Source organism: Lepisosteus oculatus, chromosome 7 (assembly GCF_040954835.1).
Source record: "Lepisosteus oculatus isolate fLepOcu1 chromosome 7, fLepOcu1.hap2, whole genome shotgun sequence".
Taxonomy (NCBI): domain Eukaryota; kingdom Metazoa; phylum Chordata; class Actinopteri; order Semionotiformes; family Lepisosteidae; genus Lepisosteus; species Lepisosteus oculatus.
In genome coordinates, this window is record NC_090702.1 from 28733793 (window position 1) to 28805881 (window position 72089).

The following is a 72089-nucleotide window of genomic DNA, read 5'->3' on the forward strand; positions in this document are numbered from 1 at the left end:
TTTATACAGTACATAACACAAAATGTACTGTAGTTGGTCACGCACGGAGAACCAGAGCTGTCAGGTAAACAAAACAGCAAGGTAAAAATTAAATAATAAATTATGACACTAATTGTAAAATTTGTAATATTATCATATCTGAACACAGGTACAACTTAATTTTGAGTTCACCTCAGACTTCTCTTTCCCAGGGAACCGTATTTAGAAACTGTATACACTATTTCACTTCAGACAGATTTTTGTGGTACAGTACATCCGTGAATGAAGAATGCAGTTGCAGCTTTGGGGTTCCTAAGTAATTTCTCCAATTCCGATTGGTTGCCCATCTGAGGGATGAAACTCGATGCTCTGAGGAGGGTAGTCGTCACATGGTGGAAATTTCCACTGTATCTCCATGCTGTTAAATGGGAAGGGTCTTGTTCAGCTATTCACAAATCTTATTCGCCCTTGCTTCAGCTGTGAATCAACAGAACTGTAAAGCAATAAGGTGCGTTTACATATTATCTTCTTAACTGGAGTTAATCAATGTGCTTAATAATTGTAGGAACGTGGGCTAGTATGTACCCCTGTAATCAAGGGGAACGTTTACATTTGATACATGGTCAAAAAAAAACTTGACAATATGACAAGCTTAGTAGATAGAATCGGGAACAGTGGTCAGTGCTCTGGCGGTTTTTATGAAAATGGTAAAAAAAAAGTATTTTTGATAATATCGAGAAAATGTGGGTGTCTTAAAACTTGTTGAAAAGGCGTTTAAACATACCACCGGTGGCTACAGTAATGTTAAGTGTGCATGTGGTGGGCGTTTGTTTTGAACAGACTTGCTTACTGTGCGGCTTAGTAACACAGCTTGAGCTAGTGTAAAAATAGTTAAATTAAGAAAAAAAGACCGTGAGAGGGTTTTAAATGGTCTTGAACTGCGCGTTGTTATGTGTAAATTGAATATGACAGTGGAAAATGCAGATGTATTTAAAGGTCTGTTCAATTATGCATTTTCCCTGAAACTTAGATAACTTGTAGCAAGTAAATGTTTTTTGTGTTTGAAAGATTTTAATGACTGCAGGAAAGTTATTTTTTGACATAACGCAGCAGTACAATTGAAGGTATAGTTTTAATTAATGACAAGCATTTATTGTCCAATTATCTAAAGTTGATAATTTTCTTATGATATATTTGGATATAGTGAGGACTATGAATTGGAAGGATCTTTAATCCAACGGGGGGAAAAAGCATGTTGAAGGGGCAGTATCTGAAGAGCTCCAGTAGATAAATTGCTGTGTATATGCTTTTGTCCTGTTTATAAACAGCTTAGCGTTAGCGTGAATTGTTAAAGCATTGAATCCATGTAACGTTTATCTTATGTTTTCAGCTCTGTGCACATATTAAAACTAAATAATTTTAAATGCAGACAGGTAGGACAAGTTTATTGGGCCCTTTCTCTGCCTTTGATTGTTGTATTTATCAATATTATTTGTCAATATTGCAGGAACGTTTGTCATTATTGCAAAATTGCAATATATGCCTGTAGTTTTCAGGTTGGGCTACCAGCTCAAGCTCCGCCTAGCCTTGTGCTTTGGTTAGGGGGGTTATTCTGGAAGATTCTTTCGGGGTTAAGTCATTGTATTTCGGGCTAGGTCTTACTAGTCTTTGGTAAAGGTATTTTGGATTAATGGCTTCAGGAATACTAGAAACTTTCTGTATTTAAAATTCATTACATGCAGTTTCATGCAAGGTTTTGCGATTTCAAGTACTTGTAATTCAAAAGTGTGCCTTTAAAAAAAATGTATATTTGTACAAATGTATAGATGTTCAAGCTCAGATTTGCGATAAATAAGTAGCACTGAACGACGCATAGTGAAGAAGTGCGTAGTAATCAGAGATTTGTGATTAAAAAAATGGCAAGAAACATATTCTTGAATGTTTGTGCTAATCATTATTAAAAAGTGTATATTTTAATGGTATAGACAATGCTGCTAATATCGGAGCATCAGAACGCATGCGCACTTTGGTGTTTTAATGTTGCTGTGGCACTAGGCAGAAATGTAGAGAGGAAGCCACACGTTGAAACCATAAACCAGGTGTTTCACAGACTCTGATTGGCACTTATTTTGGGCTACTGGATGTTGGTTTAGGTAAACAAATATAGGGCTATTTCTGACCGTGGAGTGTGAAATTAGCCTCAATGTTAAGGCTACACAAATCCAAATGGGGCTTCACAGTGTAAAGTGGATCCGATCACAATGGGTGTTGAAACTCCTGTATTTTCACAAGGTTTGTGTTCACAACAAAGGGTTGTGGGTGTCTCAAGTTGGCTAACCAACAAAGTTGCTGAAGCCGATACCATCGCTGTTTTTTAATAAAGGGCTGGCTGAAATCTTCGGATCAATAAGCTTCTAGTAACCAAGCAAGCTAGATGAGCTGAATGGATTCAGATTTTCTTCACAAACCGTTTTAGGATTATTTATCGAGATGTCAGTTTATAATAACAACAATTGATATTTGATTAGCTTATGGGCAAACGTGCATTATTGCTTCATAACTAACAGATCTGCTGAATGAAGCATGAACACAACTGCACCAAAAAATGACTGTTTACACGTGATAATGTAAAAATATTTTACTTCCTCTTTAAAAGAAAAGTTGAAAGTTGAATGTATCAGCATCTATTGCCTTTGTTTTATACTGTTAGAAGCAGGATAAAAAAAAAAGTTTTCAAAGTTACCCAGTGGTGCTTTTAATAAGGTTGGCTCCCACACATCCTGTGAAATAATGGGCATCTGCCAAGAACAGTGTCATTAAAGAACACCCATTGTGTCTCATTTCCTCTCATTTGAAACTCATTAGTTGTTGCATTCCAAATTTATTAACTGGAATGGTGCTGAAAGTGTAATGTTTTTATTGGTTAATAAGATTTAAAATATTCTGTTTTGAAATAGGAAGAAATAAGAAGAGAATAAGGGGTTTGATTAGATTAAGCAATGCAAATTAAACAGAGAAATGTGATATTACAACAGTATGTATAACATTATACTTTTATATTGTAGTGTTAGAAGTTTCAGTCAAAATTCTTTAAGAAATATTTAAAAAATAAGTGATCCTTTGTTAACTATCCAGAGAACTTTCTAAAAACTATATTAAATAAAAACTGTGACCTAAATGCCAAGCACGAATTCTGTCTCAGCCAACTTGTTGGCAGCATTTCTTTAGATGGACACAAAAAGCCTCTGGCAGACAGAAAGCTGCCATCATCTGATGCATTTGGAATGCACTTGTAGCTTGTAGTTGAAGGATTTTTGAAGTCCATGTCTTGGTGGTATAATCGTGTTTATTACTGGTCTTAAGCAGCAAAGTACTTGAAGACACCAAAACTTAGATTTTCTTTCTTATTTACTGTTTTAACTTGGGGTATATAGCAGGCACTTTTAAATGCATGTACTGTTTGAAGATTAGGATCTTCTGTTATAGACCAGAAAATTAACAAATGAACTGTCTGTTCCCCATCATTCCTGCTTTTTGATCCTATATTCAATTATAAATATGCTGGATTTTAAATTCCCCAATAAAATGTTATGATACTCTTTTTTTCTAAGACATTTTGATAATTTATAACAAAGTCCTTGCATATCATTTGAGATTTATGTAGATGTTAGTAATTTTCCTTCTGTCTGAGTAGTATTAATATAATTGTTTTATTCAAGATTTTAAAGATTAACTCATACAGTACTTACAGTAATATCCGGAATTTTGATCTGTTTACAATTGTGCCCCACTTGTATGAAAGTTAAACAAAATGTGGAAAAGAAGTCGTTAAAGTTTGCTTTTTCATCTTATTAACTTTAAAATTATGTATTTTATTTGTAGAAACTAGTGTTTAACGCCCAAGAACCTTTTCTAATATTCTAAATAGTCAAAAACCCCACATAATTTATAAAATGTTTAAACTAGGTAATGCTAAAACTAAGAAAACTCCAAAGATTCTACTATTTTGTATACATTTATAAACATTGGCTTCATTAATAGAAACTTTCTTTAGCCAATGCTTTTATCGGTAGTCCTCTTCTAATTCACACTTAAAGTGTCTTTCATTTATTTAGAATGTGGCCAGTATAGTAAAGTAATATGAAATTTCCTTTGTAATTGTGATTTATAGCCATTTTTGGTTGATTTGAATAGTTCATAATTTTCAACACACTGATATGTGCTACATATTGTTTAAATTCACAAACCACTCTCTTATAACAACTTTTTTTAGGATTTTAGTTCAGGATTCATAATTCTTGAAAAAGTGGTCTTGCATGTGGACTATGGAAGCCTACTGTTGTCTCATCTTTAACAAATCATGAGTTCTCTGTCAGATACTGCAGTTTTCTTTTAAATGCATGATGTCTGTGATCAACCAATGTACCTTGTATTTTACTTAAGGTGAAAGAATACTGAAAGAATACAATTCTAGAGCAATCTGGGTAAACTATGATGTGTTGTAAGAAGATGTAAAGTATACACAAATCAGTGTTTTCAATTCCATGCTTAACTTAACCAGATAAGATCAACCAGAACAACATGTTTACGTTCATTCTGTTCTCTCAGTGTAAAGATGGCACAAGAAGGGGAGAAGTTTTTGTTTTATGCAGTCTACAGTTCTTCCATGTCAATGAACAGCTTAAATGCCTATCCCACTACTGCTGGATTCACATGTTGTTCTGAGGATGGTACAGTATACATACAGGACTTGCGACATTCATCTTGGGTTTTGTCTACTGTTGGAGAAACCAGTAGTAGTGTTTCCGGTTCTGATCTTACTGTGGAGTGTAAATTCATGTGTTAAACCCGAGAGTTACACTGCCCTAAACCTACTGTATTTTTATTTAATAATACCTACTGTATTATATCTACAGATAGAATAATCACCTACTGTGTGTTTTTTTAATCATACCCTAACATTTGTCAAATGAAATTTTTTAGACTTCATCAATTTCACCGCTTGGTGAATGTCATCTACTGCTAGTTGGATTCTGTATTATTCATTAAGATAACTGTCTTTTTGTGGTAATTCTGTGCTTCTTCGGTGAATAATTTTCTGGCTATACAGTTAAGATTGGCAGGAGTGATTGGTAGCTGCAGGAGTCCTAAGTGAAAATGGTGAATATGCCAGAACCTTATTTATTTTAATCAAGTAATACTTTAAAGTGTTTGGTGGTTTCATTCTGGAAACACCCTGTAGAACATAGCATCTGTAAAATCTTTAACTGTCAAGATAAAACACATTTATTTACCACAGTTCTTGAGACAAAGTTACTTATTTGGTTTTGCAATATAGATAATATTCTAAACAAAAGCTGACCTTGTCTCATCTCTACAAATTAAATGTGTTTTTGCTTGGTGCTTGGTTTCCTCCTACTTTCTAATGACATGCTGGCTAGGTTAATTGGTGTCTCTAAATTGTTTCTGTGTGTGTGCTCATTCACTCTGCATTGAATTAGCATTATGTCCAGGGGGTAATCCCACCACGTGCCTTATTTGTCTGGGACAGGTTCTGGGTTGGCACAACACTTGCCATGCAGAAGTGGCTTTCTGAGAATCAATAAATGACTGCTAGTACAACACAGATACCAATCACTATTCTTCACAGAACCTCTGTTGCCACAGTAGAGATTTGTGAGATGTCCCTGGTACTTATGAGCTCTGGCTTCTTCCTGTTTGGTCAGTGAAGCTGAGATAATGGGAATATGTTCTCTGCAAACATTGCACAGTTCCTTTGACTGTGCTAGAAGGTGGATTGCCATGTTTTTAATTTACTTTATTCCATTGTCACCTCATTTGTATTGTACATGTAGAAATGCTTTAATGTTCTAAAGCATAACACCCCAGAATATTTTAGAATTTCATAATATTTTTAATATTTCAGAACATTAAAAGTTGAGTAATGAAAAACTAGTTTCATGGAGTTTTATGGCAACATCCATGAATGATATCATTTAGATTAAAGTTTTTTCTTATTGATATGTTGTAAGAGCAAACAAAAGTTTCTGCAAAAAAAACTTTAAAAGGTGTAAATATCCCAAAAGAGGAACGACTCTCACGTGAATTTCTGGATATGGGCGCTCTTTGACACTAAATAGAGAGAAAAGCACCTAAATTAGCCAAAACATTGATAAATTTTAATATATTATTTACAGGCATAAAAGAGGATCAGCGGCTATCATAAGTTGTATGTAGATGAGGGGAAAACAGCCATGGCAAGCATTAAGTATATACAGGGGTCACACAGATTAACTCATTATACAATTAGTTAGTCTCAAGTGGCTGCAGAATGCACATTCAGACCAAAAAGAAATGACAGTAGGAAAACTGAAACTAAACATACTACATTTAAAACTGAAAAATGTACTGTAGATAATATACTGAGTACACACCTATTATTTAATAAATCGGATGAATAAATTGACATTAACAATTGTCCTTCCAATACCTTTTAGCATTTATAAACAAGAGTATTAACTTATGGTTGCTAAATAGTTTCCACATTTCCAAGTAATAAATCAATTTACATTGCTTTTGAATATTATCTAGACTGCCCCTTTATGTATTGAATATATTTAATCACACAATACCACAAAAAGTAAAATCCAAAATTCAGTGATTTGCAGTCTTGAATCGGTCTGTTGAGGAGCTTTCATTGTTTCTCTGTGTAGAGCTTTTGAGTTCATTAAGTCAGATATGACTTTCTTTGGTCTACTGTACATACAGTAACCCACAGCTTCTTTATTCAAAAATCTGACCTCCTCTAGATAAGCATGTTGTTGAGAATCTAGTATTCATTGCTTAGTTCATCCTCTGATAAAGAAAAAAATGAGAAAAGACTTCTACTCACAATAAATATGCAATTTTGCTATAAATGCTGACCATATTGAGAATAGCCAGAATAATGCTAGGGATACCTTAGGTAACAGTGATGAAATCTCTTCTCTCTCAAATGTATTACAAGTGATCTCAAGTGAAAGTAATTAGACATTGTCTCACTTACAGAGTCTATACAAGATACAGTTTGTTTTCCCAGAGGGGAAAACTTTCAGAAGAAAATAAAGTACTAGTTTCCAAGACAACTTGTTATTCAAACAGTTATGTTCATGCTTTGGGATGTCCTCAGACAGAAATGTAGTGTCCAAAAAAAGTATTTGTGGAATCATGTTGTAACTTGCAAAAAAAAAGTTACAGAAGCAAATTACTTTTTATTTCTAGATCATATATTAGTATTGGCATTATAAGACTATCATGCTTTTTGTTAGCCAGTTTGATTATTGTTAACTAGTACTTATGCTGTGCACAGCACCTTCATTAATGTTCAATAAAAATGGAACATTAAATTACAGAGACATATTTCCACCTATACAGTTAATGTACAAGGTACAAATGAAAGTTCTTTGTTCAAAATGCAATATTCCTTGTCATTTTACAGTCTATTAGTTAAACTTAATAGAAGATAACAATTTATAGTGTTTTTGTGATGTTTTACAGTGTTTTCTTTCTCTGCTTGGTTATCATTTACTGTACATCATTTAAAGTTGATGAAGCTATACTCCATTCTTGATCCAAATGTCCGCATCTTAGTACTCTTGTGTATCAGAAGTAATTGGTCATGAAAAGGATCTTTTGATTGTGAAGAAAATGGACCAATTTCTTGGCAGTTCGATTAGATTTTTTATTGGACAACCAAATCTAAATTTGGCCATCGTGTTATTACAATATGTCTCTTGTAATCGTTTTTGAAATATGTATTTATACATAATAAATATGATTATAACAAGTTGCTTTCTGACATACTTTATGAACTTATTTTATGGCCAATAGTTTCATCTGCTTTTTTTAACTGATCTGCTGCATTCTCTCTATTCGAGTCATACAGTGTTTACATCAACATACTCATTTGAGGAATGAAGCATAAGATTTTGTGCTTAAATCATGTCTTCTTGATTGACAATAATAAATTCCCATATTTGTGACATGCTGTGCTATGATGTTGGTAGATGTACTGGAGTCTTTATAAGTCTATCAGTGCTCCAAAAAGTGTCACCCTTTCCACTGTGAGTAACATTAGGATTCTTGAGACAGCTTTTCATAAATGTGGTATGTTTTTGGTTATTTAGTATGATAAAAATATTGTGAGGCATATAGCATGTCTGAAATAGCATACAATTTGTCCTGCAGGATTGTGCACTGTTTCTGTAATAACAATTGAATATAACATAATGTATGTTTGTTCTTCTAAGTTCACACATACTAAGCATATTCATTGTATGCACAGCACAGACTACACTTGTTTAAATATTTCAGATATTATTGTGTTGAGAAAAAAATATAATTTATGCAGCTGCACAGCTAACTGTGTATCCCAATCATTTTCTTTATTTAATCAGATCATTATTATGCCAGTAGTGTTGAAAACATAGCATATTTCAAGAGTATTTTTTAATTCTGCCCAAATGGGAATCGATTTTTGTTTTCACCGAACTCTTAATACATGTCTAGATTTTAACCTTAAAATCATTCCTTTGTGTCTGATTTCCAAACTTGACTTGACTTATAAAGACCTGTATATTTTTTACTCATCTGTTATACTTTGTCTTTTATGTGCTGCACATGCCTTGTCCGTGTACCCAGAGCCATCTCATGGGGGGGGGGGGGGGGGGGGGCTTGTGTGTAGTTTTGGCGGCAGGGAGCAGCATTCAGGGGATGAAATAGCTACCTAACCGGCCTGCGCAAACAGACATACAGGACCGAACATAACTAGTCATCGCCGTTGTTGTTTCTAATACTGTCGGTACCTTCAGGTGTCCAAATGCTAGCATCCTTGTCGTCGTCGAGATCCACGTCCGTGTCCGTTTCTTCTGCACTCCTGCTTTTTACAACGAACCTTTCCAAAGACCCTTTAGGTGCCACATTTGCATCCTCCCTTTTTCTTTTCTCGCACCCCCTGTAGTGTTTTAGAAATTTGTCCCTATCTCTGCTTGTGCTCGCTATTTTTACCACCGGCTAACTTTTTTTCCACGCTTATCTAGTTCTGCCTCAATCCTTTTAGCAGGCAACCGATGGCCTATGCGTAGTTAGTGCCTCCGGTTCTGAATAAAGCATCTGCTTTCCCACTAACTTTAGATTTCATCTTGAGTTAAAATATGAGTTTCATGTGTCGCTTTATTAAAATATTTAAAGATGTTACGTATTTATATTTTTATGTGTGTGTGAAGCGGGACTGGGGCTGGCGGGCGCTGGGCCCTGGGCAGCCGCCCCCTTCTCCTCCCCCTTGAAACAGCCCTGCACGTACCGTTGTTTGGATGGCTGTTAAGTCCTCTTTTTTACAACACTTGTTTTTTACAAGTTCAAATGGTCATTAAATTTGGAATCAACTGTTTTTAAGAGAGAGGGCTAACCGAAACTGACAAATAAGTTAAATTTCCTTAATTTGTAGTAAAAAAGTTGGGAGTGCTTAATAGCCATTCTTTTTTCAAGGCATTTTCTACATTTCATGGATTTAATTGATTTGGTGAAAATGAAAAACTATCTTTGTCATATCTCATTTGCAAAATTTACATATTATTCTGAATATATTTACTCTACACCTGTATGCTTTTTGTGTAACCTGTAACAATTGCATATATCAACCAAAGGTACGTAAATGGGCACTTTAATTACTGTTTTGTGCATGTTTGTGTGTGGGGCTGTACACATGTGAGCAGATTATGTGCTGATAAGGCTGATACTGACCAGAATGGTTTTACAGTGGTCTCTGGGCACAAGGGTAGGTGCACTTCTGTGATTCTGTGTTAATTACAAAACAACATAGACCACTTTCACTTTTATGTTAAGATTACTTAATTGGCCATACAACAAATTCCTTGTATTAGGAATTTGTCATTTTTGCATACCCCAACTTGCTCTCCATCAGACACATAGACAGGGAGAGAGAAGCTTGGGGTCAGAGCACAGGGTCAGCCATTTATATGGTGCCCCTGGAGCAGTTGGGGTTAAGGGCCTTGTTCAGGGGCCCAACGGCAGCAATGTGCACAGGGTTTGCACAAACAAGACTGCAGGAGCTTTTTCAAGTCTTTGTTTCCCAATTTGCTCCTTATTTTCTAAATGCCACTCTCCAACTTTGACTAAAGTGCCTCAAGGGGTTCAGAACAGTTGGCTGAAAACTACCAGAGCTGGGCATGGTTTGTTAGCTTGACACATACCAATTCCAGTATTAGGATGTAGGAAGTATGTCAGTGCTCTGTTCAGTGCCCACACTGTGCTTTTACGATGTGAAAAGAAGCTAATAGCCTGACAGAGCACATTTCAGAGAAAACATGCATATTGTCTTCATCTCTCCAGTGCTGGTAGTTCAGCTTTGCAGTATGCTGCACATTTCTGTCAAAACACTATTCACTGGTAATGCCATAAAGGGTAATTGATTTTTTGTTTAATATAGAAAAACATAAAAGTAATTTAAAAGATTTTACTTTGTCTTTTCTTTCGAAATTTAAAACTCGATGGTGGTGAACTCTAAAATTGGTATGCTGACCAGTGCATTCAAACGCCCTTTCAAAATTTTCTTGAGAACCACTCCATTAATTGACAGTTGCCAGATTCCATCAACAGCTAAAAGTGCTTATTATTACCAAACCAGGTCATCAACTGCTTGGTGAAACACTGCTGTGATACAAACTGCTCTTATTGACACTGATCAAATTGCAGCATATGTTTTTGAGTGATATTGTACAAAAACTGTTCATTCAGTTTAGTCCAAACCTGATACATATCATGCTTGATAAAATGCCATTACCAAAGTATACATTGGTGCTCCTGTGTAAACCAATATGCTAACTTGACTACCACTGGCTATTTCTGCAGTTGTGTTCTGAGCATTAAAACTGTTCATGGTCAAATGGCATGTAACTAACTGATCAACATAAAAAATAGCAGGTATCATCCTGGGCTCTAACATATTGACAAATGTCAGTAATATAGATGCCTGACTACCAGAGTGCTTTCCAGCAATATTTCATAACATGGACTTTTGTCTGTGCAATCATGGTTCTCGTGTTAGTGATTTTCATATATTGTTTCTTTACTACTAATATTTACTCCATAACACCATAACCACATTACTTTCTTATAGTAGTTCATGATAATAGTGTATGCTGGGTTTAATATTTTATTAGGTCTTTAATTGGGCTATATTGATCCTGTAGAGAGAGATGTTTTTACAGCTCTCAAATGTATTGCAATACCATGGATCTGAGTAAGTAGAGGACCTCCCAGTTGCCTATTAAAAACCTTAAAATATAGTCTGAACAGGTGAATTGTTAGCAAACTGTCCATTTAATGAATATACAATGAATCAGGTAATTTGTCTATATAAAATTAAGATTATTGTTGTTGTCCAGAAAAGTAAGAATCAAAATATGGTTCCTATTCCCCATAGGCAAACTTAAATAACATGCTGTATTGAAAATAAACATTTCCTGTTTTCTGTTTTTAAATCAGCACACCTTTTTTTATTTATTTGCTCTTGTTATTTGGTTACATTCAGATGTGTAAATGGCAAACATATTTGTTTTTTGGTATCAGAAGTTCACAATTTTACTCCAGCAGGTTCACAAAAACAAAATAACATTAGTGTTATATGTTTTCACTCACTGTTGGCTTTAGTGGTGTTGAGTAAAGTTCACGGAAAGGCACATTTTTCCTGACGGTTCTTTGGAATATTTTTTTCCAATGCCCTCTTTTGGCCTAGTAAACAATAAGCAGAACAATATTTGGTCATTGAGGACATTAATTTTTAATCTCTTACTTCACAATAAGGAAGGTTGGTGGTAGATATAAAGTGTAATTGGAATCTGGTCATTTACACTGTAGTAGGACTTCATTTTAAATGAGCTCTCTACTGAATCTAACCAATGTATTGTTAATAGTTCTAAATCTGTACATTTATTTATTTTTTATTAACATAATCATCAGACAGCCTTCAACCAATCAGAATGTTACTAATGTGTTTGGAAAACAGAAATACACCATTTCTTTGCAAACTGAGAATTTTTGTTTTTATAAGACCTAAATTATCCTATACTTCTGTCTAGATTTCACTTATTTGCTTTTCCTCTTTGGAGTAGTAATATTCAGTAGAATTCATCCAAACATTGTCTAATGAAAGATCAACCTATCAGTTAACTGTAATCTTGATAGTATCTGATGTATCCATTACATATCTATTTCTGTTTTGTATTTGTTTGCTCTGACTTTTCCCAAAATGCAATGAAGAAGCTTTTCTTCATGATTTTTCTAAGCTTCAAATGAAATGGCAGAATCCTTTTCAGTATCACAGAACAGCAAACATTGCTAAAATTAAACGTTCTGTTTATTTATGACAATGTCTGATTGGGACTTGTGAGTGACGTAAAGCACATTATTTACAGTGTAGTGTAGAATCAGAGTTAAATGTAGAGTTGCTGTAGGGCTCCTGAGTGGCTCAACAGGTAAAGTTTTTCACTTTGACTTGTGAATTTAATTCTGGGTCACAAACCAACTGTGACTGGAATTCTTAATTGCACAAAACTGGTTCAGTGGCATTGTAGGTGGGGCTGGAGTTGGTGGGGGGGTAAATCAGATACCAGTGAAACAGTGTCTTTTGCAGCTTCGCAATCACAAGCTTGCACCAATGTCAGTGGGGGCCATGTCTCATCTCCAATTGGGACTGAGCATGTTATAGGTCACTTTGGAGTTTGTATCATTTTAATAAATGAATAACTTGGATGGGTGGGCTGAAGGAGACTGTCTGCAATTTATGTTGATAACACAGTAGTAGCAGTGATCCAAGATACAAGGACACAATTTGCAATTCTAAACTGGGTGGGTATATATCAGAAGATAACTGGTGATTTTAAACTTTAAGAAAGCATGTGAAGTTTAACTGTTTTGTACCTGGTTAAAACTGTGCATTGATCAAGCATTTTTGTAATTTTGTTAATAGCACAGTTAAAACAATGTGTAAGTGGCACTGTGTACAATGTAACTTGTAACATTAACATTGTAACATTATTGTATAGTGACTGTAATACACTATGGTACATCTGGTAATAAACTGCTAAGTCAGAAGAATGTGTTTCATTTGTGTTTCATGAACCTCACTTAAACCTGTTATAATTTTAAGTGTTAGGGTCTTGACACATGAAGTCAGAATGCCTGGTATTTATCATAACATTGTGAGAAAAAAACTCCTTGTCAGTTATGTTGTCTTCTTTTCGTTATACAGTCCTCTTCAATAAGATGCTCGGGTTTCAGAGTTTCAAATAAACTTGACATTATATCTTAACTCTGAGAAACTAGTTACTGATAATACTGTATCTCACAAAACTGTGTACAGAATACAGTAAAGGGGGAATTCTAGAGGAATCTGTTTTCTAGGATTTCTCTTGTTTTCACCAGCCCTGTTTTTTAACTTTTTGGCTATGCAGACTTGTGCGTATTCATACATTCATGTTTAGACACATTTTTTACAAAAGAGTAGTTAATATAGGAATTAGAAATACAGCATGCATACTATGTAATCTAAGTAAAATAATTTATTCCTCATAATTTAAAATAATATATTCAGGGTCAAAAGAAAGACAGAACTAAACAGAATACAATTAAAATGTCATATAACATCTGAATGTTCCAATGCTTAATAAAGCTTCATAACCAAGAGATACAGTACAGGCACTAAAAATATCAGTGATAAAAACTGCAAAACAATTGATAGAGCTAAAACAAACACTTTTAATTGCTAAAAGCCTACACTTCTTAAAATATTTACAGATATTTTGTTTTTGTGCAGCAAAAACATAAAAAGTGTGTGTCATAGGAACAGTTTCCAGTAAAAATCTGGTTTATGATGCATGAATACTGGACTGTGCTGAACTGCATTTGTGGAAGGTGTGCCTATGAACTCGCTGAACTGTTTATTAGGTGAAGTACAGTCATCGAATCACATTCTCCTGCGATGGGTTTGCATATCATGAAGGAATTGAAACAATCTTTTTAGCTGCCCAGCTTTTCTGTTGCTGCCTGCTCCAGCCATACTAACTCAAAACTGTAAAAGGATCAAAACAGGAACAAATTGCCATTTGTGAAAAGTGGAAACTACAGTAATTCCAAGAAGTCCTTCCTTCTGTTTATTGCTAAACTTTTAAATTTAATTTGCTTTTCAGAAGAAGACTTCTGAGAGGCAGATTTATTAGCCACAAATACCCTTCAGCAACAAATAATCATCTGTACAAAATAGGTTCAACTAATCTACTGCGAAATAAAGTTAAGAACTTACACAGTGTAGTGTATACATAGATAAGACTTACTGTAAATAAGCAGCATGGAGTCACAGTGTTAAGCATTGCTACCTCACAGCGCTGGGGCCCAGGTTTCATTTCCACACCTTGGATGCTACAGTATCTGCGTGGCTTGTATTTTCCCCCAGTGTTTGTGAGGTAGATTATTTGGCTTCCAGGAACATTCCAGACCTTGGTGTGAGTGTGTACATGTCTGTTTGTGTCTGCCCTGCAGTGCTGCTAAGGTGTACCCTGCCTTGCGCCTGTCGCTTGCCAGGATCGGCTCTGGTGCCAACGCAACACTAAATTGAATAAATCAGCTGGACAATGGATGGATGGTAATGCCTGCAGCTCTTGCTGTTGGTCCAAATGTTAGATGGGATACCTGGTTGTATTCTTGACCAAGGTACTTCACTCAATTTGCTTCTGTTAATGTGCATATCTACTGTATATATTTATATAAGAGTTATTCTCCAGGTCATCATTGTAAATGTTCATTGCAAATGACTTAACTGGTCAAGTAAAGAGTTAAAAACAAAAAATTATAGATACTGTATGTGTATGTGTATTATTTAGTATTAAAAAGATATCTTAATCACTGTTACTGTGCTGTTTTCTGAATTATAATGTAAATTATTGCTGTTACAGGGGCTGGATGGGCTGAACGGTCTCGTCTGGTTTGTAACCTTTCTTTAGTCCCATTTTAGTCGGGAACAGATACGCAACGTGTCCTGATGACATCCTGTTTTAGATTGCAATGTTAATATTTAATATTTCTTCGGGTGAAATATGTCTTTTGAAGCATGACTGTATGTAGATTCTACTCGGTAATGATTTTCTCAAGTGGTTTACATTTTACAAAAAGTTTAATAACACAAAGGAAATATTGTTTGAAACAATGGTTTGGTAAAAAAAAACTGTAACGATTAAATTCTTTAGTTTACAAAATGATTAGTGCAGATCTGATAAGGGTATGGAAAAGTCCCCATCAGATAACAGCTTTGTTTCCTAGGATACAGATTCTCCATCAGCAGGAGGTTAAGAGTAGAGCTTAATGGTCCAAAGGTTATGCATTTGTGATAGTCTTGGGGAACAGTTGATTGGTCCAAAGATGTTCACAGGTGTTAAATATAAGCAGTGCACTTGTGGATGATGAGCAGATTGAAGAGTAAGCTAAATGCACTGGATGACAGACCGAACAGGAGTTTATATGACATGGTCAGTATGTGTGATTTCATTGGGTGATTTGGATGGAGCAATAATTTGAACGCTGCTACAAAATGGGAATTATTGATACAAGATGTTCGTATTTGTACCAATTGTTTTTTACAGCAAATCTATAACTTAAAGAGTAATCCAATACTGCATGTTGATTTTTTGTTATTTTTTTCTTTGAATATTAATGAGAAGATTAAATGTGACCTTTTTCATTTTCTAAAGGAATACATCTGAACTCAACAGTTTTACATGATTTGGCTAATTGGTGCAATTTGTTTATTGTATTTCAATGTACTTTTTCATACCATATTTTTTATCTTTTTTAATCTGTAAGAAAATATTTTTCAAAATCTTTATTGCTTTTTGTTATTTCATTACTGCATTTGGTGTCAGGGGGAAAAGAGTGTGATTAAATTATAGAATTTACATTTTTGCTACACATTTATTACTACTATTACAATTGTAAAAGATTAAGTTTGAGCAAGAATGAAACATTATTTTTTTTAATTCTCTAGTAAAAAAAAATGTAAAAAATTAAGTTATTCTATCCAGTGACAAATAGAGTAGTAGAATCTGATTGGAGACTTGTGTCACAGCCCTCAGAAACACCCATTTGCCCCTGAGAGAATTAGAGTAAATATGGTTTATTGAATCGATTCCAATAACAGCAACAGCTGGCTCCCGTGTCTGCCAATGGCACTGACTGCTAGAAGGCACTGTAGAGAAACACAGGTTTTTGGCCCTCCAACCCCACAAAGCAAACAGCAGCCGGTGCAATCCTGATGTTTAATCTCTGATGGAGTTTTGAAATGGATGTGATTTCTCTATTGGTGACGCAAATGAAGGGTTACAAATTTGGACGCATCTATGATTGGTCCATAGGGTGCCCTCCCACTTGTGTTTAAAGAATGTCCCTTCACATGTCTGGATTAAATGAATTAGCTTTCCTTTGCTGTCAGTGAAGAGTCAATTTGGTCGTCCCAAATCCACATTTCAGAGTACCTACGGGAAAATTTGCCGAGGATACCTTTATGAGGTATATTTATTGCATATTCCAAGCAAATGTTATTTGTATGTTGAGGTTTCGTGCTTTAATTTGATAGTTGTAATATTGCAAGGATACTTTTCTGATTTTCTCTTGTTTTATGTTATATTTAGAAATTATTCTAACATTTGTAAGTTACTTAACCGATTTGATTACACTTTGTTTTTTATGTGATAGGAAAAATGCTCGTTAAATTAAGTGATTTAGCAGATATTATGCTTTGCTTACTCAAGATCGCGCTTATTTTTACAGTTTTAGCAGTAAACGGTGTTGCCCTGTTACCTTTTAATTTCCTAAAAGTTTTAGATCGACAAAATGTTTTTGTTATTCCTTGATTAAGATCTTACAGTTTTCTCTAGTACTTATAAAGGAAGTTGTAGTTACAAAAAAGCGGAGTATGAAAACAACAAAAGGTTATTGTATTACGTATGTGTTGTTAATTCGTCGCATGGCACGTGAATTTAGAGAAAATCAATATATTTTAATATAAAATCAATATATCACAAATATTAGAACATAACAGCTGCGGAGAACATTGCACATTACGTCCGGTGTCTATTTGGTGCCGGCAATTTGATAAAAATAGATATCCGTGTATACCCGTCGTTATGAAAATAGCAGCGCCATATTATTATTATTATTATTATTATTATTATTATTATTATTATTATTATTATTATTATATAATATAAACTATAAAGTGAAATTCATTTTCAGTTCCATTGGGGTGGGGTAAGACCCGGGGCATATACTTGGGGCTTATATTTTAATCAAGTTAAACATATATATTAAAGTTTGAAGTCTCTGCATGGACTAATTTGACAGGTGCAAATTGTATTTTTGTATAATTGTAGTCAAAATTATAATACCATCAATATTATAATAAAGAAAAAGAAATGTGAAATATGTTTAAAATGCAAAAGTACAGTGTACAGGCAATTAATGAAACTTGAATCAGACAAAACAGTTAAATTCGATGAGTTGCTTTCGATACGTAAAAAAAGGTCAACTTGAGTGCGTAAAGTGCAGAATATTACTGGAGCATTATTTTTATTCAAATTTTAAAATTAACATACTTGTTTTTTAACAGGAGGTCATGATCGTAACACAGTTGGGATTTGTTTTTAATTGTCACTTCATTACTAAAGCTGTCATAACTGGGCTATACTGCGAGCTAGATACAGATGTCTTTGGTTTTGTGGCTGATGTTATTTTATTGAACAGCACTGAAAAAAAAACAGTATGATGCAATTCATCTCAGTCTAATCCACCACTGCCTAAAGAGAATTGAGTTGTTCCTTAGTGACGTGCAAGTGTGTTGCAACTCAATGTGCAAAAGCAAGTTAGTTGTGGTTTACGACGTTTGTTTCTAGCTTACATATTGATTATTATTGATCTGTTGTGATTAGGCTCTATATCAAATCTAAGAGAACTGGTACACAGTTGTTTTGTTTTCCTCTTTCAGGTGCTACACAGTAGACACATCTGTCTTAGAAATGTTAGTAATATTATATTTATCCTGCATTGCGATATAAATGGTTGGATTTCAGAATGACTATAAGAAGTACCTTGTTGCATTAGATATAATGCATAACATATAGAATCATTTTATTTCCCATTTTAATAAAGGCACATGTTTTGGTTAAAGCATTTATTTAAAATGTTTTTTTTTAAAGAAGGGAGAGAAACGATTAATCATGGGGTAATTGCATTACGTTAATAGCTTAAGCTAACAAGTATACAAGTTTTTTTTAGTTTTTTTAAATCGACGAATCATTATATTTTCACTTCTTACGATGGCAAAAAAAAAACACAAACCCCCGCAGTGGTGGAAGTATATACGTTTAAACAACTGCACACTGTGTATTTTTATTATCTTTAACTTCAAAACGACACTTGGTCGTTTTCCACTTTTTGCGACCTTTTGGTAGCAAACGCCAAGCTAGCCTGTCAAACGAGCTCCCTCTAGCGGCGAATCTGCTCTATGAGTGAAGAGTATAATGTATCTTAAATTACTTTATCCTGTTGTCTCTGTAATTGGATCATTAATGTATTTTCCGTTACACATTGAAATCGTGGTGGAAGTGGAATATTCGTAAATACCTAAAGAAAACAAATATATTCGGACGTTTTTAATTGCTTTTTGCTCCAAATATTTAACCAGGTGTTAAAACTGTTAGGGTTGTTTTTCTGCTCACCTCTGATAAGATTGTCCTTCATCTCACGTTTGTGTCATTGATATTTTTAAATACCTGCTTAAACAGTTAAAATGCATATGTGTTCTGTGCTGATTGCCTAGCAGTAAAGGGTGAAAATGAATGCACTTGTCAGTTGAATTGTCATATTAGTTATTAATTTGCTTAAAATAATATTTCAAAAGTGGTTTGTTAGGTTAGAAAAAGAAACTTGAATGAATATTAAAATCCAATGTGCAGAAAGTGTATAAAGAAAACTATGTACCAAACATTTTGAAATTACAATATGTAAATTGCACAGCCCCACATTAGATTAGTCTTTGTGCAGCTCATGAGATGTTTACCGAGAAACTAAAAAGGACCAAGACCAAGAAGGTTGTTGAAACATCTGTTTCATTGGATGTGTAGAAAAAGTTGCAGTGCTTATGTTTGATGTGATTAAAAAAAGTAGGACTCTCTATCCACTGTCTGTGGTGTACCCTCAAATACCCTTGGTCCAGTTCAGTCATCTCTGATTTGAACTGATTAAAAAAGTTAAGTGGATTATGAAATTGTTGTATCTTGATTGGCTGCAGTTGGTTGCAATATGCAACCTGATTACTGTAAAGTTAATGGATAAGACCAAATCCCTATATGTAAAACTTACTGTTAACACATAAAATTGCTCTGGATGTGTTTGCTCCCAAAGACTGAAGGCACCATACTGTTTGGTATTGGAATTAGTCTGGTACAACCAACATGTTCTCATGTCTTCTATAAACTAATACTTATTTCAGTAAATTAACAAGAACTTGAACAATTTAACCTGTCCCAGATGTCATTATTGTTTCTGTTGTGTCATAAACCTTATATTTTTCTTAATCACACCAGAAAACATTTATTTAGTTTAGTCAAAAGTAATGTTGCTAAGTAAGTGACCTTATATTACAAAGGAAAATAATGCTATAGCGTTTTGGGATTGAATTTTTATCTGTGCCATATGGTTGAGTACTTTTAAAACTAATTTCATATGATATAAAACATTCTTTGTAAGCATTGTCTAATTTAGCTGTCGGGTTTAATTATGAATTATGAAGCTACTTATAGATAACATTTGTTGTACCACCTATTCATGTAAATAAAAACAAAAGAAAATAAGTAAAATCTGACTGAAAGTAAAGTCTGTGTAGAACGGAAGAAATTCCATCTGTTCAATCAATACATCATCTTCACAATAGGTTATTGTGTCCAGTTTGTACACGGCTAGGTCCTGGTGGTTATGGCTTCCATCACTAGTTCCTTTATTGAGAATCTGCACCATTATTCCAGCCCTTAGAATAGCTTCTGATACTTTTTGTTTGGCTTTTTTTCACAGAAAGCTGTCTCCTGATATTCTTACAACTTGAGGAGCTAAAAAACAGCAAAGCAGAAGAACATCGGGTATTTGTCCCCGATTTTAAATAAGCAGCATTCAGCTGACGTTTTTGGTGACATGGACCGAATGGAACTTAAGAAAGTAAGCACTGAGCATGATGATGACAGTGCCGATAGCCTAGATGACCGATTTACCGAGCCTATTGATTCAGAGAAGGTAACAATTAATAGGTAAGTCACACCAATGTCTGACGTCACATTTCTAATTGTATAGAATTTAAAAACAGACACCATGGAGTTATAAGTCCTTTATCAGTTTTATTTAAATTGGAATTTATCGGGGTTTCAGCTATGATGTGGATATATTATTCCCTGTTTTTCTGTGCATGAATACACATTGCTATATATTAAAGAATGAATTCTAGTACTTGTTTATAAAGTAGTTTCAAATTAATACATATCTAATATCTATATACAGTATGTCTATCATTGTTGTTGCACTTATCACAGGGAAAGGAATTAAAAACGTATTAATTAATGTCAATTCTTTGATTAGTTAAAAGTTGTTCAGTAGGTCTTCTGAATTTGCCACACTAATTCCTAATTTTCCTATGTCAGTTAGAAAACCAAAGATTCCAGTAAAGTAAATCTATCAGTTTAGTGTAGTGGATTAAAGGAAAAGTTTCTGTTATGTTGGATCTGCCAGGTTTTAAGGGATTCGCACCAACATCTTTACCTTTGTTAATACTATTCCTTTTCCTTATGTATGTCCTCCTCTTTAGCTTATCAGTACATTTTATTTTTTATCCTTCTTAGCCAATACTGTGATGAAGACGATGCTGAAAGTCAGAAGTTTCTTACAAATGGAATGCTGAAGAAGAATTATGAAGAGTGCCATGATGAATATGTAATAATATTTGTATTTTTCTACATAGATTCATATACTTTTTGTATAATGGCTATCAAATTGACTCCAACTGCTTATCATTCTTATCCATTTTATTGCTGCTTACAGCACCCAGGGACCACCTCCTTTGGGATGTCAGTATTTAACTTGAGCAATGCCATTATGGGGAGTGGCATCCTTGGTCTGTCATACGCCATGGCCAACACTGGAATTCTGCTGTTTGTGTAAGTCCCATTCTCGTGATCTTTTGTATTAAGTATATATATTCACACAACATAAAGTTTTTCACATAAGGTGGTAACATGGGAGAGAGGTTAGTGTTTCAAGGGACTGTAGAGAAGCATTCTAATACAATTAGCAGTGTATTAAACGTTTTCTGCATTCATGTCTGCATATTAAAAGTGATGTGATTGGAAATATTAGTAATGTTGAAGATTAAAGAAGACTGAATAACCTATTAACTTATCTGTAGCTAATTCATCTGACCTGCTCATCTAACTGATACTGAAGACAGAGCATCAGATTCAATGTCATGGCTTCTCCTGACCTTGTTCCACCTCTCAAATTCCTTTCTTTAAAAAGTTCCTCCTTTGCTCCATTTTAAATGTACTTCCATTTAGTTTCCATTTGTGTCCTCTAGTTTCATTGTTGATTCTGAAGAAGTCCTTTGGGTTGACTTTGTAGCTTTTGCATACTGCAGTAATAGTGCTATTTAGTTATTTCAGGTCTCTTTGTAGTATTCTCTGTTCAAGCTGAAAAAGATTCTGCCTTTCCGGCTATCAGAGTAGAGCAGTCTTTTAAACCTAGGAATGTATGTGGTTGCTCTTCACTGGACAGATTCCGGAGCAGGAATACAGCTTTTGTTAAAGGATGACCAAAATTGTAGACAATATTCTAAAATGAGGTCTAAAAGATGCATGGTACAATTTTAACATTTTATCACTTAATTGAATCTCTTAATTGTTAAGTATGTAGCCTAAAAACATATAATTATTGAGTCTAGATGTGTTGTTATTTTTATGTTAGGACACTACATTGTATATTTTCCAGTCGGTGTAAATTACCACTGTCTTCAGTGATTTGAAAGATATTTGTTAATGGCCTATGAATAATAATATGCTTTGTGTTTTTAAGTATAATGGGTGGAATACCAGGGAGTGGATGTTGTGCATCAATTAATTGTACATAAGGTACATATTTAAAACAATAAAAGCAGGTTAATTTTATATTGTGGACTATGCAAATACCTTTATTATCTTTCCACCGAGGCATCTATACTTTCCAATTTCCCAGAATGACTTCCTGCATAGTGTTAGTTCTATATGTACAGTGGTTTGTATACCCAACTGGTGAGCTATTTATATCTTTGAGGGAGGCACAAAACATATACATGTTAAGATGAAATTGCCCATTGTGAATGTTAAAATAATTTAATTGTGTTATACTTCTTAGTTATCTTAGTTCTTTATGTGGAGGCCTGAGCAATAATTGACAAAGTATAAAAATGATACATCTCTTAAATGCCCTTGCATGGTTGAGTTTCATCTTTCTCTTTAATAGTTTAATAGGCAATGTCTGTTTCCTTTTCATTTTCTTTCCAGACTTATCTGTTCAGCCAGAAGGAAATAGTTTATAGTTTATTAACATGTCCCCTGTCATATAGACAGTACAGTTTACAATAAATATTGATCTGTGTACAAGTTGAAATCCAGTTTGAAGGTTGGCAATATAGCTCATCCGTGGGGGTGCGGATTCGACAGTTTAACATAATTTTGAAAGAAACTTTGCTTGGTTCTTTTTCTTCTTTCACTGTCAAATATTTAGGATGAATTTTTATTCTCTCTTGCAGCTGTCTTTGCATATTAGATTAGAAAATGGAAGGTTAGTGTTTGTGTGGGTGGAAAATGAACTCAATAGAAGCCTTTTGCCGAACAGCTTTCCTTAAATTTGTCATTTTAAAGGAAAGTAATGTAATGTGGCTAAAACAAAGTTTCTCTGGGATGACTTTGTAAATGGTTACTCATTGTTAGACTGCTTTGAATGCAAAATTGCAATCATAAATATATGTTTGTAAAAAAAACAAAGTAAGAGAATAGAGAACTGCAAAAATGACAGAAGTTGTTTTAGATTTCTCACAGAACTTGTCTTGTAACAATTTAATATATATCATTTACAACATAGCCATTGACTTGCCCTTGTGGGCTATTCATAAATGTGTTTCAGTTCCAGGGATATGTAGTTGGATATTAATGCAGTTGAAAATGTATACTGTATATAAGATGCACAAAAACACATAAGCACATAAGGTGCACTGAAAAGGATAAATAAATAATAGAAAAATAAAAAAAGATGTTCCTCACATATTAAAAGCCTCCAAGAATAACCCTGCAACACTGAAACAGAAGCTGGTATATTTCCACTCGGCTGTAATAGACCATCAGCAGACTAGCTTCTCTGCTGATGTGGCTGCTATAATGGTATATTGCTAGAGACTGCAAGCATTACTAGTAATTTATGGAACATACTGCAGAGCTGTATGTAGCCAGTGCTTCTAAAAATGTGAGAGATTAGCACTTGCTTATTACACCCATTGCATACTTTGGGTGTTAGTAGTGCTGAGTGATCCACTGGAACTGTTGAGGGTGATTGTGTGTCACAGTGTATGGCAGACACTCTCCTGATTGAGAGGAGCAGGTGAGAGTGAATTCTAGGCTTCTGTGAGGCCCATTACACTGCCTAAAATGTAAAAACCAGAGCTGTGGAGTTTGGCCTTGTTTTCAAAGACATGAAAACATAAGACTGTTATATAAAGAAGAGTTTTTGGCGATTAAACACATTTTCATGTAAGTTAAAGGGGGGCATTTGCAAGCTTTATAAGATATTTTCTTGCGGAAGTCAACCTATCAGTCAATTGGTACTTCAACATCTATTAATACATCCTTAGGTATCTTTATAAGGCTCATTCTCGCATACCTCACAAACCCAACCTCTGAAACCAACTTCTATTTTAGATTGTCTAATAATCAAAAATATCATGTAGCCATTGACATTTTTTCAGACAATACTGTTGCTGAATTTCTGTCACTCAGTGTTAATCCTCAGGAATTCAAAACTGGTTTGGTAAGTACTGAAGGCATATCATGTATTTCATGGCTAAATAGCGTATTAAATAATGGGAAACAGAAGAACAGTTGGTAAAAAGTCAGTAAAACCATATAGCCAGACAATCTTTGTTGTTCATGCTGAAAGTAGAAAAAAATTCTTATATTCTCTTTTGTACATTAATCCTTGCACAACTATATCTCCAGAATGTGCATAGTCCCATTAATAAATCTGGCAATGTTTTAAAGTGAGAGTTCCATTTATTCATAATTGGCTTTCTGAGTATTTTCTAAATTTCCTGTTCATTACAGAAGTGAAGGGGAACAGGGAAATTTAGGACATCCCATGGGAATATTAGACTGTATGTGACAAGTTCTTGAACTAGTGAACAACTGAAATTTGTCATCAGACTTTAGTCCAGGAAAAGAGAAACTCTATAGTTGAAAAGGACCACATGTCATGAACCCTCTCTATCAAATACTGTTCATCATATTATGTTCTCTGGGGTGAGTTTGACAGAGTTACAAGATCAACACCTACCAGCTCTGGCAGGATCTCCCAAAAATAAAGTCATTAGTCTAAAGCCCCCCTGTGTCATCATAAAAAACATAATGCCAAACCCTTTTATCCAGAGTTTCCTTTCCTGATATAATCCATTAAGAATTCATTACAAATAGGGATTTGATCAATTAATTTCCCTAGATGGAATTTTTCAACAAGAAAAGTTAAATAACAGTCTCAAAAATAATTTCAGACTACAGTGTAGTGATCTGCAGCGTTTTTGACACTTTACTTTTGCCGTTACTAAAGCAGCTGTTCAGTGCTCCTGCCACCTGTCATCTCAAGTGAACAGGATCTGTGTTACATTTTGATTGGAAGAACCATGCAATATTAAGGTGATATATTATCAGCAAATGGTGAATATGTACTGTATAACCACAAAAATTAAGAACAAGTACAAACTAAACGAGAAAACATTTGCCTTTCCTTTGCTGTTATTGATTAAAGGATCCATCTACAGTACCATTTAGTTTGTTTATTATACATATATAATCATTTCACTTTAGTGGAGATCTGTACTGTTTCAAAGTGTTCGAGGGATTATACTATAAATAACAGATAAAAATGTATTTTCTGTCAGGAATATGCAGGTAACTAACCTAATCTTAGAGCTACATAATTATAATAATTGATAATGTGGTTGTAAACAAAATTGACACTTTCATTTCTTATACAAGAGCCAACATTGAGACATAAATTAGTGGACACACGTGGAAACTAGATGGAAGTGTGTTTAAAACTAAGAACAGGAGGCCGTGCTTTGCATAAAGTGTTGTGAGAGTATGGTACAAGCTTCACCACCTTTTAAATAAAGTTATCCTTAATTTTTGTAAAAACAAATGTGCTATTAACACAGACAAAGAAAAAAGATATGGTTGTTGAAACAAGTTTCAAGCTCGTTGAAACTGTAAACAAAAACAACAAATTCTATAGCAAAGGTTGTACAAATGAGTTTATACAATGTGCGTGAAAAATTAGCAATTTTGGTTTTTTTTTAAATGACGTTTTCTTTGTTATAGAGTTCTTCTGCTGGGAGTAGCAATATTATCATTGTATTCTGTGCATCTTTTACTGCAGACATCAAAAGGAGGAGGTATGTTTCTCACATTTAATAGACAAGTATGTGGTAATGTTCTCTGTTCTAATGGTCCTGTGTTCTCAGGTTCTATTTGATGTGTTATTAGTGATTCATTACAACATTTTTTAATTGTCTCTGCAGGCTCTTTAATATATGAGAAACTAGGAGAAAAGGCTTTTGGATGGCCAGGAAAAATTGCTGCTTTTGGATCTATAACGCTCCAGAATATTGGCGGTAAGGGGCATCTTTAAAGTACAGTATGTACCTTTCTAATCCATTACCAAAACTAGCATTACTACACTATTTTATTGTTCAGTGGAGTCCTAATTAAAGTAGTATTTTCAGTTATGATTTGATCTCATTGTTTAATTTTACAAAGTTTGAAGTTTTAATACAGATAATAAGATCAATTTCCAAAGGATAATTGATGAGCAGAGTTTGAGAGGATACAAAATACTTTGTCATGCATTATATTACAGTGTCATGCTTATATTAAAATGTTAAAATCTTAGAAAATTAGGGATAGCAATTAATCATTACAAAAACGTAAGTTCTAAAACCAATATAATTCCACATGACAAAATATAAAATGAAGTTGTTTAACAGCTTCACACAAAAATATAAAGCTTTAAATCTGGCTTTAAGAAAGATCCACCTTACTTTCTAAGTATTTTCTCAACACAGTTCTTTACATTTGTCATATTTATTAGCTATTTAATGGGGAAAATGCAAATAACATTTAACACATTTAAAAGGCCATATAGCAAATGATAAATTTAAATTTAAATTTAAATCATAGCAAAAGGTCTGATAATTTCAGCCATCTAAATATGGTTTGTATCTATTGAAACATTTTAGCTAAGTCATAAAACTCCCCTTTTCTCTATTCTTAAAATATAATGTAATTGGATTATTTTTGGATTATTTTTCACTTTAGGTAGAAGTGACATACTGGAATATAAACATAATACAGTTTATACAAAAATCTCCAGTATTACAGCCAGCATGTGCATTGCATAGGACATATTTAATTTATTACGTTCACATTGAAATGGAGTGTTTCTGTTTCGTAGCGATGTCAAGCTACCTCTTCATTGTAAAGTATGAGCTTCCTGAAGTCATTCGGGCATTTATGGGACTTGAGGAAAATTCTGGGTAAGTATGCATTCAAATCCCTGAAAATAATTTTATATTCACAGACAGATTAGTTTTGTGTTCATTATCCAGGTGATTCAAATTTGTGTCACAGCATAGCACTTCTTATCTGCTAGATACTGTAGGTTTATTATTCATTTTACCCTTTTAATGAAATGGCTTTTACAATTAGTAATTCTCCACTGCATGCTTTAAAATATAAAAAGAAATATGGTTTACCATTGAATAGCTGTGTTACACAAAGTGCCTAGAGTTTACTCATGGCGCTGATAATTAGGTTTATTGTCAGGGCTGTCTTAACCCCATGTTTATTAAATCAAAGTTTTGTACCAGTTGAGCTCTTTGCTTTATTGAAGCTTTAATTGAAGTAACATTTTTTCTATTTTAAAACTTTAAATTTGACTTGAGGTTACTTTTGAAATGCAGTAGTTAAAAGGCAAAGATAACAGTTCAAGTAATCTTATTATTATGTAATTAATGGTTCAACTATGCAACTGAAAGCTCAGCTGAAACATACAGTAAACCAACAGCATGTGTGTTCCCTGGACAAGGATTGGGAGTCTCTGACCTACAGTATGTAAAAATGTCAACAAAAGAGGCATTTAAATATTCATCAGTGCGGGTGAAACAATTCTTATAAAAACATAGTGGAGGTGCATTACCATACTTTTCCTTTTTTGTGTGTGTTAATAGAATTAAATGCTTCAGACTTTTCATATTCAGTATGCATTTAACATTTGTGATACTGACAACCATATTATCTGTTCATTTCATATATGGCTAAACTCTTAGCTTTGACCAGTTATATCGTCATATGTTTATTACAAATTTTAAGTTGGAGTTTAGTAAAAGTCATCAGTGCCACATGCAGTAATACACTTCATCTGTGGCTTTGACCTGGACGGTATGGATGGCCCTCAAATGTCGAAATTCAGATTGCAGGAAACTTGCTAAAGAAATTATATTTTGTGAACAAAATGATTGGGCATACTTCCATTCCAGTCTTGAAGAGAAAAACCTAAGGACCAGGTGACAATGATAAATATAGAAGAAAAAATGAAAAAGATAAAAATATACCAGATTCTGTGGAGTCAGCGCCCATGGGGTGAAGAGTTGGTGTCAGGCCAAGAGGGGGGTGAGCATTGACTTGCACAGTTATCTAGATTGAAGGAACCGTTACTGTGGCATTTTAACACAAACACACACTGCAGGTGACTTAACGTGCAAAAGAAAGGAGAGGGAAGTAAAGGAAGACTACCATACATCTCTTCATTATTGTACCCTGTAGCTGAATGAGATAAATGAATACTATAATTAAATCTCTTGGTGTCACTTTTTTATGTGACAAATGCATTTATAGTACTCATGTAACAAAAGCAGGCAACATTATGCTCAATGTGACCTGCCAAAGTAGGTTAAAAATGTAAAACGAATTTAATTCATACTAAAATATCAATTACTTAATTTACTCAGAAATAAATTGGTGGAGCTGCTGCCTCACAACTCTTAGGTCCTATGCTTAATTCTGGCCTGAGGCACCTTCTATCTGGGGTTTTTCATGTCCTCCCCATATTTCTGTTGGTTTTCTCCAGGTACTCAGATTTCTTTCTACCCGTCAAAGGCATGGTGATCAGGCTAATTGGTGTTTCTAAATTGCCCCTTTGTCCTTTGTGCCCTGCAATGACCTGGCATCCCGTTCAGGTTATATTTCTGTCTTGCTCTCTGTCCTTCCGGGATAGGCTCCGGGATACTGCAACTTTTACCAGGAATAAACAGCTGTCTGATAATGAATGGGTGGATGTAAAAATTGTGACTTTTTCCTAAACTCTGATTTTGAAAATTTAACGAAGGGGCATTGAATAAAAAGCCATGGGGGTGTGTTTCTTTACTTTTAGTGCATTTACAATAGAAAACAAAAGTGAAAGTAAAGACTAAGATCCACAAAGCTGTGGTCTTACAGAAGTACATTTAAGGCCTGTAAATAACTTAATTAACAGCAAGAAAAAGGAATAGTGAATAGAATTGCTTGGGGGTAAATGTTAAAACTAAGGTGTGTGTTACATTCATGCTCAGACATGTATTTGCACTGTTACGTGGCTTCTAACACTGTAAATGCATGAAAGATTGTGGAAAAGTTTGAATATTTAAAACTTGGAGTCCTAGATTTAATTAAATATAGTGCTTTCCAGCAGCAGCTTGTAGTTTTCATGCTTAAATCAAAGACTTTTAGAGTAAATGAGGAGACATCTCAGACACTGCAGAGACATGAAAAGCACAATTATTGATTAAAAGTGGATTCACGTTACCTTGAAATAAACATTTCTAACAGTTTTAAAAGGAGTTTCTTGATTAAAAGAATTTTTGAGCTCAGGATAAATTAATTTCCTGATGCTATGAGTATCATTATCGGTGTCCCTTTTGAAACCTTTCATAAGGCAATGTTGGAAAATGCACACTTTCCCAACAATCAAATAGAATAACTATTTTTGCTTCTGATCCTTTTGCAGGATTTAATCACACACATGCTGGTAAAATTCTCTGTGATTAAGAAAAAACAAACCAAAATTAACCCTTTTCTCAAACTCAAACTATTAATTTATGTCATTTTAAAGTGTTATTTTTTTCTTTTTACCTACACATTTATCTCTTTATCTCTCTTTCTTAGTGAGTGGTACCTAAATGGAAACTACCTGGTGATTTTTGTGTCATTTGGCATTATCCTTCCACTTTCTCTACTCAAAAATCTTGGTAAGTAGCAGTGATTATATTATACAGTATCTGATTTATTTTGTTTGTTTGATGTATCTGTGCTTTAATATTACCTATGTGTCTCCTGAATAGGCTACCTTGGATATACCAGTGGCTTTTCTTTGACGTGTATGGTGTTCTTCTTAGTAGTTGTAAGTAGCATATTTTGCATATTAACATAGTTAATGATATAAGCATTTATGAAAAATATAGTTATCTATATTGAATTTCTCATAATATTCTGTCTCATTATATATAATACTTAGTGAAATGCAGTATTAAAGTTACATTAAAAATCTATTTATCTAGTATAAGGGCAAGTTTGAAATGACTGAATGTTCTTGACTATCATATATGATTATGTGTAAATATTTATTTGTGCATTCTTTGTCTTTTCTGCTATTATTCTGGTTTCTAGCTGATCTACAAAAAATCTCAGATCCCTTGCCCACTACCTTTATTGGACCACCATTATGCAAACCAAACCTTTAATGTATCTGTGCCAATGCCTTCATACATGCTACTCAATGGAACAGTCAATCAGGATGCCGGTGATGTGGAGTTCTCTCATGGGGGCACAAGTGTTCATGTAGATCAGTATTCTGAGGGTGCAGTACCTGCCAATGGAGTACACTTTGAACCTCACAAGGAAGACATGTGCAAGCCAAAATACTTTGTGTTCAATTCACAGGTATGTAGGCCACCCAAGACTCTATTTAAAGACTCTTCTGGTCATAGCTGCATACCTGGTTACTAAGTATGTGTTGCCATTCCCCTTTTTTTCCAGACTGCTTATACGGTACCCATCTTGGCATTTGCATTTGTGTGTCACCCAGAGGTCTTGCCAATCTACAGTGAACTCAAAGGGTAAGAACATCTACCTTTCTTTCAAACATAGCCATTATTCTCTCGCGCATTAGACAAGTCATTAGAACATCAGCAGCTGAAACATTTTTTTTACTTCAATTCTTAATCAAGCAAAGAATTGTTAATTATAATAGCTAAACTATATATGTAATGTTTCCTCTAAAATGAATTTACAGTGTTCAAATACAGGGAATTAAAATACTCATTAAGGATACTGAATGTTTTTTCTATTAGTTTCAGACGTTGTATCTTAAATAATCTTATGAATAGTTCTGTGATGGATAAAATCCTAAATAATGTACAGTATTGAAAAACAATAAGATTCAATTTTGTATTTATTGCTTTAACAAATCCCGAAAGAATTCTAAGCTAATTTAATAACTAGATTTTTATCTAAGTGCATGTTCATTTTCAATGATATCCCTCTATAAACAATATTCTCTGTGTATTCAAATATTCACTGTAATACAAATGACTTACTGTACAAATATTTGATTAGTTACTTTTCAAAGTACTGTAATAGATTGACAGTATTTTCATATGTACAGTACGTCTTCTAAATCAATAACTGCGTTCTGTTTTTCTCTCTCATTCTGTAGTCGTTCACGGAAAAAGATGCAGAATGTTTCCAACCTGTCTATAGCTGCAATGCTCATCATGTACCTATTGTCAGCCCTTTTTGGATACCTTACATTCTATGGTAAGCCATTGTCAATAGGCCCACTCCTGGTGCTCTCTGAATCCCATTTGACATTCATTTTTTGTAAGCTTTGAATTTGAGAAAGATTGCTTTTTTTAATACTTAAAAAATGCATTTATTTGAGAACACCTTTTTTTAGTGTTGGTTATAATCTTTGAGCTGGATTTTTGTTTCTAGGATGTTGTGAGATGTTTTTAATAGTGCCATCTTGAGTGTCCTTTACCAAGTGTTGCTTTTGCATTGCGGACTTATTTTCCTTTTCTTGTAGATAATGTGGAGGCAGAATTGCTTCACACATTCACCAAAGTGTACAAGTTCGATACTCTGCTTCTGCTGGTCCGCCTGGCAGTGCTGACAGCTGTGACGCTCACTGTCCCCATTGTGCTCTTTCCAGTAAGTGTTTACTTCATTCATGCACACACAGTGCCCCTGTGTACCTGGGTTAATCATTATGCACAGTGTATGCTCACGAAGATGTACTATAACTTATTAAATCTTCAATTATGACTATCATTCTATCTGTATTGTGCATTACATTTTATCAGTTATGAAATACAGAAAATTTTGTTTGAAGAAATTATATCGTATATATTGATCTATGGCTTTTAAAAAACAGTTGAGTTTTCTTTTTTCAGCTTAAATGGTTTTTCAGGTCTAATGCTTTCAAAACATATTGCTCTACCTCATTTCACGGCTATTGTTTTGTGAACATTTTATTGGCATGTATAAATAACACAGCCTATGTCAGTGCAGATTTAAAAACTTTAATGGCAGGGTACTGTAACCATCGCTGCTAGACAGATTTGTTATTCTCTGAGCTTTAAACAAATGGTCATGGACATATTTGAAAGTTTTCTCACTTGGTATAGCAAATGAAAAGTAGATTTTGAGCCACGTAAATCTACCCTTCCTGGTGATGTCAACACCTCAGGCAATGATTTGATTTTAAATGCGCCTGTGCAATTATGTGCTCATTTTGTGTAGAGAAAAATGGCGACCAAATTAACTCTGTTAGATAAAATGCATTGAAATGTGGGTACTGTGCAGCAAGGATAATGGAATGGAATCATGCATTAAGCCCTTTCCCAAAAGCTATACTAATTTTGGACACGGAAAGCAACATATAAAGTTTGTGACATTTTAATAATAGTATCCTTTTCATATATATGATTTATTTTACTTGTTTTTCTGAGGTAAATTGAACTGCAGTATATATAAAGGAAAGTGTATATTTGAAGTTTTATATTGTGCTAATGTCATTTGTTTTCAGTAGACTGCCTGTCTTACCATATTTGGGTCTGATCTATATTTGGAAATTAAGATTGACATGAAAAAGCAATAAACAGCTGTGAGAATCCTGTAAGAGCTCCTCAGCTTATAGCTCGTTGCTTTGTATCATGTCATTAAATGTTTTCTCAACATACATGAGCTTTGTATTTTATATGAAGCCATTAAAAGTTAGCAGGATATTGATTAAACTTATGCCGGCACATGATGAAAATCTGATTTTAATGTACCAAATCACTGATGAGGTGATCAGTAATTCAGGATATGGTAATGCTTTAAAGATAGTTTAAAAATTGTGATAGATTGCCTAAAAAGAATAAAGTTTGGACTGTGAAATGTGGTGGTGATAACATAATTCTAGGACTGCATCATCCTAAGATAAAGGACATGCCAGGAAATGACCAGCAGGTGGAGTATGTTAACCACCAATGAAGTAGAAGTAGATCTGATACCAATCACCTTGATATATTGTATAGTATATCTAGGTGTTACTGCTGTTTTCCAACTAACTGTGCAAAAATAAGGATCACGCTATTCCATTCCCTCATCACTTTTCATTAAGTGTGATGTAAATGTGCAAATTAGGTTTTTTACACTACATCAAAGACTTATTTTAAGAAACAATGTTAAATCTCTATGAATGCCAATACCTAAATGTTTGCAAAGCCTTACATTTCTAAAGGATCAATAATTGCTTATAGTTTGTTAATTAAGTATAAGTTTTAAGTCAAAGCTAATCAGAAGCCCCAAAATATGTGTACATATTTTCAGATAGTACCACCATTTTTGTGCACTGAAATGTATGAAAAATAAGTAAATTAACGAACATATTTATACACACTTATTGGTGAGAAACAATTAAAACTTTTTATCCAATGCAGTGATAATTTACAAATCCAATAAATCCTTTGTGTCACCTGTGTATTGCTGTTTACTAAACTGGCTTAATGTTGTGGATTACATGTTCATAATTTTGCATCTCTGAACAACTACCAAAGTCACTGTATTCTGTCTAGGTATCTTTCAGAATTTCAGACATTAATTTTTTTGCAGTCTTTTGTATTTCTTATAGTGTTTATGTTGTCCTGGAGTAATGTTTGAAGTGGAGGATATATACAGTGCAACAGGGTCAATAATGTTGTTCTTGAGCATAATTCCTTCGATATTTAGTAAGTTAATGTCACTGAGACGAAATATCTGCAATTATAAATTTTGTTAGCGTTATGTGGGTTATAAGGAAGTATTATTATGTTCTGTAGACAGATTGACACCAAGTTGGTTGTTGACCATTACAGTGTGATAGAAGTATTTGAGGAGTGTTTAGTTGTTTGCCCATTGTAATGTTTGAAATATATTGTGAATGCTAAATTTTAGCCTTTCATGTACACTGCCCATAAATTTACATTTTCATTTTTAGTTTTTCCCCAGTTTCTTCAGTTTTTACAATTTTTCTGAGCCGTGAAAAGTTGGTCTGTATTTTTGCCATGTTTAATTTATAGGTTCTTAATATTATATAAAAAGAAACTCATTTATATAGAATGATTAGTAAATTAAGATAATATGCATCATTAACATTATAAAACTAATCGTTAATGTATTTATGAATAGCAGAAATGTTTGATCTGGAATTGGCCATTTAATCCCAGTCCTTGAAATGTGTGCATAGACATTGCATCTCTTTATCTTAGCTACCAATCATTTTAATTTAAAGAGATAAAACATCACAGCGTGCTATTGATGTGGAATTCATGGTGCATTCAAGCAAAACCAAATGACCTGAGTTTATTAAGACCTTTTTTACAACATTATGGTGCATCAGCTTTTTATTGCATGTGGTAAAATACTTAAGACACCCAAAATGTATTTGCAGAAGGTATCCTCATTTAGAGTGATTTATTTTACTCGCCTGTCTAATTCAAAAACCTTAATAGGTCTGCGTGGCTTTCTTCCAGAGCTGCCACTTATTTCAGAACTGTCAGACAAAAGCAGAGGAGTGGCTAGAACAAGCTCCATGTGCTTTCCCGCTTTAGAAGACCTTTCTGTATCTGTTGTAACCTAAATGGCTTTGTAACAGAACCTGCATGATCTTAAAAAATGTATACCATGAGTGAGATATTCTTGAGGGGCATGTGAGATTTGGCATTTAGGGATGATTTTTAGATAGTCCATATAGCACTGATGTTGGAAATTTGTTTTGGCCTGTGCTCAGACTCCATATTAGCTCTTTTAAAAACTCAGGATTTATCAAATTGTGCATAATATTTAAATATTCATTCTCGATACAAATCACAATACATTTCAGAACAGTTTGAATCACAGTGTTTTTTTTCTTGTTCTTAATTAAGCTGCTTAACATTTTTCTTTCCGGAATCTTTTTCTACATTACCTCAGATGGGAATGAAAGACTTGAGATGGATCTTTCTAAGTACATCCTGGTTAAAGTAAACCAGGATGTACTTAGAAAGATCAAATAGAAAAATAAATTGGATATTTTAGCTGTTAGTAATCATATGAGCAAGATGTGCAGAATGGCTCTGCCTCTTTCTTACATTCTCATGTAAATTATTGAAGCAGCATTTTCCAAGGCACGTAAGTAACTGGACAGAATTCCTTCCAGACATCACACATTATGTGGCAAACTGTATTTCAGTAGTTCAATCAGATTCTAATAAATGTGATAAAGAGATTAAAGGAATTAGAGGTTGTTTTCTGTATCTCACCTAACTGAAGGAATGGATGCCTAAATGTAATAATGAAGCTGACTGAACACCCCCCTCACTTTTGCAAGGAATGAGCAAGGGAGCTTCTGTAAGCTGTGAAGACAAGGTGGTTGGAGGGGTGTGAGAAAAATGTACAAAGGGAAGCTCATGAAGTGAGATATACAGTGTACACATAAGAAAACAGAAGTAGGCGAGATAGGAGAGATCCAGTTTTCTTCCTAAATTTGTGTTATAAACTCCATTTGCTTGACACTCTAGAGTTACCTTAGTAGGAAGATGTTTTTGCAGCAATATATCATATTGATCAGTTACGTTAAGCACCAAAATTCTGTTGCCTCAGTTTGTCTGCAAATGCTACTCTCTTTCATGCAATTCTGTTTCTTTTATATGTGTTTTTTATAATCAGAGGTTTCCATCTCCGGGCCTCAAGGTCTGGAATCCAGCAGATTTGATGTGTCTCCTTCAGTTAAAAACCTTGATTCAATTAAACCTTATCTTGTTAGTTTATGCCATTTCCATAGCCTTCAGCTGTTGACAGTTTATGGAAATGTGTCCTGCTGAACACCAACCCTTGTACTGGGCAGCAAGGGAGAGAGAGGGGTGTTTTCTGGGTGCTCCAATTTCCTCCCAGTCCAAAGACTTGCTCTTTCTTGGTTAATTTCTCTTAACATTTTTCCCAGTATACATATGTGTGCCCAGTGATGGGTTGAGATGTATATGCATGCCCTGTGATTGACTGATGTGTATGTGATGGACTGCTGGGCGTGCATGGGCCTGTGATGGACTGGTATACTATCCAGGTGTATCCTGTCTTGCAACTACTGTCTGTTGACTTAGTCCAATGAGGCTTTCATGAAGTTGAAGCCTAAGTTGTTATTAAAAGTGGATGGGTGATCCTTTAATTACTTACTGACACATGTCTTGAATCTATGCTAGGTTATTTCAGTAATGGGTTGGCCTTTCTGTTCCCTTTTATTTCAACACAGCTATTTTATTGCTTTTATCAGGAGGCCAGGTGACTATGTAAAGGTCAAATTGTAACTACGAAAATACTGGATCCTACACAAGTACACAGAATACCCTTTTACAACCTCAGCCTGACTTTTTCATTCATAAGAAGTTTCAGATAATGGGTTGAAATTTGTTAGAACTTCCGGTACTTCTGTAGCCACAAATACTGTGGGCATCACTGCTTGTTTTATATAAGGTAGTGTTTTTTTTTAATTTCTTGGAATTACTTTAATGATTGAAATTTTTTATTAAATCTCAGGAGGGTTAGCTCTTAAAACATACTTAGTTTTATATGTGAAGGTTACTTCCATGCTGAAAACGAGAAAGAGTGAAACACTTTTTTTAGCTTTGGAACATTTAGGTTTGGTCTGAACACTTCAGTTTAGTTTTACTCTTTCTTCCTAATTTTCAGCCTGGAATTAACCTCTTATTGTTAAATTGTTTAAGTTATGCTTCCTTAATTTTTTTTGCAATAAATATATTCTCAACTTAAAAGCAGTTGTAGTTACAAAATTTAGAATATTTATATTATTTATATTCCATTATTTAGAATATTTTTAAGGTGCCATTACAGTGCTCTTTGGTTAGTGTTAAGTGAATCATGGCATGATGTTATTTAGTAATCACGCCTCCTGGCTGATGCAAACCTCCTTTGCTGTTGCTCATCTCTCTGTTTAAGTTAACCTTTAACTGTTAAGCCTTTTAGAATCCACCCATGTTTTCAACAGCCAATCATTACACAAGTGGAGCTCAATGATATACTCTATTTGAAACTTGTGAACTTTTACCTACTTAGGATCTGAACACAAGAGCCACATCCCTGTGTCTCATGCATATCCTCCTACTACAATACTCACTAATGTCTTTACCTGAAAGTGTTACATACTGTACACTCAGATACGTTTTATGACCTCATCTGTCAGCAAAGGCAGAATGTGTTTTATTGACTGTATTTAGCTATTTCAATGGATTACACTATTAAATTGCCACTAAAGATAAATTACATGGAAGTGTTATGCTTTCCCATTGCACTAGAGCAGGAATTTCTTCTAAAATGTTTGAGTAAAATTCAAAGGCATATTAGCACCTTTCACAATGGAATAATCAAGTAGTTGTTTATGTAGTGAGTAATTTGACTCAAGGGACAAATTTGAATTATATGCAAATGATAGATTGAGCAACAGTTTTTCAGTTAAATCCAAAATAAATAAATTCATATACCGGGCAGGTAACCTAACAGTTAAAGGACTAAGATAATGGGGGAACTGTTTACATTAACATTATTATTATTATGTACTACAGATTCAGCACTTTTGTAAATGTAAAAACCATTCATTATATCCTTTTCTCACAGTGCCTTCCAACAGTATTCAGAATCTGCAAAGATTCTGTGTTGTACCACACGGAATGTGAAGTGTGAAGTGGTTTAACTTCACTTTAGGTTAAATGCATTGGTCCCTTGAGTTTCCTTTAGGTAGATACTGAATTTCATGCCACAACTCATTAGACTACTCAACCCTTGAAAACTAAGCAGATTTTACAATATGTCAAGGATAAAGAGTTAGAGAGGTGCAGATCAGGAGAGGGTTACTTATCCCTTTACTTACAGTGAAGTCGGTCATTAAGAAGTGGACTATTATTTCCCCAAACACTCAATGCTTAGATCAGGCAGCCATACTGAACAGAGCAAAAGGACAAGCAAGAAACTAGTTAAGGATAACACAGTAAAGACAACAGTGATCAGAGTCACTGTTGATGTATTGGCAGTATCCAGGTCCCTACACAAACCTGGACTGTATGGGTGAAAGAAAATATTACTGAAAAAAACTCATCTTAAAGTTCCTTTGGCATATACCGCTGACTTGTAGCAGAAGGCTTTATTGTTAGAAGAGATAAAAATTGAACTTTTTGGTCTAAATGCAAAGTGTTACATCTGATGCACACCCAACACATCAACCTAGGCTACTTAAACCCATCCTTCAAGCGTGGTACTGACAGCATCAGAATGCTTCTTATCAGCAGGGACTGAGTGATGATTAAGCAAACTGTAGGTGAATCCTAGAGGAAAACTTGCTTAAGTCACCCAAAAATATAAAACCATACCATAGTGGTTTAGCAAGAAGAGTGGGAATTTGCATTAGCAGCTCACTTGAAGTCCTGACGTGAATCTATAGTACATTTTTGGTAGAAATTGAAGATTGCAGTCCATCAATAATTGTCAATGTACTAATTAGTCATAGCTGATTGAATTTTGCCGAAAAGTTATCAGCAAAGGTTACATCATCCTACTGTGCAAAGCTGGTAAACACCTATCCAAAAAGGCTTAGAACAGTAAATGATGCTTTTATCAAATATTGACTCAATCGTCTGAATATTTATATAATCAGTAAATCATAGCTGTTTTGTAGGTTCTGCTGATATTAAGCCACCTTCACCTTTAACAGTATTCAATTTCACCTGTACAGTGCTCAAAAACATTTTATTAGAAATACCTAATTAATCAAAATGTGATGTTATTGGTAGGGCTGAGTACCCTTTCAAGACACAGCAGATAGTCCATAATTCAACTTTTCTTTAGGTGGAATATTCAATGACTTTTATCTGTTCATCATCTTGGAGGGCTTCTGTTGTAAAATAAATCATCTTTGTTTTTCAGATCAGATCTTCAATCACAACACTCTTGTTTGCTGGTAGAGAGTTCAGCTGGATTCGACATTTCCTAATTGCTGCAGCCTTGCTATTCTTCAACAATCTCTTAGTCATATTTGTACCAACCATTAGAGATATTTTTGGTGTCATTGGTAAGTTTCAATTAATACATTTTTAACTTTATTGTGTGTCCCATCATAAAATATGGAAGTTCACGCCTGGCCGTGCTGAGTTTCAGCACTCCAAATCAGACTGCTTCTTCACTTACTGTCTTTCACTGATTAAACATTTTCCAACAACAGAACCTGATAAATCCTCCCTATCTATATATCAATATAGCAGCGCACATATAACTCTTAAGTACATAAATATCTCAGCTGGCAACATGAAAAACTGATAATCAAATGATTTGGATAATCTTTAGATATCTCTTAAATTGCTAGGGGATAAATAAAACTGTAATAATGATTTTTAAAATTTAGACTGTTTGGAATGCCAGGTGTGACATTGTCGCGTTGTCGCTTGTCTTTTGACAAGCTTCAGAGTCAATTACAGGAGGTTCATCACCACATGAAGGAGAGGTGCCTCCCTCATGACATCACTGCAAGTCAGCAGATCCATGGAGCCTCTCTGTTTCACCAGGAGCTGATAGAGCCCAACCCTTTGTCCCAGTGATGCTAAACCAATCATGTATTTGCACTTAGGGAGTCGCAGTCACAGTTAGCTAGTGATTTAATTCTCTAACTCGTAAAATCTGGAAAACAGAGTTCCAGAGTTTTTTTTTCATGTTATAATAGAAATCAATAACCTTTTCCCTATCGGTCTCATGTAATGTTAACAAAGCGTTATGGGTATCTTGTATATGTTACATATGTTAGGATGAGAACCTTGGATCACTTAAGTACTAGCAAGTTACTTAACACACTATATGGGCGAAATCTTTTTTAAACTACTGTATATGTTAATTAAATAATAACATTACCCTGTTTTATTCAGCTTTACAAAGCCATTTCTGATTGTATTTATAAAATTAATACTTTTATGTGAAGTAAAGATTTAATTTGGCCTTAAGAACTTGCAAAGAATAATGCAAAAACTTACAGTACTACTTTAAGGAGGGGAAGTTTTTTACTTTCTTTCCTGTGATCACATATTGTCAAAGTGTGTTCTGAAAAAGCATATCAATGTAGTTGCTTCTGTTTATTTCAGGTGCGTCTGCTGCAACTATGCTCATCTTTATTCTCCCAGCTGCATTCTATCTTCGACTGGTAAAGAATGTTCCCCTGCTGTCGGCTCAAAAGATTGGGGTAGGTTTTAGTGTTTTCAAAAATCAGGTTACGGGAAAAAAAAACATTCTCAGTTTGTTTGGTGACCTACATAATACAGAATGTGTATTTTAGTGGAGTGAAATTTAAACCACCTTCCTAAAATTAATCTGAATGAAAACAATGATAGTTTTCCTAAATATAAATCCTTTAATATTTTAATGAAAATAAAAGCAGAAAATAAATGTAGCTAAGCAAAGTGCTGCAATCTAAACAAGAGTTTTTTTCATTAAATTGTCCTTTCAAAAATACTTAGGAGTAGGAATAATACATTAGTGTCTTTTATTTGTAGTGAATTATCTAGTGGTTGGTTTCCTCCACATGAAATATGTTAAATGTTACTAAATGTAGTTCGTACAACACACAGGTAGACAAGGTTACATTATGTAATTTTCTGATACCAGTAGTAATTCTTCTGTGAAAGGTCACATTTTTAGAAACAGAGTAATGTACCTCATATTGCAATACAGGCTTTTCTAATCCTTTCCTCTACCAATAGGCACTTGTATTCCTCATCGTTGGAATTATTTTCATGATTGGGAGCATGACCCTCATTGTTCTTGACTGGATTCATCACCCACCTGGCTCAGGTGGCCACTAGTGTTCTGAAGCTGGAAGATTATGCACTGATACCTGGAAGTGTCATTCTCCTGGGAGAAATACGCTAATAAAGTGAGCCCGTTCCATTTGAGGAGATGCCATTCCACACTGGTGTTAAAATGATCCAGAGACTGAGTATTAGTGTTTTACTAGGGATCTTTAAAAAAAACATACCCGCCCAGATTGTTTCTTATTTATATGTTAAAAATATGGATTATTTGAGGGTTCCTTTAAAGATGTTTTGCTGTGTATTTTTGTTTTTTAGACATTTCTAGAGCAGTAACAGTATAGCTGGTCATTATGGACAGCAAAAAAATCATTCAAAGTGTACCTGATAGTCATATACTGGTGAAAAATGTTGCCAAAATGTGGTTGCACACATGCCTTTCTGCTATTGCCATGTGTGTGCAGCCTAAGTGAGGACTGATATTTGCAGGTCAAAGCCAATAATCACCTTAAGTGTAATTTTACTACTGTTTTCTGGGGGGAGAAAGGCGAACCTGACCAAAATAGCTGCATTTCTTCAGCTCAGTTTTGGATATTGGAGGTACTGACCATTGTGTTTTTAAGGGCCACAGTACCTATGCACTTACCAATAAGGGAAATGTTTAGCTTAGAAGAACAGCAGTTTTAACTCCTTATGTCTTCAGATATACATTTTATTTATGTGCAAACACACATACGCTCTTCCTCTAAATTAATCAAATTCCCCCTATGCTGGATGTCTTTGTTTTGTTTGTAGTACACTTGAAAGGATTTCACTTACTTCACTTAAGTCACAGAACAACTATAGACCTTGTGTTTAATTATTTTGAAGAAAGTAAACAACCTACAGTATATATATAAATATTTTTTTAATTATCAACTATATTAATATCATTTTTTTTCCTTTGTGGAGACTGTGAGTTTGTGTTTTAGTATTTTTATCACATTTGCTAGTAGCATTCTTTTTTATTTGAAATGTCATTTTAAAAGTTTAATCAGCTTCTGTATTGCAAAGGTTTTGTTTTGAATTACAACTGTACTAGTGTCTGCGCTTTTGTAACATTAAGCATTATGTAAAGTTTTGAATGTAAATGTTAAGGTGTTTTGAGGTCATGATGGGGACTTGCTTTAATGTCTGTTACAGAAATTTCTTAAGAGATGACAAGATGCAGAATATACACAAAACACTGTGTATTTAGAAAATGGAACTTATTCATGGTTATTTTAACTACAACTAAGTTAACTACTCATCACAGCTAAATAATGTACTGTATCAGCATTTTATCTAGTAAAACTAAGCAAAGGGACTTTTTCTGATAACATTCTGGTTTTAAGTGGTTTAAATAATTTAAAACGATTCTGCAAAGTTAATATTCCTTTTAATTGTGTGTCATGTTTAAGGTTGAATTTTTTTCTAAATCATGACAAATGAAGTAAGGAATTGGTTGTCCCCACAATTGAATATGTTGTTTGTATTTGTGTTTTTTACCTAGAATACTCTAGCAATAATGGTTATTACAAATAATTTGCTTTAATGCTTTAGTATAATTTTATGTTAAATGATGTATACATCATTTAAATACCTCCATTTCCTTGTGTTACAACTATAGCAGAATCTTTCAATAGCTCATTTTTTATATCAATTAGAGCAAGATTAAAAACTGTATTTTCAAAAGCTTAATAAGATTAATTAAGGTTTTGTATAGCAAATAGTTTACAGAAAGTAGTGCCATCCATCAACTCTTTACATTTATCTGATTAATAGGAATCCTCACACTCTGTAATAATTGTACATGTGCCTATACATGTACAATACAATGAATTATGGTACAGCAATGTTGCCTATTCTCAGCTGATGTATATATACTTGTAGTTTACATTTGATAAGGAAAATCACATCTAGCATAGAATGTGTTTAAACACAACCGAACAGAAGTGTGTGTTAAATCTAGCAAGCCAAAGTGGACAATATTTATAGATCTTTTTTAGGTCGCCATATACAAGAAATGTGGATATTTCAAATGAAATGGCTTAACATTATGTGCATGTTTTAGATTACATACATGGTCTTTTTTGACGATTGTATATGTACTGTAAATAATCTGTTATATGGTACAAGTTTTATATAATCAAGTGAAAGTTATAAGGGATTGTGCCATGAGTTTCTCCAAGCCAACAGTCTAGTTTTTCATTTTCTTTGGAAGTGTTAGTTTTTAAAAAAAAGCTCATAGTAAATGTAGGTTTTAAAGAACAATAAATCCTCAGAATGCACATTTCAACTGTTAGCAGTACATACATTTTGTACACATTACTTATGCTGAATGTCTTATTGTGAATTTGGCAAATGTGGGTTACATTAATGTATTTGACTGCTAAATGTCACTTACCATTACTATTGAAAATAAGCAGAGTATTTTCAGTTTTGAAACGTGTTCTAACATTTTCCATGTTTTCAGCTAAGGCATAGAATGTACAGTGTTTAATTATTTCATATCTCTTTCTCTGTGAAATTTCACTAATTTAACTTGAAAATTCTAACACGGATGCATAGAAAACATATGATAAGGGCTCAGCACTGTAACTCCTATAATGCCTTTCACATGTATTTTCTTTGTAAAAATGTATATATTTTGCCCATTTAGGACTTTTACACATTATATTATAGCATGAATGCCCACATGGTGCTTGTGTTCTTGAATAATTTTCATATCACAAGAACATTTACATGTTGAGAGTTATATTAAATGTAAACCTCAATATTTAAGAATTTATATATCCCCAAAATAACTTTAGTTGACTGTGGATTATTTACTGCTTACCAGGGAGATTGACTTTTATTATGGGATGACTAGATGACAGTGGTCCTTAACCTTCTTAACTTAAATTGAACAGAATATTTTAGAATATTTCTGATACTTCATAAATTAAACATTTCAAATTTGTTACTTTCTGTGTTGCATATTTGGGATATCACCTTGGGATAAAACCCTACAGATACTTTACAGTTCTGTCAGTTGTGCAGGACAGAATTAAACCTTAAGTTAGAAGACACAAAATACCTGTATTATTGATTTTTCCAGAGCAATTTAAAATGTTACATATCATAAATGCAAATCATAGACTTGTTCTTAAATGTTATTCTTTCATTTTAAAACAATTCAGGAACATCTCAAGAGGCCTTATAACTGTTTCCTAGTTCATCCTCATTTTAGAAGACATTGTTGGGTTTTGAAAACACATGATGGTCCTGTGCTGCTGTAAAAGTTCAAAAGGCATGTTGAGTTCCAGTTTTAGTTTTCTTTTTATGAGGTACAACTAAAACTCAATTGTTCATTTGCTGGAACAGAGACGGTTTTTGTTTTGTATAAGAAAAAAATTCAATACTATGTAACATGCACAATAAAAAAAAATAAATGTATCCACTTTGTCTTAGTTTTAATATGGATACAGATTGATGCTTCACATGACGAAAAAACATTAGTTTATTCACTAATGCTTTATTAAATAAGGTGTGGTAAACTATACTAATTTGTCAGTCATGCCAATTTCAGGTTTCCTGGACATTCATTATAAGATGTGGCTTAAAAGTACTGTAGTGAAGTATTTACTTAAGTATAAAATTAAACTTTAAATTAACCCCCTAGGGATGAGTATTAAATTGAATTGAGGCATATGAACCCAGTATGTAAAATGTTCATACAGTATACATATCAATATAATATTTAATACCTGTTGTTAATTGTCAGGATACTTAATGAATTACTATGATTTCATCTTTACCCAAAATGGTTTCTGGAATACAATTTTAAAGATCTATTAATGGATACCACCTGTAATATATTTTATAATGAAAATAACATAATTTTGCTTAATCATACATAATACTGCATAATAATCTGTTACTACTGGTTACAAATAAATTACGGATAATAATAATAGGGTTTAGTCTTAAAGAGGTTTTGTTTTCATATAATCAAAAGAACAGGACAGTTAAGCATCCTCATCACCTGAAAAGTGGAAAGGATTACAAAAGAGAAGATTTAGTTTAATTATATGAATTAATGGAATTACTAAATTAACATATGGTAACATAAATTACAAAATTTTCTCCCTGTAGGCAAATTCTGTAATCAAACTTTGCCTGTTAAGACCTCATACACTATTAGTAGAAATGTGACAACAACCGCAAGAGCAACAACTTTTCCTCTCATGTTTTGCATCATATATGGACTTCTATTTTACTCTCTACACTATAGAAACACTGTAGAAATTACCTTTGTTCTAATTCTCACCTTTCAGATGAAGGACAGAAATTCTGATGATGTATACTTCAGTCGTCCCACTTATCAGATCTCCAGTAAAGAAATGATATAACTGACCTATATACTGATGTCTTGCTAGGATAGAGATAACTACTGAGGAATGTCAACTGATTTTGTCACAAGTGATTGATTCTCAAGACTCTGTGAAAAGGGTAGTGTGATATACAGAATCTATGTAAATATGTACTATACTAGAAGAGAGACCCAGAGGCACCCGCAAAATGTCTTTCACATCTTGATAAAATTTGATTCACATGCTTTATATCAGACAAGCAAAATATTTTCCAAAAACAACTTAAAGGGAGAATTGATTTTTCTGCGAAGGTCTTAACCACTTTCATCTGTTTTTCAGTGTTAAAATCCTTATTTCTTACATTTAGGTCCCAGTAAGGTTCCATGTGACACACAGGACTGACTACTACTTGTCACGGACGTCCAAAGGGACTAACCGTGGGGAGCAGGAGAGCGGAAAAAGACCCATATGCGTAGCGGCAAGACGGGAAAAAGGCCCGGGCTCATTAGTGCAAAGAGTTCAGGAACGCCGTATAGAAACCTATGCCCTCAGGGAGCGGATGTGGGGCGCCCTGGTGCTAGGCGGGTCTCAGGACATCCGAACTTCAATGCTGAGCCCAGACAGAGTGCAAGACCTGGAAATATATAGCCCAAGGGAAAGAGTGGGACAGGAAGGACAGCAGACCGGAAACTAGGGACAGGACAGAGAAGGAGCGCCCTCTGGCTGCAGAGGGCATGACACTACTACTACGACTACTACTACTACTACTACTACTACTATTGTATCCCTATTATTAAAAATGACAATGAACCCATGTTTTGTGCAAACTATCGGCCCATCTCAATAATAGATTGGATGCCAAGCTGCTTGCTTGGACAAGATTGCACCGACTGGATGCCAAGCTGCTTCCTAAGGTGCTATCATGCCATTTGTGGGTCTATAAAACCAAATTCCAGAACTGTAATCAGGAAGGCTTTTTTGAAGGGCATCTGGCCTTTGATCTTGCTATCTTCTTCTTGCTATAGATGCAGCTCCAACCACAGCGACCATAATTATTATCTTCCACTGTGTCATTCTTTCATTAGAAGCAGCAATGACCTCTGATCAGCTTGAGTAAGTAATGGCTTATATGGGCTTGGAATCAGGATTCATCAATTTAGCCAGCATTTTATACACTTACCTTTCAGCAATGTTGTTAAAAAAATGCAGTGATGTTTTTCTCTCACTTTCTACTCCTATTATCATTAATAACACACAACTTTGTATATCACTTTATATCACTCGTATATCACTTTGTATATCATATACATATATGCATATCAATCTGTGCTTGTGCAAATTTATGTCTGAGCTTTATCAGTGTGTAAATTAATTTTGCAATACTGTCATCAAACTATATATTTGAGAAAGCTAGCCTTTTACTAACTATGCTGCTTAACAAACACTTAAGATACTGTAATGTCAATGTTTACTCTTCAAACGCTATTACATTAAAATTTTTAATGTTTTTAAAGACGTAGATGGCCACTTAAACAGATCACCTTCTCTCGTTTTCTTCTAGCTCACACCTCCATAATAATAATTGGTGTTTCATTGCTTATGTTTTTCCATTTTACACAGTTTAGGTATTAACATTACATTCTAATGTTCAAATCACATGCAGAAAAGGAAGGGAAGAATGTATTAAATATTTATAATCTTTAATATGAAAAATAAAGCAGGGTGGGCTTATTCTACTTATGCCTTTTTATTACAGATTTATACAAGCAGTTACACTTGGAATAGGTATTTCACTGTTGCCTAAAACAGAAAGAGGCCATTTCTTGGAACAATATCATGTAAAATTCAGATTTTGCCTCTACAAACACTAACCATAGAAAGGTCCACCTTCAGTTTCTTTCATGGAGTGTATCCGACACCCTGTACACAGAATCATTTAAACCTGGTTCCTAGGTCTCTGTGTAAGCTGTATCCAGGGGGCACTGTGGGCACCATCTTTAAACGTGCTTTGCGAATGTCTGGGGGTTAACTTGTAGAAAGCAGTTCTATTTTTCCATTGTTCTATACAGTGATATTCCTATTCACATTTAATATTTTTCCTAATGTTCATGACTGAATGGCTGATCTGCCAGCAGCCAAAAGGTTGTCAGCTCTGAATTAGAAGCCTACACATCCACATCCTGGCCTGTCTTGATGTTATTTACTACATGGTACTTGGTAACTGATAAAATCAATGATGCCTGTGAGGGGATTATGAAGACTTGGATTGCTGCTGTTTATGTGATCAAAGCCTTGTTGCATTTTAGCACTTTGTCAATATTTCAGGGCTCCTTAGGGAGAAACCACTTTGGGAGGAAGATACTACTTAGAAGGATAGATGAGGGAGTGTCTGAGGGTGGGAAGTGATTATTGTATTTTGAATTTTATTGCACTACATTTGGGAAAATTAAAGCAATATCCACAAAACAATTTAGGCTTCTTCTTATTTACACACCTCAATGCACATTATAGTGAATGCAGCTGACCTTTACAAAACAGTGGCATTTTTATATGAAAAGCTTGTAAACTCTTAGTAATTTAATGTGTGTCTTTTTACACACCCTTTACCATAATTGTACAAATATTTGTCATTATCTGAGAAAAATATTTGCTGTATAACTTTGTTAATTCACATTACTACCTTATCGCTTTTAGATATCTTCTTAATTTAGACTTTGTGCTAAATGACCATATTACTCGTCAATTTGGACTTTTCAGTCCCTGCAATTCTTTTGTAGCTTTAATGTGTTCAATTGTTTTGATAAGGTGTGCACCCTTCCATATTATGGAAGGAAGTCATGTTTATAAACATTAACAAATGAAAGTGGAAGCTATTTCTGATTTACTTTTTGAGCTCTAGTATCCAGTATCTAGTAAACTGGGTATCCAGAGTGCCAAAGCACACATATCAGCTACAGCTAAAGTACTTGCCTATTTAAGGGGGTTTTAAATACACACTATATATCAAACAGCATCATGAAATGTTAACTTGACCACATCTGATACTCATGTTTCTTTCTGGACCTTAATTTACTTCAAAGAGGCCACTTTGGTATGTTCAAAAAGCTTAACCTTGTATAGCAGTGTCTCATTTATATATAATGCTGTGAACGTACAATTAATTAAAAAAACAAGGATATCATTTACTGCATGTTCTTGAGAAGTATCCTAGTTTCTTGCATTGCTGGATATTCCATCTGACACCAGATGGAGCCATAAACATCAGCTATAGCAGATACTGACCCTGAACAAAAAAAGCTCTGCACAGATCTTTGAGTTGCTTTTTCCTTGCTATGGAAATAACTTTGCTTTTTATTCATTTAGTTCTGTTTTGATAATATTGATACACGATGCCTCAAATAAATAAAAACTGTGATTTTATATAGTACATTCAGAACACTGTTGAAATTGCCAACATGTTTACATGGAATTTTAGATTTTTCTGATGTGTGCTCTAAAATAAAGTAGTATAATATAAAAAATAATATACAGAGCAATTATTTCAAAAGACTTGGCTGCCCAAGAATTTGTAGTGTTTCATCGAACATAGAACAGTAGAAATTGTTTCTAGGATAGCCTCCAGATAAACTGTTTTCTGATTACAAAGTCATAGACTGTATGATCAATGGGAATAAAACTAGTTGATGATTACGTGTGTTTAATATTTAAGAATATTCATATGAATTAATATGTTTATCCAGTGGCCTCCATTTTTTTAAATATTCCTAATGAAGTATTCCTTGTTAAATAACAATAAAAATACAGATTGAATAATGTTAATGCTTTAATTTCGGTACACATACGAAGAAGGCTTCATAGTTGAAACATTGTGTTTCCTTTCTTTTCTTTCAACATGGAATAAACTTTTACTTATTCCTATGTATTAATATGTCATCTTAATATTATTGCTTAGAGCAAACACATATTTGACATTCACAAATGCTCAATTGTATTAAGGACTGGAGATGGAATTGGATAGTTGAGAAAAAATATTTTGTATGCAGTTAACCATCACTCTGTCAGTTAGGATGTATGTTTTGGATCATTGTTATCAAAAAATGTAAGAATATCTATTTTCAGCCAAACCTGAGCTTCTTTTCAGAAAGAACCAGATGCCTGACATACTGGCCTGATACAGTATATTTTGTGATTTCCCTTATCTTCATGATGGCTCCAGGACTCAAAGATGCAAAATAACCTTTAAAGCATAATAAACCCACCACAATATTGCATAGTCCACATTACTATTTTCTCAACATAAGTTTCATCTTATTTGCTGTACACCAGACATATATGTATGAATAAATCTGGAAGACAGTGTGATATAGTCAAAAAGTACTGAAAGAGTTATGCAAATGTGTGTGCCTGCCCTTTTAAAAGACTTTGTCATTTCAATTTAATTAGTTATCAGTAGTGCGATTCCCAATGAATACTATAGAAGGGCAAAATATCTATTATAGTATGTCGCATGACTAGCCTAGATGAGAAATGGCAGCCTGGCTGTGAGGATAGGCTACACAAACCCCCTTCACTGTTGCTAGATGTGAGCTAGAGAGCTGCTGCAAGGGTGCACATGGGGTGGCAGGAGCACTGTGAGAAATACAGGTGAAGAGAACTCCTTGGTGCAAGACATGTAGGTGAGCACTAACTCTCTTGTAAGGCAATGTGGAGCTTGAATAACTGTCATGGGTGGATGACTCAGTGGAGCTTGTCTGCTATTCTCATTCTCCTCATGCAGATCAAGATCAATTTTTTACAGTGCATATTTACTGGCAATGGAGTGTCTTTACCCAAAACACAGTCTTATAGATTTAACCTAATCTGTTCTTGGCTGATGTACAGTAAACAGGGAACAACTCTTCATTCCCTAACAAAAGAGTTTTATTCTTTTGTACATTTCAATACTTTGGTGGAAGTCACAGGTAACTGTTAATCAAATAAAAACATAAAATAATTTTTATGTGCCTTAAATGAAGTTTGCAGACAATCTTTAAAAATAGATTGTATAATTAAGAAAGAAACTAATACATCTTATATTAATCTCATATATAGTTTACTATGGAGATTTCTTTAAACCACTTTGACTGACATAGTACAAAAATGCACTTCATAATCTGTTGTCTTGATCCATGTTCTAGTTTACAGTTTTTATTTTGTAACATATTTAGCTCTTTGCCGTTTTAATATAAATATTGATGAACTGCTGTGGTTTTTTATTATCACTCAGACAAGTAGCTTTTACTCCCTTGAAACGTACTGTTTAAAAAATCTGGATCCTATAATCCTGCCTAATTACAGGCAAATTTGAGAAGTTTTTTAGCCAAAGCTCTAGTGTGTATGGTAATTTAAAAACTGTAAGATAATTTAATAAGAAATTAGTTATTTGTTGGTTATTATTACCCTTTCAGTCAGGTCTCAGAAAATTTCATAGTGATAAAAAACTCTAGCAAAGCTGACTAATGATTTCCAATGTTTCAGGCACACTGTCATTGTTAATTGAACCTCAATGGGGCATTTAACACTATTAACTGTATGATCATCCTAAATGGATTAGAGACCTATGTTGGTATTTCTGTGGTTACTCTTAATATTTTTGTCTCTTATCTTTTCATGTAGGGATGGCCCACATTAGAGAAAGGTTCTTTGTGGACTCTGAACACAGACACACCCCACACACAAGACTTAAAGTGGAAAATAAGGTGTTTATTACCTAAACTTTATACTACTGCCTTGTTAGTAGTAGTATTAAACTAACTGCTGTAAATGTTGTCTGCATTCTGGGAAGAAAAACAGCCCGGCACTGCGGCAAAAATGGGCTAGTTCCAGCTATATGCTGCAGAGAAAATTAACAGCCCTGAGCTGTGGCAGAAAACGTTCTTCCAGCTACTAGAATACAACCTGAACTGGGGAAAAAATAATAGTAGCAAAGCTGCTGTTCAGCCAAAGCAGAGCAGAAAAATAATTATCAGCCTTCCACTACGGCAGGATCTTCTAGCTGTCACACCAGTAAATAAGCTGCTGTTGCTTCAGCAGGGCAATGGTTTTGCACTCTCTATAGTTCTCCAACTAGAAAACATAAGCATCCTTCAGCTGGGTGATGGATTCAACCTGTCCAGGGCAGAGTACGAGGTGATCCAGCAGAGTTTTCCTTGGCTTTTTTCTTTTATTGTCTTCTTTTCTGCTTGGCAGTCCATTTATCCTGGAGCAGGATGCTCAGCTGATTCTGTTCCAGGGATTGCTGATATGCTGTCAATCCTCCTGTGATCTGCACGCTGCCATTGGTTGTTGCTGTTCTTGATTTGAATTTGGCTTAGAACCCACACAATGGTAATCTCAGGTTTATTGTGGTTCTTTTGTTCTCTGATTGTGTGGTTGACATCAGTACCTTTAAGAGGTTAAACACAGACATTTCCTAACCTGAAAACTGATAAATCTTAATATATTAATTTACCAATAAGCTCTATATAACAAATTGATGATTTTAAGAACTATCATCAAAACATATATTAGGTTAACATGAAACATTGTTGCAACATTGGTTTTCTCAACAGGACAAAGATGCATGCACGGTTCATTGTCTAAGGCTGTAAAATTGTATCTGCCAGTGTACCGTTCCTGTTGACCCGGTTTTTTAGGTAACCTTAATTTCTCTATGAATAACGGCATGGAAACAACAGACCAGTTAAGTGAAGGATTGATTCAAAAATAATTAGTGAGAGTCTGAGTGGAATGAAATCCAAAAGACACAGCAGCAATTTGGGGCCAAAAGTCAATATCAGTGCCTTATATCCAACCACCTTGCAAATTATTTTGAAATTTGTGTTATTGTAAATATCAAGATCCCAATAGTTACAAAACCTTTTCAATTCTTCTTCTTATGTTTTATTAATCGATACAATCAGATCAAAATAATATTTTTTAAAATGTTTGTGTCTCCTCTTTCTATCAGTTGAGAGAGAAAAACTACTGTTCCTATTATTGTATCTTTTCAGAAATTTGTTTTACTATTTTATTAAGGCAGCAAGTGTGTCTTGCTTTTCAAAGAGATGCTTCTGTTCTTTTGGTCTGTTTGTTCAAAACTGATACGTACATTTGAGCAGATTACTAAACTGAGGCTAATGACCTGATAGCTGGTGATAGCTTAACCCGGATGTTAGGCCAGTGTGTGTGAGCCTCACAGTAATCCCAAAGAAGCAGGTCACATTCCCTAGCATGATTATATGTAGATTTCAGTTATATAAGATAGCAGTTGCTAGGGTATGGAACTGATGAAGGCCACATGCTGATTGACATGATTTCATGTCCAACTGTCAAAAGGCAGCTTTTCTAGAATTTGAAATGAGGCTACAGTTTTAAATGATCCAAAGATTCTAGTTCACACCTTGAATTAATGGCTTCTGTCGCCATATTGTCTGTGTACTGTGACCGCTTTGAATCAATTGAGCTGTTGGGTATCAAGGCAGCAGCTTGGAGTCTATCCAATCTACTATAGTACACTTTGTTCATTGCCTCATTTTTTAGCAGATGGCATGAAGTTTTCTGCCAGATTTGCAAAGCATCTACTTTAGCAACTGATACGCACATATTTGCTCAAAAATGTAGATAAAGATCCATGTAAAAAATCTCAGGTAAAACAAGGACACAATGTATTTTAGGTTATAAGCTTTCAGTACAACATGCTAAACAAATCATACACTGTACAGAGTGCTAAAATGCAAATAAAGGAAAGGTGTATAATCCTAACCAAGTTTTTTTCATGCTCTCAGTTATGCAGTGTTAACTGCAACAAGTCTCCACTTATGTCTTATAACACCAAGCATACTGTATTTGTTATATAAAACTATGGCAAGGGCACACTTTAAACTGTGATTACCTTTGCAACTGCTCTCTCCCACACACTCGCTAACCTTGAATGCCTCGTCCTCATGGACAAAGGGAAGAATAAATGTCTGATAGATATCTCTGGCAAGCATTCTGGTCAGAATGAAAGCCAAATCTAAAGGTAATAAAGGGACAGATATTTGGAAAACGTGGCGTTGAAAAATAGTAAGCTTACCAATATAAACAATGGCTCAGACAACTATATTACTAGCAAAATCCTTTACAAATGTACAGTAATTGTTTTAACTTAACTTTATAATGTTGGTTTAATTGTAGATTTCAAGTGAGCTTTATTTATATTACTTTGGTAACATATAACAGATGTCATAGCTGCAGGTTTTGTGTAAAAACTAAATTACACTGAATCAATGAAACTAATAACTTTTAAACAAGCCCTTTAATTGTTTTCTCTGCAGGTCAATACAGGTTTTATCTTTACTTTTTTCTTTCTCGAATGGAATAATATAGTGTGGTATATTAATACATATATTATGGTATAGGTAAGAGATATGATAGGAAAGTATACAATAGGATTCTTCTTGTATCATCCCCATATTAGAAAAAAGAAACAATTAAGTCCATTACATTTTTCCTCTCTCCCTCAGGGCAGGCTTTTGAAAGATTAGCTGTCCTGTGTAGGTTCATTCCAGGAAAACACTGAACATTCTAATAAAAATCGCATTTGCCACATATTGTTTGCAAATCCAACTAGATGCTGAATGTCATGAGCAGTGGGTGGTCTGGATTTACTTCTTAAAAGCGAGTGAACTTTGCTATAACAGTTCTTATTGAGCCCTTAACAAGTCTGGGTATGAGCAGGTATGAGAAAGCTTTAATGAGTGGGTATAAAGACCAGGCAGCCACAATGCTGGCTTTCTGCTGCCTCATGTGATTGTGGGCTCATACTGTACATCTTTAAGATCATGTCGGCACAGTCGTTGCTCAGATACAGGAGCTCTGGAAACATTGTGAGAGCACTGACATCTGCACGTCCTCAAAAACAGGACTCTCGTCATGTTTTAAATTGCATTCCAACTTTGGGATCCAAAATGGCTCACATTAGCATGTCCCTGCCCTACAACCTGCTAAGCTGTTTTAGCAGAATTATTGCTGATGTGCGTTTAAGCATCCAGTTGGTTTCCCTGCAGATGAGAGGGAGCCTTCATGAGGCAGTGACGTCAGCATCAGAGACATGTGAGCGCTGCTGCATGGGGAGACGTGCTGCAGTGCAGGCACTCCTCCCTGCACCATGGAGGGGAGCTCTGGGAGAGCGCAGCAGCAGAGGGGAGGGGGAGGAAGGAGAAGATGGAAGACGGATGGAGCTGCTCAGTGAACAAGTGACTGGCATTCAGGATACATACAGTATTTAACTGGGCAAATGCCCAGCACTACAGCTGTTTCTGAGAAGGACATCTGCAGGAATTCCTTGAGCTAAAAAGGGAAAAGGTGATGGTGAGAGGGAGCTGTGGTTGTAAGACATATGCTTGTACTGTATGAGCACTGAAATTATTTTGTTTGTTTTTGTAGGGAAGAACAGGGGGGCATGGAGGTAGATATGGCAGCAACTACAACTTGGACCTTCTACAGAAATAAATATACTGTGATATGGATTTTTATAAGCAACACGACCAGTGGATTCTGTATGTGTGAGCTGTATCATGCCCCCCCAAACAACTACATGGTTTCTTAGAAGAACATTTTTGTGGCTTTTCAAAACACACAAGAAAGGGTCAAAGATGAAAAGAGAAAATGAAAATAATAAAAAAAACAGTAGCACAAATGTAAAAAAATTGAAATAGAAGTCAATTTATATTTGGATTTATAAGCACATTGATCATAAGGGGCAATAGCATGCAGCAAAACCGTACTCAAAGTGCTGACAGCCTTTGATATTGCTATTGAACAGGAGTTTCCCTCTGCTCTCAGCAGAAAAACTTTAATTGTGCATTATACCATGTGGGGCATATTTGTTGGAAGGAGTACTGACATTTCATCTCAGTTCAAAGCCATTACATTCAAGTGAATAATATTTTTTTCCATCTCCAAAATAAGATGCTTTAGGATAGGAAAATAATCAGATTATATAAATTTCCTAAAGCATTTTTTTCATAGGGCAAATGGTGTTTCAGTTTTATATCTATATAAATCACTTAAAATACATGCACATAAATACATCCAGCTGCATCAATTAATTGTTTAAAAGATTATTTAATTTTAATAGGGTTAGTAATTTCTTAAATTTCTAATCTAATTAGTGATCTAAATTTGAAAGTAGCTTGCCTACAGTACAAAGCCAGCCTTTCACCCCTTTAATTATGATAAAAGTATGAAACCCAGAAATACTGCAGAAAGGTCAGACACACAATCTTAATGTCTGCATATCATATATAATTGTAGTGTCAAATTTGTTATGTGAATACCATCTAAATCATTTAAACATTTCTAATGTAGTGCAGCTGCCAAGTTTCTAACAATGTTGATGAGATACATTTTTAAAACTTTCAGATGAAGTATGCATTTTTCCTTTCTCTATTGCTGTTTGGGTTTCAGAAACACAACTAGCTTCTTATACAGTAAATGTTTAAGGTGCCTTTTCAAGTGTTGCATTTCAAAAATGATCCTTCTACTGTATCCAGGTTAGTCAGGTCTAAACCAGTATGACTACATTTATAAATGTGTTAAAAGTATGGGGCAAATGATTGTCAAATCCAACTATTGGTATTTGGTCTTAGAAATCTCAGATGCCATCACAAATCCAGTTCATCCCTTACACATTAAAAATACATCCTCTATGTATGCACAGTGTATTTGAAACTGTTAAAGTTCAGCCCTTGAGGTAAGGGTGATATAAAGCATGTAATGAATCCTGATAGATTTGGTTCCTATTTATATTTTTCTTGCAGTGAAATGCACACCACTGAGCTATGCAGACTATAGATACAAACAACCATGGTAATATAGAAAACTACATACAGTATACTCTGTAGCAAAATAAATCAGGCATATGACATACATGTATTGTAGCAAGACATTTTTCTTTGTGATTCATATTAACGTAATGCTACTACGTCAATCTTTTAACAAGTGATTTGATTCATAATTTCAATTTTAAATTAAACAGAATCTTTTCTGTATGAACATGTCTCACCTACTGTAGATGAACATTAGATGAAGTCATGTGCAAAAGTTATTGTCAGTACTGAGTATGTCTACCCCTTGCAGAAACAAAGTGTTAACTCAGTGACTCAATGACTTAATCAGAGCTTGAGTCTGACCTTGAGGAAATGTTTGAAGCTGTCTACAGAGATCATGAAAATGAAAATCAAAGATTTTCTAGAGGTGACTAATGGAATACATTAGGTAAAAAAAGCATAGGGGCACCTTTGAATTTGATTTTAATGGACACAACAGTTATCTCATGAAACACGCTTCTGAAAAAAAGCAAAACATGACCATCGAGCAGGTCAAGAAGCATGGATTTCACTTTCACATAGATGTATCTGAGCATTTATTACTACATAAATACCTGTATATCTGAACATCTATTTTTCCGCTTCTCTCAGTATGTCCAGGGAGTTTTTCTGAGGCCTGATGAGTGCACAGGAAGCCAATGAAGAGATGTGTTTCTCTAGTTTCCTGGGCAAGTGTTACAGTATATTCAATACTGGAATGGAACTAAAAAATGAATGCACAAAATGCAGTAGTAGTTTTTTGGGGGGATAGTTCAACTATTGGATTTTTTTTCAGTAGAAGAAACCAAAGTGGTAAACATGACTGCTTTCTTACTCAGTTTGTCAGAGTACCTACAAAGGGGCATGTTTTTATTGATCTCATGCTTTCAAACAATGAAGACAGAGTAAGGCAAACAGAGGTGTAATAACTATTGGGGAACTGTGATCATAATACTTTAAAGTAGCTTTGCACTGGTACGTAGACTTTGAAAGAATAAGATAGAGCTTTAAGAATTATCCCAAGAGTGACTAAATCAAAAGCTAGGACGTAGAATCCTAAATCATTCAATAAATTAGGAAAAATAAGAAAAACATAAAAAACTATATAATGATTAAAAAACAGGATCCAGTTAAAGAAAATGATAGATATATCTGGGACAGTAATAGGAAACCTCTAGACAATGAAAGGGAAATGACTAATGTACTGTACTTAATGAGTGTTTTATTCAGATGTTCACTTCAGAAGAAATCAACAAGCTTTTTCTGAAGCAGATGTTTACTAAGTTGTTTACTTAATAATAATATAGAAAAGACATAAGCATTCATGTTCTAGAAGCCATCCAATATACAGGAAATCTTTTTAGTATCAATAGTAATGTTCTCTGCATGGATTTAATATGCAGTTATTGGTTAATTTAATTATTCTGTGAAATTAAAAAGGATTCAAACTTCGTATCTGGAACAAAAGCTTAAATTAATTTAGAGAGGAGATGCTGGCTGTATGCATAATCATGACAGATACACAGATACTGTAACACAGGTTTCAGAAATGATTGATTATAATTATATCAGGTACCCATGAAAACCTACCAGGGGCAATAATAAATGACATCTTCTTTTGTGTATGTGATTCTCATGTTTTTTCTCCATTTCTTGCGTAAATGTAATTCCTGAAACAGCACTCAAAATATTTACCACAAGGCTCAAAATCAAATACATCCACCAAGTACAACAATGTCAGTAAATGGGAAGATCTCTTTCTCAGTGTTTAAACAGAACCTTACCATATAGTACAGTTTTTTTCAATTGCTTAAATGCATTTCCTGAAACAATATTGACAATGTCAAAACAGTGAACTATTTCAGTTTGCAAAATAACACATTACCAGCGCGAAGTGCCCTAACACACTCAAAATATTTACTCAAAAATCAAATACAGTACGTCTACCAAACAGTACAACAGTGTCTGTAAACGGGAAGCTGTTTTTCACAGCTTTTAAACAGTCCTATACAAAATGCAAAGATTATGATGCCTGCATGCAAGGAAAAACTGCTCATTGGGTTGAGGAAGGGGGAAGCAGCTGGGAGGAATTCCGTGGCCATTTCTTGCCTGAAGCAGAATGGTGAAGACTAATATTGCCCCACAACACTACATAATTTGGCAAGTCAGCCTTCCCCAGCTGTCTCTCGTCAACAGGTACAAGACTGTCGTACAATGCATCCATAAAAACGAACAGATAACTTGTGTTGTTAGGCCCAGTGTTGGGGATATGGGCATTACTTCATCAGCTGATATGGCAGCGAAAATGCCATATCAGATTATATTGTCCCGGTACATTCAGTGTAGCTCTGCATCCAATAAGTTTCCTGCCACATCCTCAGATTTTGTTCAGCGTGAAGCCAGATGTTACACCTTCACATTCCTCTGTCTCTTCCTTTTCTCCTGTCTCTAGCTCTACTGTAACACATTCTGACCCCTCTTCCTCTTCCAAGTAGTTGTTCCTGCTCCATCTTTCAGCAACATTTACTAACTAGTAACCCTAATATAGGTGTGTTTAAATATTGATTGGTCATTGAACAAGTTTGGCTAGTTTGGATTTGCATCTGTGAGGTGAGGTTGAATATTCATGGATTGCATTCATTTGGTTTCAGAAGTCTTACTTCACTGGTTTGTGTGTCAATGGCTTGTTATTTGCATTTTGTGTGAATACTATCATAAATTATATACCATAGTTTTTCACAAGTCATGGTACTTTGTGGATTTTGTATTAACTGTTTTCAAAATGCAGCTAACATTTTAGGAATTTTGTTTAAGCAATTTAGATACTGTAATATTTTAACAGAAAACATGTGCTCCATGAGACTGGTTTCCCATCCAGGGTATATCCTGCCTTGTGCTTGCTACTTGCTAGAATAGTCTCTGGCTCCCCCACAGCTCCCCCAATTTTATTGATTCCCACAAGTCTGTATTGGATAATGTGGTTAGAAAATATGCTCTATGGCCCTTGTCAGTAAAGGGGAAATGAAAATGTGTTACAGTGATGGAAAACTGTTTTGCAACTTAGACTGTATCTAAAATATAAATTATTTTTGCTGTGATTGACTTATGTTGTCAAGCTAAAAACACAATCGGCTGTTTACCTATCCAAGAAGACTAACAAAATAATAAAAAGCATTTATCTTCCAAATAAAAAATGCAACTAGAAATGCTTCTATTTTTTCCTTTGACTAGACAACTCAACTTGAAACCTCTACACTTTTCTGACACTTTCAATGTGTGGATGCCCACTCATGACAATGATCACATACTGGATCTTGTTATCACCTGCAGTCTTCCAGTTAGTAGACTGTATTTAATTAAATTGGGTTTCACAATTTGTTTTGATCTGGAGGTTGTGAAATTTACTAGGTATATTATGTTTTATAACACTGTGTCTGTTACGATTTGTTCTCAATTGTATAATAAATGTACATTTTCTTTCTGCTGACATCAGCCATAGTCTGGTCTTGATGACTCTTTAATGCTCTACAGTTCAACTCTTGGTTTTAGATTGTTCAGCTCTGGATAAAATAGAAAAAAACTAGTTCAATCTGCGCCAATTTCTACTTGATACAATAATTAAATTCACTCCATGAAATTGCATGAGTGTAAACTTGAATGTGAATTGTGAACTGATGAGGAAACAGTTGCCAGCCTGCTTGTTTACTTGCCTTCCAGCAACACCAATACTATAGTAAGAAAGTGACTGCCACACCATCAGGGATTTGAAGGATGTTAATTGAAGGAAGGAAAAGTAGTCCTAAAGCCCTGTTTTCTATCATTCAGCATTCCTGTCAAATTCTGTGTTGACTTTAAACTAAGCATGCTCACCTATAAGGCTCTGCATGGCTTGGCACCTCAATACCTGCCTGAAACTATTATCATCCTACTTCCCAACTCGCAACCTTCGATCTTCAAATTCTGGTCTCCTTACTGTCCCCTAAGCCCATCTACATTGTATGGGTGACAGGGCCTTCTCCTGTTATTCCCCCAATGTCTGGAACTCTCTGCCCAAGGATATCAGAGAGTCACCTTCTCTAAACTCATTCAAATCCAAACTGAAAAACTTTTTCTTTAGCAAAGCCTTTACTTAACTGGTTCCATTCTTCACCCCTCTGCTTTTCTTAGTACCACCATCCTCAGTCTCCTCTGTATACTGTTATTGTTTTATTATATGTATTCTTTTTATTTATTGTTGACATTCTGTAAAGCGCTTTGAGAAGCCACCTTTAAAGGCGCTATATAAAATAAACTTTATTATTATTATTATTATTATTATTATTATTATTTCTTAAATCTAGTAAAAATAGATCTAAAAATCAAATGTAGAATTCAATTTACAAGATTTTAGAGGTCTTGTTATACCTTGTAATTCCTTGTTCAAGACCAATTCATGTTTTATATAGTCTGTTCTCCAGAGTAAATCTCTAAACTCGGATTAAATATCTGAAATGATAAATAAGATTTAATTGACTCCCACTGTCTTGTTCTCTTTACATTTTGCAATCCTCTGTCTCAATTGGTTAGCATTTTATCAATTAATCATTAAGAAATTGTTCCCTCAGCCTTTATACTTGCTGTTATTGTCCCTCTTAAAAAAAGAACAGAATATAAACTCCAGTTTGTTCAGTAATCATCATTTGATGTCTGACTTATCATTTTTGGCAAAACGTTTAGAACAGGCCATTCCCTTTCAGCTACACTCATCTACAAATAAGGTCTATGTGCCATTTTAATCCAGGTTCAGATAACTGCATAGTAATGAATAGGCTTACTGATGATCAGACCATCTTTTCTAATGTTACAAAACACTATTGGTATGACTATATTGTTCATGTTTTAAATCTTGTCTAACTGATATGAAACAATTTGGGTATTTGATCCTGCTCAATAAAGTTGGTCAGTTCTGGCATCCTGCAGGGCTCTGTTCTTGGTCCCATTCTTTCCTATATACTGTACATACTGTCCAAATTAATGGCCATCATGGACAACGTCTCCCATCTTCTCTATGACATGTTTGTGAAAATGAAGATCACGTTCAGCAATAGACTGATCCAACCACGGTGTGACAGGGAGCGCTACAGGAGGCCATTCTTGCCTTCTTCCATAAGACTCGACAACTCATCCACTGTGTGTCTGGGCAGGGGCAACATTGACCTGTTTTTGGACTAAACATGAATTCTCTGTTTACAGCTGATTTTTGTGCATTATATGCTGGGGAGTTGTGCAATATATTTATAATGTGCAATACTGTGCATCTTTTTGTGTACTGTACATTTTGGTTTGTTTTGTGTCTTCTGTACTGTAAGCAATTCTGTAAACTCAATCTTTTTACTTTTTACTGCCCTTCTCACTGACTGTACGTACTGTATTGTATTGTTGTATAATTATAGCATTTTGTTACACTATGCCAGTCTGCTGTTGCACTATAATTTCCCTCACGGAATTAATAAAGTATCTATCTAATTACACGATTCCCTCAAAACTTTTCATCACGGTTCTAAATCTCGTATTGCGCCGTGAAAGCACTGCAAGGTCACCACATTTTGGCAGCCAATCAACGTTGGCCAATCTCCATAGCCAAAACATTGTGTTTTCTTTCTTCTCTTTTCAGCATGGAATAAACATATTACAGTACTTGTTCCTTTGCAGCCTACGCATGCAGACGCAGCTTCTCACCTGAACATATTCAAAAATATCATTCTTTTTTCTAAATATATAACAAATTTAAAAAACTAAAAAAGTTAAAAATTAAAAAGTTAAAAGAAATTTTGTAAACAAATTAGTATTGTGCTATAATGTGTAATATAATGGGCACATTATCTCACAAGTACACATCTGGCTCATTGCCCACCTCTACGACTTGTGACTCGCTACGATAAAATCAAACCAAATGAAGGCAACGACTGAAAATCCTAGGAAAAGTCATGTAATGTGATGCTGGCATTAGTCCATTTTTTCTGTGCATTCCATAATGCCTCGAATGTCACCAGAAGCAATGGAGAAGGCCATTGGCATGCTGCAGGCGGGCATGTCTGTTCCAGTGTTGCCAGACACTATGGAGTAAGCCGCTCCACTGTGTCTCGACTGCAGAGAATGTTTTAGCAGACCGGCAGGACGATGACCCTCCAAGATCTGGTCGCCCTCGATGACAACACCAGAACAGAACCAACACATCAGACTGGTCCATCCGTACTGCTGCTGAAAATGCCCACATCAGTGACAGGACAGTGAGGCTCCATGCTGCTGGCCTAAGGGTAAGGCGGCCTGTTAGAGGTCCTCTGCTTCCACCTCCTAGACACCACAACCGACTGGCTTGGGCCAGACAGAGGCTGCGATGGACTCATCAGCAGTGGAATCAGGTCCTCTTCACGGATGAGTCACTCTTCATGCAATCTTCATGTTCCATGCAGACGGGAGGGCCAGAGTTTTGAGGAGGAGGTGTTGCGTTTCTTTTTTCCATCAGTATATATACTGTATTTTGGTTAGATTCTATGTACTGTAGGTATGGCATTAATTTTCATTTCTATGCTTTTGACAGACACGTTTCTGTTCACACAAAATCTGACATAAATCTGTTTTTGGAAACTGTGATGATGTAAAAACAAAAATGCAAATGTACTCTTTGACAAGACCAAAGGCTTACTAAGACACTTGGCTCTCTTTAACTGCAACTATGTCAACTTTAGTCTGACGATCGATGGTCTCAAAATCGATCAAGGTTTATCTCAGGTCAGGACTCTTAATGTAATTTCTGATATGAAACTAAATAGCAAATCTAAAATGCATGAGTTTATATATCTTGGTTCAGCTCATTTGCACTGTTCACCTATACAGTATATTTCTGAATAAACCTACTGTATAAGGACTGGAATGGTCTGGCTCCTGGTTACATTAATAAACTGTTAACTCACTCTACATCTGCAGGTATGCATTTGCTATTTGGAGTCTGACCTTTATTTGGATCCAAAAATAGACTGTGAACCCTTTGGAATGATCACTCTGCCCATATAGAAAATTAGTTAATGCTTTCACATCCTGTTTGAAATGTGTGTTTAAACACTAGCTTTTAATTCTGTTTAGTGGCTATGTTTCTTTGCATGTACCTGTCTCTGATGTTTTTTCTTTGTCTTGTTTTGTTGTAAAGCACATTCAGATAATGTAATGAAAAGATCTATATAAAATAAAGATGATTATGATTATTAACACTAATTATAAAGATCTACAAAGTACTTCTACTGTACTGCATGTGTTCAGATGGGGAAAGGGTCTCGGTACCTTAAAAAAAGCAGAATTTTAGAATATATTAACAGAATGTAAAGCATAAATCAGTGCATAAAGTGCACTCATCTTCAGTTCTACAGAGTCAGAAAAAAATCTGTAGTGTTATAAACCCTGGGCCAAAAACTGCTACACACAAGAAACAATTAATCAAGTAATTTAGTAAAATTGCTATTTAAAATATCTACAACAAGACCTACCAAGTACCGTGTCACGGAAAGTTATGTACAGTACCATGTATCTGCATGTAACGGAGTAAGTAATAGACCTTAGTGACTAATATCTATGATTAATCGAATTAATATTATTTCAAATAGCATCAAATCAAAAGGATGACCTTAAATTCTAAGATTTACATATCTATATGTATAGATATAATATCAAGTACAAATCAATTTTAGTACAACACCAACTGCATAGCAAAGTTAAAATTGCCTAAACCAAAAATCTTACCAGTAACATGTGAAAATTGCCATGTGCACGATGAATGTAGTAGAGTTCAATATAGAAGATAAATGAATTTGACAACAAAGTATCTCTTGAAGGATAATGCATTAGCTGGTATAGCACCCTTTACGATTCTCAGCACCACTGTAGTAGTCCTAATAAATATAATAAGATATCATTATATGCCAGCAGCTAAAGGTGAAGAAAGTAAAAATCATGAGAAATAGCTTCACTGTTGTTTAATAGACATTTGGAAAGTGGTCAAATTTAAATTCCACACTTCAGCTCTCCTACATATCACATTAACTGGCTACCTACTGTACAACCTACCTCTGCACAATTTTTTTTCTAGAACCCCCCTTCCACCACATCTTCACCCTGAAGATCTCCATCCTGGTTCATTCTTCTTAAGTGAGGGTGGTTGTGACAGGTCCAATTTGACCAGTGTTGGTGTTAAATCAGCTCACTGTTAAGAACACTATCCTTTTATATTTATCAGCTCGTCCCAAGATTTTTGAATTTATGTTGAGACACCAGCTAAACACCCCTACATTTTTTAAATACTGTAAGTACCTTGGTTTAACATTTCAGCCAAAAAACAGCACTTCCCACAGTACAGTGTCCCCAGTGGTCCCTATTCAGTGGTTTGGAAATTCTAGTCCATCAGCTTCACTTGCAATAGCAAACTGATTTTCCTTGGAAGTCTCCCTTTCTAGTTCTAATGAAACCCAGGCTTGCTAAGCTTGTGAGATGTAACAAGATCAGGCTATAATGCAGTAATGTGCGCCCTGGAGGCAAAGCTTTACTTAAAGCTATAAATAAAAAGAAATAAAGGCTATTTCTGTTGATGGATGTCAGCCTACCTTTGTGTTTTAAGTGCTTTATTTAAGACTAAGGTGGGGCAATGGGTATGAGTGCCATTTCAATGAACCACAACAATAGATGACATGTTCCTCAGAGTACATTGTCTGCATGACAGGTAACAATCCAGTGGAGATCTTGTGAATAGCCTTCTTGCAAGCAAAAGTACTAATGTTTTCTTTAAGAACAGTAAGATTCACTTAAGCACAAAATGGTCTCAATGAGTACTGTATGTTGGAACTCAGAAACTTGCAAAGGGGGGGACATAGTATACACTTTGAATGTGAAGATTTAAAATGATATATCTGCTCTTATTTATGAACATTATAAAGGCCAAAGATAGGAAGAGGCCATTCAGCTCACCAATTACATCCAGCTCTGTTCCAAAACTAAAAAAAGTTGTTTTGAGCATGTAGTGTATTCAAAAGTAAACTTGTTATTCCAAATGATGCATGATGATGTCAAAAGAGGATGTTCATTAAATGGGATTCCAAAGTTTGAAGATAGGTTCACATTCCTTTTGTTCCAGAGCAAAGTGTTGACATACAGTACACCAAACACTGCAGTATCTTTAGAAGTATGGTTATTGTTCCAGAGCAAACATTGTTTAAAGCACAAAAGGTGTAAATTTAAAAAATAAAATGTAGACATGGAAAAGGAGAATAAATACATTTTTTAATAATTTTCTCAGCAAACACAATTCTACTTATTCCCACTTGATATATGGTTAACATCTGACAGCAGAAGGGGTACTTACCACATATAAAGTGCTTTGGAATTTACTAGTTTAACAGCTATCTTAAACTTATAGGTTAATCACAGTGACATACTGTACAAATTCGTCCTAGTGTCTTAAATGCATTGTCATTTTTGTAAACATCTAACTTCCTTCTAGCAGTAATATTTTCAGAATTACTAATACATTAAAAATTGTGCTAATACAAATAAAAAATGTAACATGTTATGAAGAAGAATTAAGCCGTAAGAATAAGGTTTGAGAATAAAATGCGTTAACTACAGAATCCCAGTGTTTATTTGTGTTCAATTACACTGTACCATGTTAATCTGATGATGAGTGAAATGTACAGCTATTTTTATTAGAATTTCAATGCAGTTTTTTAGGGTAAAAAGTTGTCAAGTTCGTAGTGAAGAACAGATCGTGCTTTAAGTGAAAGGGGTGATAAAATGAGCATTCCTGGGTGTTTTCAAATACTGCAGTCAGTAAAAACAGATTATGTAATGTGAACAAACAATCAGTGAAAAACCTTTGAACTAAGTTCATGTTTTTGGAATAAAACGTTGACCCATACAACATACTAAGAGGAAAGGTGATACACAACTGAATTAAGTTGTTAGCTGATGATTTCATACTTTTTATCATATTTGTTGCAGGTTTTCAAACACAAATTTAAAAATGTTAGCTGTTCTTTTAAGAATTTCTTTCTCACCATTCCCTGGAGATCTATGCCCAAGACTTTATTTTGTAATGTTATACATCCAGAGGTGTATTTGCTCACTTGTAATATCTGTTATATACTGTAAGTTCAGATACTTCTGAGATATATTTCATACTTTCGATAATCATACATTGTCACAAAATAAGATAATACTTTTGTCTTTTGATTTATAGTTGCAGGAGCTGTATTGTTACAAGAGGATAAGAATGGATTGGACCATCCAGTGTGTTACTTTTCAAAAAAGTTTAATAAACTTCAGTTAAATTACTCGACAATTGAGAAAGTAGCTTTGGCGTTACTACTCGCTTTACAATATTTTGAAGTTTATGTAGGTTCTAGCCACCTACCTGTAAGTGTTTACACTGACCATAACCCTTTGGTGTTTCTGCACCATATGTATAATCCAAATCAGCGACTGATGCGCTGGTCATTTATTATCCAGAACTATAATCTGGAAATTCTCCACAAGAGAGGGGCAGAAAATGTTTTATCTGACGCCCTTTCTAGAATCTAAAGAAGATTTGTTTTCTTCGTGTTTTTTGCTTTGTCCAAACATTAGATGTTTGTTTTTATGGGTAGGGGTGTTACGTCCCAGTGTATGGTCTGTGTGTTTTTGTTGTTATGTTTCACACTGCTGACCCTTAATTGTTCTCCCCCCCCCCATCGGCCCACCATTATACCACTGTTCCGGATGACATCATCATCAATCAGCTCTCAGCCAATCAGAACTCATTTTATTCAATATATAAGATGGAGGTTTTCCTTTCGTTTGACTTCGGTCCTGTTTGGTTTTGCTTTGCTTCATTTTGCTTTGGTTATCGCTTCACTTCACTTCGTTTCGCTTTTGCTTCAGCTTCGGCTTTATTTGTTTGTTGTTTTGCTTTATGTATATGTATTTTCGTATAGCTTTGGCTTTGTTGTTTTGTTGTTTTCTGTTAGTTTCTTTGTACTTTCGTTTGTTTGTGTGTTTACCCTTGTTTTGCCATTACCTTGCCCTACACACTTAGTTGATTTTGTATAAGTAACACTAGTTTAGTACGGGTGAGTGCCATTTTGTCTTGTATGGTTTGGGGTAGTCATGGGAGGTTAGTTAGGGTGTTGAAGATGCCGAAGACCGTGTGTTTCGGGTTTTCTTTTGTAGTCAGGTTAGCTTTCCCTCACTTTCCTAGCTAACTCTATTTTGTTTGTTATTTTCTTTTCTTTGGCACCACTCTAGTCCCCTTACACCTGTGTGTTATCGTGTCTTACCAGTCACTTGTTCAACTTTGAATCATCACTTTTGCACCCACCTTTGTCATCACGCTTCCTAGTCCCTCACCAGAACCCACCTGCTTCCAAAAGAATTATCCTAAATGTAACCCCTAGACACTTGGGGTTGTAACACACAGGTCCCTGGCATATATTGCAAATATATGCAAATTCACATTTGTTCAACTGATATTGTTCATTAACTGTATTTACCTTGCAGGACAAATTAGTAATGTAAAGAAGCTGCCGACTATATCTGCTTCAGTTCAGGCCAATTAAACTGATACACAATGAATATCAGAGATAGTGCATACAGTTCTTACAAATGAGGCATTTATACTATGAGTGGGGAGAAGGTCAAATTCTAATCTCACACATCTGTTCTCCTACATGGAGATATTTAACAGAAGTTCGGGAAGAGTTCAAATTCTAATGTTGCACATCTTCTCCCCTACGTATAAATACTCCCTGCCTACCCGCTTCTCTGTGCTCATCTTTCTCTGCTTTTCAGTCTCATCGGAGAAAGGCAGCTCTCACACTTGGCATTGCTATGACCTTACATTTATTGCTTTTGCCCCTAACAAGTGGAACCAGTGTCACACTCTCACCTCTTCTTGAACAAGCAGCTGTTCAATCTCTTATGCTCCATAAATGAAAAACTACTGGCTCTTCTCCTGCCATGCAGTGTGCTCTTTCTTCCAGTTCTCCTGATGTCCTCATTGCTCCTTGGAACTCAGGACAACTATAGCGGCTTTTTCCCCCTTTAACCCCCTTCTTTTTTCTCCTAACCCCACTCTCTCCCCATCCTTTTCTTTCAGTCTATGTGCACTGTTTCAGCTCTTCCCTTTCCCAAATCCTCCTTTTCTCCCTCTCCAAGCTGTCTGGGCACTGACACATGTCATCAGTCTGCACTGGGTCCTCATTCACAGCCGTCCCTGGCGCCTGTTACTAGTTGAAGACCCAGCTGCCGTGGTGACGGGTTTCCTAACATTTACCTCATTTGTTGTCAATGTGATGCAATGTAGGTCCTCAACTCTTTCCCCTCTCAAAGCTACTACCCACGAATGTACAGTAGCTGATATTTTTTCCTCTTTTCTGGATTCTGCTTGGGATACTTCCTCATCAATTCAATTCTAGGAGACGTGACCAAGCAGGAACTCTCTACCTGTTCCTTTCTACTTCCACATCATGCTGCTTTTCCAGGTTGCCACAGTGTCTTCTGTTGCCCACCACAGAGCTCCAATCTCAAGTTTGCTGCTGCTAGTACTGCCACCTGTTTTCTGACTTGCATTCCAACACCTGCACCATTCTCATTCACTTCATTCTCCATAAGTGTTTTTCCAAAGTATTGCATATGCAGATCTTGCAATATTTTACAGCTGAACTGACTTGCTCTTAGCTCCTTATTTGTTTCCTTGTTTTGGGGATCTTTTGGGGAGATTGACACAACACTCATCTTTGGCCAGCACTGCCATTTCCGCAGCCAGGAAGCAGTGAGTTTGTTTATATTTTTTAAATTGTAATGGAAAACTAGGGTGAAAATGGCGAGGAAGACTCGCAAAAGCTAAAATAAAGTTTAAGCAGCGCTGGCAACTCTATTTGAAAACCACATTATGTTTGCAAAAGAATGTGATGTAAGTATATATAGACTTTCCTGTGAAAAACATTTGCAAAAATGTAAACATGTGGTAGTTATCTGAGTCCTGGGGGATGGGAGGCAAATACAAAAGTATGATATTACCATAAGTTTACAAAATATAAATATTTTCATTTTACATTGCTTTACTTAACTAAAATCTTTCCCTTCAAGGAATACTTTCTTTCTGAATGCACAAGTGCAAGAAAACTTAATTGAAAATAAATTTGAGGAGACTATAATACTTTACAATTAATGGTCAGACGATTTAGTTATGCCATTGTATCTCTATCTAAATTTGTCCTTTTCTGTCAGCAAGAGGTCTGTAAATCATTGAGCTGCCAATTTAGAACACCATGATGATTTAAATGAGCAGCCCACATACACATTAATCTTCATTTTCAAAAAATAAAACAAATGCACAATTTAAAAATAAAAAGGAAAGATAACTAAGCTACAGCTATCTTCATGATGTTTGCATAAAAGCAAACACAAAAGAATCACTGGTAATATTTAGCCCTATCCAGTACAAACTGACAGTGTAATCATGTTTTATTTTTTTTTACTGGTTACTGGTAACATCATCTCAATGCGTTAAGGTATAAGGTTTTTGTAGATTAGTGTAGTGAACTTGAAAGAACTTTAAATATATTGTATGTAGAAATAGTGATAACTGCTTAACTTTTTTGTTGTTTTGCCAGTTTCATGAGTTTCTACCTCTTTTTCTTGTGAACAGACTTTAATCTGCTCAAGGAATTTACATTGCTGAAACAAACATAGTCAAAATCACATTTTTTAGCACTAACAATATTGTGTATTACTTTGCATTGTAAGTATTTTTAGGATCACTAGTATTTTTATCTGTCAAAATCATTTAAAAGCTTTTGTCAAGGAAACAGCTTTTAATTTGTCACACTGCAACACTACAGTCTTTGAACTGGCTTTTCCACTGGGTGTAATTGTATTTTAATTTGAGCAGCTTTGAAATGTTAGGGGTTCCATGGATACTACTGGAATTTACCTTAACAGTGGGAGTATCTTCATATTCAAGTTTTGCTACATCCCTTCTCACCTTTTAACTAAATTATTCAAAATACACTATAATAAGTAGTTTTTGAGTTTTAAAACGTAAGGCTATACCATGTCTACTGTAATAAAGTCTAGTGTAGTAAAGAACTGATGCTGCTTACATAATTAGTAACAGTTTTATATTCAAATTGGTTTATTATAATTATAGTTTTACAGATGGATATGTATGTAATTGTACACAAGCACACATACAATGTAAAAGTCATCTATATGTAATGAATAGTTCTTTCCGGACCCTATGCAGATGACACAATCCGGGGAAAAGTGAAGAAACACTGGGGAAAAAGTCATGCAGGAGACGGGAATGAGGACAGGGGGGCGTGTCCATGGTTCGCTGGTGCACGGGGGAGGTGTGGCCGAGGAAAACAATCCAAAAGTAATCCAGACAGGGAATCCAAAAAACGGGCAAAGTCCAAAGCCAGGCGATCCATCCAACAAGAGATTAAAACCAGGAACTGGGTCGGAACCAGCAGGGAGAACAGGAAGAGGAACAGAGACAGAGACTTAAAAACATGACAGAGCCAGTTGCATCAGGACCCGGCCACATGATATGGGAATCAGATGCAGAGCACGGAACTGACTGAGTGTCTGGCTTTTAAGGGGGGTGGGAAGGAGGCTGGAACAAGGGGCAGGTGCACAGAATTAGGTCCAAAGTGAAAAGAGTCGGAGCGCCCTTAAGGAGGAGGGACTACAATCGTGACACTTTATCTATGGTTGGAAAATTAAACCTGGAATTCAACCTGATGTATTGTAGTTCCTGAAGTAATTTATTGGATGCAGCTAGTAAAGCATTGCAGTTGTCCAGTATGTGTTGAAGACTTTGCAGACTTTGCAGATATGTGATTCAAAAGATAAGGAAGAGACAAAAATCATGTAAAAGTTTTTAACAGATTTTTTAGAGAATAATTTCTGTATTGGACAGCACAGTGGTTAACTTAGCACTGTGATCCTGGGTTATATTTCAGACATAGGGTGCTGTCTGTGTGGAGTGTGTTCTCCCTGTGTTCATGTGAGTTTTTGAAAAACACACTGGTAGTTTAATTGGCTTCTGGGAAATTTGGCCTTAGATATGAGTGTATATCTGTGTGTGTGCCCTGTGATGGACTGAAATTCCACAGAGGGTGTACCCTGCCTTGCACCTGTAGCTTGCCTCGATAGGTTCCACCTCCCCTGTGATTTTAAATTAGAAGAAGCAGTTAAAAAAATGAATGGATTGATTTCTGTACAATCAAAAGTAAGTTTTAGACAGTCCAACTTTGAGACTTATCCTTATCCTTGTTAAATTTGAAATAATTCTCAGCCAACCACAACTGTTTAGCACTGAATGACCAATTTGAGGATAATGCGGTGATGTAAGCAGGTGGATCTGAGTATCATCAGCATAACAGTGTAAGTTGACACCTCATTTAATGATAACTTGTCCTAATGGCAATATTGAAAATTATAAGCATTGAAAAGGTAGGAGCCTTGAGGGACTCCAGAGGTGATAGGATCAGGTGCTGATTTAAATTCACCAAGGCTATCAAAATCTTAGACATACATAACACTCCATTTGAGCAATCCAAATGTCATTTACAGTATCAAAGGCTCCAGAAAGGCCTTATAAAATAAGAACTGAGGGAAAGACAGCATTTGCAGAGATGAGATGGTCATAAACAAATTTCACCAGAGCAATTTCAGATCTACTGTATGGGCAGTCCCAAACCCTGAAATGGTAGACTGGGATAAGTTTATTATAGTTGAAAAATTAAGAGACAGAGCTAAGAAACTAGTACTTTTCACTAGATGTAATTATGGATATTACAATATTACAATATTTTTGGAGCTAAATGGACCAGAGTAGGGGATGACAAAGTCTGAGAGACTGAAAGCATTGTTCCAGAGTAGCAGTGAGAATCAACATTATTTTAGAGAAACCATGCAAACTTTACAATGATAAAATATGTTCATTTATATTTAAGTCTAAAGTTGTGAATGTTT

General features: G+C 34.9%; 1 protein-coding gene across 3 annotated transcripts; it reads left to right on the plus strand.

Moving 5' to 3' along the window:
• The first annotated feature begins 384 nt into the window (after nucleotides 1-384).
• Nucleotides 385-44263, plus strand: slc38a4 (solute carrier family 38 member 4). Of its 3 annotated transcripts, none has more exons than XM_015352938.2 (16): nucleotides 385-487; nucleotides 20152-20381; nucleotides 20967-21057; nucleotides 21166-21281; nucleotides 25740-25813; nucleotides 25940-26032; nucleotides 26872-26953; nucleotides 29619-29701; nucleotides 29795-29853; nucleotides 30120-30392; nucleotides 30489-30568; nucleotides 31168-31268; nucleotides 31537-31661; nucleotides 38943-39087; nucleotides 40145-40242; nucleotides 40760-44263. In XM_015352938.2, exons 2-16 carry the CDS (start codon nucleotides 20269-20271, stop codon nucleotides 40859-40861), a joined length of 1635 nt encoding a protein of 544 aa, XP_015208424.1. In that variant the 5' UTR covers nucleotides 385-487; nucleotides 20152-20268; the 3' UTR covers nucleotides 40862-44263. The 3 variants fall into 3 exon arrangements, with proteins under 3 accessions (XP_015208424.1, XP_015208425.1, XP_006633682.1); XM_015352939.2 differs by lacking the exon at nucleotides 385-487 and adding an exon at nucleotides 15495-15557; XM_006633619.3 differs by lacking the exon at nucleotides 385-487 and adding an exon at nucleotides 16485-16593.
• Nucleotides 44264-72089: the final 27826 nt, after the last annotated feature.

What these genes read in the sequence shown, in the direction of transcription:
- slc38a4 (XM_015352938.2), top strand. Translation starts at nt 20,269, where the DNA reads ATGGACCGAATGGAACTTAAGAAAGTAAGCACTGAGCATGATGATGAC. An exon ending in ACTTTGTGTTCAATTCACAG is followed by an intron (nt 30,393 to 30,488) that starts GTATGTAGGCCA and finishes CTTTTTTTCCAG; the next exon opens with ACTGCTTATACGGTACCCAT. An exon ending in TGTCGGCTCAAAAGATTGGG is followed by an intron (nt 40,243 to 40,759) that starts GTAGGTTTTAGT and finishes CTCTACCAATAG; the next exon opens with GCACTTGTATTCCTCATCGT.